The sequence below is a fragment of the Lynx canadensis genome, chromosome C2 (assembly GCF_007474595.2).
Source record: "Lynx canadensis isolate LIC74 chromosome C2, mLynCan4.pri.v2, whole genome shotgun sequence".
NCBI lineage: Eukaryota > Metazoa > Chordata > Mammalia > Carnivora > Felidae > Lynx > Lynx canadensis.
Genome location: NC_044311.2, coordinates 56,759,034 through 56,831,122, shown reverse-complemented (window position 1 = coordinate 56,831,122; position 72,089 = coordinate 56,759,034). Strand labels below are relative to the sequence as shown.

The following is a 72,089-nucleotide window of genomic DNA, read 5'->3' as shown; positions in this document are numbered from 1 at the left end:
CTCTGAAAGAACTTTCCATCAAAGTTGAAATCAACTCATATATAGTTTTAGTATCTGTGTGAACTTTATTTTTTTTTTCCTTTAAGGGTTGCACATGAAACCTTTGGGCCTTTCCAACTTTTTGTCTTTAGATGTTTCCCTTTAAGCTGTATCTCTAACCCCAAATAGCTTCTGTACTTTCTCATAAGCCATTTCTTACTCTGTAGGGAACTGATATAGAAGGTCTGACCTTGGTTCTAAAGAAAATTGAAGGAAGAAAAGGGGGTGGAAACTAACTAAAGCAATAGGAAGACGTGTACTGTTCAAGGTCAGAGAAAATCAGAACACCAGCAATTCTAGAGAGTAGGCCTAATTTGCTTTACATCTGTTTAAAATGACATCTGTCATTAACACTCAGTATTTATCAAACATGTGTTCATACATACATGGAGAGAAGTATTTTCACCCATATGCTTGAATAACTATGCATGTGTACATATAAATACGTATGCATTTACTCCATGGAAAATTTAAAATTTCCATTTCCAGCATTGAATATGTGACAAAATACACATACATAATATCACAGATAAAAATTCTTGAATGAAAATTGAAGGTTTTGTAATTACTAATTTATTATGTACTAATATAAGTAAAGTGAATATATTTCTGCAATAATGGAGAAAATTCATATGTATTTTTTGAAATGAAACTTTCGATGATGCAATAAAGGATGTATAATACAGTTATACAAAACATATTTAGATAGGCATGTTTTTATTTACCATGAAATGAGGGAATATAGAGTAAAAGTTTTCTTAAAATTATCCAGGAAGTAATTTGTATCTTTTAATTCCCTATATTATAACATAATAATTGGTGTTTGTGTCTGAGAGATTCAAATATAAATTTATAGTTAAGAGTATCAAAATACCATAAACAATGTTATGACTAATTTCCCACAGTTAATAAAATGGGTCAGAAGATGATTTTACAATACTTTATGTCTATAAAGGGGCAATATAATATGAACTGAGAGATATGGTTATATTTTGGTGTCTTCCACTCACAAATATAACAAATTGTGTATTTTATGCATATATGAAATATGTATTATGTATTTCCCAAAATTGTTTGGGATGCATGATTATGTATTTCAAAAACCTGTTATAAATCTGATAAATTCAATATTTTAGGCATCATAGTTATTTCATGTGGAACTCTAATAAAATTCTCCAAAATTGTTATACTGAATTGAAATGTCACAGTGCATTGACATAAACAAGCAATACCTCAACCTGCAAAGATATTTCTTTCTAAAGCAAAAAGAAATTAAAAGATAAAAAAATCATTTTAAATGCAACATTATATTGTATAACTCTGTTAAGTTGCCAAAATTTCATCAAAGTGTACTATACATTATTTTGTAAATAAGAATCACTAAATTTATTTCTACATTGTGGAATATAGACAATCCCTAAACATATGCATGTCTTAATATTAATTCATTCCTTTCAACTATAAGTACTCTAAAGATGACCGTAATGGTAACTAAGGTGTAGATGATATTTTGGGGTTTATCGTAGATAATATTTTGGATCACATGCTTTCCAAAAAACATTATCTAATTTCATCTTCATATTTCAGTCATCTACATTGCCTGATATGACAGAATCATCATTTATTAAGCATTATTATGTGCCACATAATGTTTATTTATTTTAAGTTTATTTATTTATTTTGAGAGAGAGAGAGAGACAGAGAGAGAGATAATGTGAGCAGGGAAGGGGCAGAGAGAGAGGGAGAGGGAGAGAATCTCAAGCAGGCTCCGCACTGTCAGCGTGGAGTCCAATACTGGGCTCAACCGACTGTGGGATCATGACCTGAGCCAAAATCAAGAGTCAGATGCTTAACTGGCTGAGCCACACAGGTGCCTCATAATGTTAATGTTAATGTTGTTGGATAGCAACCCAACATGAATGAGATTCAGTTCTTGCCCTCAGAAATATTCAAATTCTGGAAAAAAAATCAAAGAAATCAATAATTTACACGTGGAAAATACATAATAACATGTGGAATTAATGATAGAAGTTTGTGTAGGGTGGTATGGGAAGTTTACCATAGGCACTTAGTCCCACTTAGAGATCATCTACCCAAGAGAAAGAAATGTTATTATCAAATGAATGAGCAAGGAAGGTTATTCTAAAAGAGAGGACAGCATGAATAAAGTTCAAATATATAACATAGTGAAGTATGTATAGCAAACCACAACCAGACCAGAGACCTAGAAATTAAAGGACAAAGCCTTTAACACCACTTAAGACCATGTGGAGAGACAGGACAGGTCTTTTATGCCCTCCAGAAGAGACTTGTCTTCATCCTGCAGACAAGACAGGAAACTACTGAAGAGATTTCAGAAGAGACATGATTAATTTTATCTCTTTGGGTAATTTAGCCTCTAGGTAACATAGGAGGTAGATTTGAGACATGAAAACTTGAAGCAGAAAGGTGACATAAGATGTTATTTTAATAATGTTAGTGAGATAAAGATTTTAACTAGGAAGTGCTGTAAGGACATAGAGTGAGAACATTGCTAAGGGGCAGGTTTGAGAGATAAGGTCCTGAGTTATATTTCTACTTCTTGAACTTGACACATATAGGATCAAATCAAATATATTCAAAAGTCAAGGATACATGACACAATCTCATTCAGATTCTTGTCTCTTTACTATGTAGTCAGTCTTGGAACCCATCCCAATCCTATTTTTCCTCTGTTTTTGTGGATATTTGTCAAGTTCTTAGGTATGAGTAATGAAAGACAACTCACTAATATAATTGGAAAATGAAATTATTTTGCATAGCTCATGGAATCACAGGAGGTGCCGAAGGATTAGCCTCAAGGCCAAGCATCCACAGCCATGCCATTGATGGTACATCATCCTCGAGTGCATTCTCTACAGTTTGCACAACACCAAGTTCTTTTCCAACAATTTGATCTAACAGCAGCTACTACTTAGCTTCCAAGTCAGTGCCCTGCATAATCACTTTTATTCATTCTCTGGCTGTTTCTCTCCTGGGCCACTTTAGTAAATACCTAACTAGTTTCCTGAGTTCATCTGAGGACACCTGTAGGAGTCTGTTCCCAGAGACTGACCAGAGTCTGCAAATTCTCCACTCTGAACAGGTCTGGACTGCCCTGATACCTGATTTCTATCCTTTATAAAACACTAGGTATAATGTCTCTGCATCAGCTTTTACTAGAGCCAATCACCTGTCATGTCTGGAACAGGGATTGTACCCAGATTGCTCTTAGCCCCAATAATTACGAAGTCCACATCTATAAGAAGAACAGGAGCCAACGGGAGAAAGCTCATGAACTCAAGGAGCACAACGGACACATCCCAGGTATGGACTGGGCTCTCAAGAGTGACCACATCGTCATTTGTGGGACAGACCACAATGCCTGTGTCTGGAGTCTGAAAGATGGTGTCTAGAAGCCAACTCTGGTAATCCTGAGAATTAATCCTGTGGTGACTTTTGTCAAGTGGCCCTCTAGAGAATAAATTTGCTGTGGGAATTGGAGCACGACTCATTTCTGTTTGTTACTTTGAGTCTGACAATGACTGGTGGGTAAGCAAGCACATTAAAAAGCTGATTCGGGGGCGCCTGGGTGGCGCAGTCGGTTAAGCGTCCGACTTCAGCCAGGTCACGATCTCGCGGTCCGTGAGTTCGAGCCCCGCGTCGGCTCTGGGCTGATGGCTCAGAGCCTGGAGCCTGTTTCCGATTCTGTGTCTCCTTCTCTCTCTGCCCCTCCCCCGTTCATGCTCTGTCTCTCTCTGTCCCAAAAATAAATAAACGTTGAAAAAAAAATTTTTTTAAAAAGCTGATTCGTTCCACAGTCTTCAGTTTGGGTTGGCATCCCAATAATGTTTTGCTGGCAGCAGGATCATACGGTTTCAAATTCAGAGTATTTTCTGTCTAACTTAAAGAAGTGGCTGAAAAGCCAGCCAGTACGCCCTGTGGCAGCAAGAAGCCTTTTGGTAAGCTGATGTCAATGTGGTGGCAGTGGCACTGGTGGCTGGGTGGATTGGGTCAGCTTCTCTGCCAGTGGGAGCCACCCGGCCTGGGTCAGCCATGACAGAACCATATCTGTTGTTGGTGCCTCAAAAATTGTGCAGGTCTCAACTCTGAAAACAGAGTTCCTGCCCCTTTTGAGTGTGTCATTTGTCTCGGAAAATAGCTTTGTAGCTGCTGGCCATGACCGCCGTCCATTACACTGTAGATGACTGTGGCTGCTTGACCTTCATCTCCAAATTAGACATTCCAAACAGAACACCCAGCATTTGCCATGGAAAGGTCCCACAACATGGACAAGAGGACCACGACTCAGGACTAAAAAACAGTCTGCAGAATAGCACCACTCAAGTGTGTATTTATGAGGTGGACAAGCATGATTGTCACAAATTTTGCATTACTGGCATCATGGAGCCATAATAATTTGGAATTTCAAGATCTTAGAGTCTTCTATCCCGGGCTTCCCAGGGTGTAGCTGGGTGAGCATCCCAGATCCAGCGTAACAAACTGACAAACTGTGCTGATGAGACCGGGCCATTTGCATGGTGGTCAGAAGAGCCAGCCCTGAGGAAACACTGAAGACACATACCGTGCAAATATTGTTTGTGCATTTTTGTTTGAATATATTTGGTGAAAGTGTTGTTTTTAAAAAATTTTTAATGTTTATTTATTTGTTTTTGAGAGGGAGAGTGCAAGTAAGAGAGGGGCAGAGAGAGAGGGAGATAGAGAGAGTCTGAAGCAGGCTCCTCCCTGTCAGCACAGAGCCCCATAAGAGGCTGGATCTTACAAACCTTGAGATCATGACCTGAGCCAAAATCAAGAGTCCCCCGATTAACCACCCAAATGCCCCAAAAATATTGTTGTTGTTTTTTTAAAGCAGCAGTGATTTGTTTTCTTTGTTGGTATCGTTTTGTTTTTGCTATTTCATTCCATTCTTGACCAAAGCTTCTCTTTAAGTAGTTTATTATGGAAAATTGTCACACTACCTTAAAGGAAAGGGTGGAGAGATTTGTAAATTTTCTGCAAAACAATTAAATAAAAATACTGAATGTGAAAAACAAAAAAGAAATACAGTTCATTCTACATCCCAAATGTTTAAGGTAATTTGACTTTTAGTGATTATAAAATGTTAAAATATTTCTCATGGCAAGGATCTAATTTTTAGAACTGAAAGAATAATTCTCAAATAACACCCCTAGATTTCAGGTTCATTCACAAAAACAATACATGATCTCCATCACTAACTTAAAGCGTAAAACCAGAACAGAAGAAGCCACACGCATTTCACCCAGGGAATATTGACATGGTCTTCCAAAAACTTATAATGACTGGAAACAAGCTTGCTGTAAGGCAAATTTTAATTCTGAGATATTACTTATATGGCATTATGGTATGAGTATTAAAAATAAAAAGGAGAAGGAAAGATAAATCATTACATAAAGTGGAATATCAAATATCAAGGAAACATACCTGTCTGGCAATGACAACTGGATATTTTACTTATAAAATTAAATTAAGCTTCTTAATAAGTATTATTAATTCTGGCTTGGCATGCACACACACAATTTAGGAAAAGACCTAGACAAGAAAGGATAACTTTATCCTAATTTTAAAATAGAGTAATATAAGACCTTCATTAAATGTGATATGCACACATATTATTTTAAACAATATCTTCCTCCAGTGTGCTTAGAGGTCTGCATATTTTTCTTCTGAATGTGATAGTTTTGGACACAGAAATTGAAAAAGTAATCTGAAATAGTCACTTTATTTTAATGTGACTGGGGCCTCTTTCTCTATCTATATACATAACGTGACACACATTTCAGGTTAAGTTGCAATACATTAGGCCTGTATGGTCTTTGGTTTTCTATTTCCTTTACTTCAAAAAATATATATTTTACAGTGTCTCTTTAATTCTTAAGCAGGAAAGATTATGCTTAATTAAATCTAAACATGTGGCTCAGTTGGTTGAGCATCCGGCTCAGGTCGTGATCTCAGGGTTGTGGGATTGAGCCCCACGTTGGCCTCTGCTCTAAGCATGGAGCCTGCTTAAGATTCTCAATCTTTGTCTCTCTCTCTCTCCCCTCCCCACCCTTCTTCCCATTTCATGCTTGCTCTCCATCTTTCTAAAAAATTTAAAAAAGGAAAAAGAAACATGTTTCATCATATGCATTTTGTCAGCTGCAACAATAAAGTTTTTAAGACATCAGAATATAATATGAAACCAAGAATACAGTGCTATTATAGAAATATATGGATTGTTTTGTCAAATATACAACATTAGGGAAAGTGGAAATATGTATTAGCCTTTGAGAATGACAGATCATTCAGATAAATTTGCTTTTGCCTACAGAACCAAGATGAAATTTATCTGTTAAAATGGTATCATTTCCTATTTTAACCTGCAAATATTATTTTGTATTCTTAGTGATAATTTGCTAGATGGATTACTGTTGAGGTTTGAATAACATAAACTTATATCACAAAGGTTGTTAAATAACATCAGTCTTTTTATTTACCGCAGAGGAACTTCTGGCTTTTACAAATATGTCCATTTTTATTACTTAATTGTGTTAAAATATGCTCAGGTTGCAGTTAGTAGCACAATTCTCTTGACCTCTTGAGTGAAATAATAAAACACTGGTTTGTATCTATTACTTTGCTTTCTAAGCATTCCATTGCTTGCACAATAGGACACTAACTACACTGTGCATAATTTAGCATTACAATCATATATAATTTCAGATAATGCCAGATTGCTAAATCACATTGCATTACACTTTTCCTCTGTTAGTCCCTGTAGGTGAAACATAGTGCAGTCCCTTTAGAATTCTGGAGGCATACCTTTCTCTGTAGAAAAATGTTCTCCTTTTATGAAACGGATTCTGGTTTGCCACTGAGCCACAGGAAAGACTGAATTCTTGACCATGGACTGATAACCTATTATTAAATCAGAACTACTACAAATGTACTAGGTGTTGCCTGGCACACCAAATCACAAAGATAGTTATGCACAGAAGCGCTGCATCATCAAACGGAAGTAACTTGAGTAGTCCTCCTTTATCTGTTGGGGGATCCATTCCGAGATCCCCAGCAGATTCTTGACACAGCAAATAGTACCAACCCTATGTATACTATGTTTTTTCCTAAATGTACATACCTGTGGTAAAGTTTAATTTATATATTAGGTACAATAAGAGATTATCAATAATATCTATCGGTAAAATAGTACAATTAAAACAATATACTGTAATAAAAATTATGTGAATATAGTCTCTCTCAAAATGTCCAATGTACTACATTGCTCTTCTTCTTGTGAGGATGTGAAATGATGAAATGCCTACATGAGAAGATAAAGTGAGGCATTGTGAGAGTGTTAGGCTGCTGTTGCCCTGATGATAGGGAAAAGGGATGATCATCTCTGCTTCTGGACTGCAGTTAACATCAGGTGATTAAAACTATGGAAAGGGAAGTCACAGATACAGGGGGGGCTACTACTTACAAAAGTGTCCTCAAGTGGGACCTGAACACATGGTAAGCTGCACAAGCAAGTGATTCCTGCTTCTGTGATCCTTACTGATGCTAGATTGCCTCTTTTCTCTCAACCATGACTTGCAGCTTCATATGGATTTCCATCTAACCAAATGACTAAAATAGTCATTTGTGTCTTGTTCACATATAGTTCCATTACAGCCCTTATCATAGGTGGTCCTAAAGGATAGTAGTGAAAGGAAGTTCACTTTAAATAGTTCACCTCATCATTAATTTTTCCAGGAAAGAGATGGCAAAAGATACATATCCACATCATTTCATAGGCAGTGGGTAGGATTTTGCTGGATGGTAAGACTTGAAAGATGATTCAAAAATTGGTGATGAGGAGGTACATTTGCATGTCACATACACATTCATCCGAGATCAAACTCAAGCTCTTCTTCAGCTTTGTTGTAAGATATTCTTTATTTTGTGGCATGCAATAACTGTTCAACGTGGCTTTCTTTTCTTTGTGAAGTGTGCTCCAGTGGAAAGGATTTAAAGATTTAAGGTTTTAATGAATTGTATTGGGTGTAAAAGAACACATCACAAATAATTTACAGGTCTTGGCACTATCTATATCCCTTTATAAAGGTGAATAAATGCAGTTATATAATTTATACTACAGAAAATTAATCCCCTTGACCACTGTAGAAATGTGGCTGATGCATGTGCCAGTGGGACTAAAAAAATGTGTAAAATCTGCGGTGTTTGGGACTTCTTTCAGGCATAATGCATAACACACACACACACACACACACACACACACACACACACATCTTGCATGTCTATAGGTATACATATACCTACTGTGGCCTTTAATCCTTTACAGAAAAGAAACAAAGTGAGCCCTACCATTTCCCTGCCTTCATACCTGTGAGCATTTTTAGGAGTACACTGACACACCAAAGAGACAGAGATCAGAGTTCAAACAAGCTGAAGTACTGGAATTGGTGGATAAGAGAACAGGAGAGGAGGAAGCTTTGCATATAAAAAGCTTAGAAATCTGCACAAGAGTCACCTTCAATCTTTGCAGAACGCTAAGCTGTGCATACATACTGTGAAATTCCATAGGGCTAAGCAAAGAGCAAGTACAGATTTTATACAACATCAAAGACTTTTAGTTTGAATCTTAATAACCAGATAGAAAAGGTAGGGAAAGATGTCCATTCTTTGATTATTAGTTAGCTTCTTTCCCCATCCACCTCATCTTTGTCCAGGGTTTATAAATGAAGTGGCTGTAGTAGTTAGGATGGAAGTTATCCATGGGCTAAATAAGCTTATTCATAAAAGCTCTCTGGCTACAAAACTTGTCGAGTCAGCAGAGATCAATACTATTGCTGAATATGACACCATCCTGCACAAAGATCAGTCAGACACTGGGCAGCAGGTTAGATAATTTCCATCAGGGGAATGGCAGTACTTTATGGAGTTCAAAATACCTCTCACTGAAGTAGATACTTAAGTCCATATATTGGTTTTCCTTTCCTGACTACAATGCTTCTACAGAGACAACCATCGCAGATGTACAGAATGTCTTATTCACTGTTATGCTTACTTCTAAAGAAGTAATTTTCACATTGGAACAAATGAAACACGGAAGAGTGCTCATCATTTGGGAATTCAAGGTGGTATAAGATTCTGTGTCCATGTCCTCAACTGTGTCTGAAGATATGAGAGGACTGATGTCCCACTTGAAGACAGGCAGAGAGAGTGAATTGTTCCTTACTCAGTCTGTTTATTCTATCTAAGTCTTCAAGAGATTGAATGACGCCCAACCACACCTGGAGGGCAATCTGCTTTATTCATACGGAATCAAATGTTAATCTCATTCATAAACACCTTCACAGACAGATCCTGAGTAATATTTAATCAAATATCTGAGTACCCCATGGCCCAGTCAAGTTGACATAGATAATTAACCATCATACCATCATACTAAAGAAGATGGCCTGATATGATAATGAAATGGTCTTTAGGAGATTGAATTTTAGCACCAGCAGGATGGCAATACCTTCCTGGACTACTGTAATTTCTTTCAAGTTGTGACTCCAAAATAAAAAGAACAATAGAAAATGCAGTTTCTGGGGCGCCTGGGTGGCGCAGTCGGTTAAGTGTCCGACTTCAGCCAGGTCACGATATCGCGGTCCGTGAGTTCGAGCCCCGCGTCAGGCTCTGGGCTGATGGCTCAGAGCCTGGAGCCTGTTTCCAATTCTGCGTCTCCCTCTCTCTCTGCCCCTCCCCCGTTCATGCTCTGTCTCTCTCTGTCCCCCAAAAAATAAATAAACGTTGAAAAAAAATTAAAAAAAAAAAAAAAAGAAAAGAAAATGCAGTTTCTTACACAGTCCCAATTCATGGGTCTGGGAATCAAAGGGTAGAAATGGAAATGATTCTGCTTAATATTGCCCCTAGAAATCTGAGGGATTTTGTTGTTGTTGTTGTTGTTTGCTTTCCATAAACACAATTTTAGGCTTTATTGCCTAGAGGTTTTAAGTCTCCAGAAAGGAGTGCTTCCAACAGAGGACACTGATGTCTTTCTATTAAACTAGAAGTTGAGCCTGTCACTTGTCTACTTACAAATCTTCAAGCCAGCAAATCATTAGGCCAATAGAGGGTTTCTGTGCTAGTTATGCTGATTGATCCTGATTGCTGCTATATGATAGGACTAAAGAGAAGTGTGTAAAAAATGCAGTAAATTCCATGGAGCCCTTCCTTAATACACTGAGGCCATGTGATAAAAATCATACACTCCTGAATTCAGGAAGGACTGCAAGAGGCCAGATACTTCAGGAGAATACACTAGGGTCACCCTACCAAGCAAAGAACAAAGACTAGCCAAGTTGCTTTCTAAAAATTTTTTTTAACGTTTATTTATTTTTGAGACAGAGAGAGACAGAGCATGAATGGGGTAGGGTCAGAGAGAGGGAGACACAGAATCTGAAACAGGCTCCAGGCTCTGAGCTGTCAGCACAGAGCCTGACACGGGGCTTGAACTCACGGACCGCGAGATCATGACCTGAGCCGAAGTCGCCCGCTTAACCGACTGAGGCACCCAGGCGCCCCCCAAGTTGCTTTCTAAAGACAAAGGGAATATGAAATGGGTAATAGAAGAAGGAAGTTATAGATACTAGCTACACCTATGTTACAAATTGCAGAAATAATGATGTAAAAATTATAGGTATGTTTTCCTGATTTTGATGCAAATATACTTGTGTATGTATATTAGATTATTTTCTCATTTTATACTACTCTAGCATACACCTTCTAAATTATAAAAAACATGCTAAAATATATTAGCTTCTGGCAACTTCAAGATATATCTTAAACCTACAGAAAATCCAGCACTGTGAAATTATTCATTACTAATTTCAGGTTTGGGTGTCTCATTTTTTTGTTTCATAACTTTGTTTCTAAAAAAAAATATCTTGGAGTGTTTTCTATATCTTGCATGCTCCCTGTAATGTAGATAGGCATAATATATTTAGAGTTTTAAGAAATACATATGGAAAAATGATGTATTAATAGCAACAGAATAATTTTAAGGTATAACAATTTATAAATAAAGCTTTATTAAATTTGAAAATAGCTGATTTTGATGTTATTATCATCATTTCAATGATAGCGAAGGGAGTTTTGAGGACCTGGAAATACAAACTCTTTTGAAATTTGAGCGCCAGTAGAGAAAGACTCTAGAACTACTCATTATTATAAAATTTAGCAAGCAATTGGAATCAAAGAGGACTGGCAGTGGCAGCAAAATCCTCCCCTCTAGGGTGGAATTCAATGAAATAATTTCTAACGAGGACAACTTCCTGCCGTTGCCATATTGAAATAATGGAACCACTACCTCCTAGGTCTGGAGCTTATTTACATGGATGGTTCATGATTCCAGTTATGAAACTGGGACTCAAAATCAAATCAAAAGTGATTCCATACTTAAAATAAAAAACAACTATAACTCTTCTTTTTTTTTTTAAATTTTTTTTTTTTTCAACGTTTATTTATTTTTGGGACAGAGAGAGACAGAGCATGAACGGGGGAGGGGCAGAGAGAGAGGGAGGCACAGAATCGGAAGCAGGCTCCAGGCTCTGAGCCATCAGCCCAGAGTCTGACGCGGGGCTCGAACTCACGGACCGCGAGATCGTGACCTGGCTGAAGTCGGACGTTTAACCGACTGCGCCACCCAGGCGCCCCAAACTCTTCTTATTTATGATGTTTGGTAGGAACTTCACTGATACAACATTCACCCAAATCAAAAAAAAAAAAAAATGAAAAAATAAATTTTAAAAGTTAAAACAATTAAAAATAAGTATTTTTCAATTTTTTTTAATTAAAAACTCATTTACATTTACTGCAAACACGTTTGTAATCACTGGTTTCACACTAAGCACTATGTTTGAAATTTCAATTTCCAATTAAATGGATTAGTTTGTAGCTATTGAAAAAATCAGGAGACAAAGGAGGATACTTATGTAAGAAGACTGTGGAAGTCAGGAAAAAATTCCCTTGAAAATAATAACAATAATAGGAATAATCAGTATTTCCTATTTTCTTAATAGAATATATCCATCCTGATATAGATGATACAGTAGATATTGCCCAGTAGAGAAAGACTCTAGGTCCATTCATTATTCTAAAACCTAGATTTGCTTTGCTTTTAAATGGTGACATTGAGTTTTCAGAATGTACTGTGTTTTAAAACAGTAATTCTAACTCCATTAGAAACAGATATATTGCAAAACACATTATTTTTCTCATTGTAAACTACCATACTTATGATAATTAATTTATAGTTCTAATACATATTTATTTTTTTATTTAAGTGACTTTATTTTTATGTTTTTATTTAAATTCCAGTTAGTTAACATAGAGTGTAATAGTAGCTTCAGGTGTACAATAGAGTAATTCAGTGCTTCCTTGCAACACCCAGTGCTCATCACAACGAATGCACTCCTTACTTAAGTGACTTTTTTGAGGTTATTATATAAATAACCTAATATGAAGATAAATATTAAGAAAAAACACTAAACCCTCTACTTTCCCTCACCTCGACATGTATCTCCTCTTGCTATTAAGGTGAGGACTTTGTGCATCTTGGTAAAATTATGAAACTCCTAATTTGATCTCTCAGGGTAACACCTTATTAAATATATTTTCCAAATATGAAACGTTTGGGTTGGCATTTTCTTTGCAGAAAGATTTTGTCCAAAGCATAATTTCTCAGGATACACAAGTCACAGCAATAATTTTTAGTTAGATAAACCAGCAAAGGCATGGTAAAATAAATTTGCAATTATAATGTTCTATTTTCTGCTCCTTTCTGAATTAGAACATTTTATACCATAGGGCAGTGTACATAATTATGTTAAATGTGAAACATTAATTAAATCTTATTTTTAGAAAAACAGTTGAATGTAAAGGGTCTTTATTGCTGTGGCCAAGTTATCTTAGACTATAAACTGCATTTCTAATGACTACTTGACAATTATTATTGAGGAAATTGAAAATTGGAGAAAAAAAGTAGATTATCTGCCAATAGATAACTTCATGTGCTACAGAGAAGTTTATTTAATCTCAGTGACAATTTCCTTGGAATGGAGGTCAAGTCATTTCTACTACAAGGTAGGTTTTATAGACTGACTGACAGCTTGGCATATAATCAGCAAAAAGACATTTTTCAGCAATAGTATTTCAAATACTGAGAAACTAGGACCTTTGGGGACTCTGCTGTTGGAAATAACATGTATTCATCTAGGATGACTCCAAAAATTACTGGCCCAAGAAGTTTCTCTACATCTATGTGAATCCATATGTTTGAGCCCATATGACATTTCCAGTAATTGATTAATCATTTCCTACATTAATGACCATGGCTATTCTATTTCATGGCACTACTCTATTTCCTTCTTCTGTCAAATGACAATATCTGTAATCCTACTTCTCAGCTAACATAGAATTCAAGTGAAATTGCATATTAGATATCACAAACTGTTAAATAAATCACATAGAATTCAGATTTAGAAAATCCTGGGATAATGGCCCAGGTAATTTATACTTTTAGTTTTCTACCCATTTGATTCATTTATAATGGAGCTGCCTCTCTATGTTTACTAATGTAGTTTAATCTTAATGGCAATGAACAGCCATGGTAATTTAGATTAATAATGAAAAAAATTCAAGTAATTTCATTAATTTTATCCTGAAAACATCTATTATGGTTCACCTACATTATTACATTACATTTCAAATCTTTGTTAATCTAGAATATATAAATTTCATAAGACACTTTAAGGTCTACAATTTTTTAAGTTAAGAGAATAAGTATAAAGATTTTATTTTATTTTATTTTATTTTATTTTTTAATGTCTATTTTTTTGAGAGAGAGAGAGAGAGAAATAGAGAGGGAGAGAGAGAGAGAGAGAGAGAGAGAGAGAGAGAAAGGACATGAGTGGGGGAGGGGCAGAGAGGGAGACACAGAACTCAAAGCAGGCTCCAGGCTCTGAGTTGTCAGCACAGAGCCCTACACGGCACTCAGACTCATGGACCGTGAGATTATGACCTGAGCTGAAGTTGGACACTCAACAGACTGAGTCACCCAGGTGCCCCAAATATGAAGATTTTATAAATCTTACGTAATTATGTATATAAACCTTATAAAAATGTATATACATATTTTACCATTACGTTCTATAAATTTTCCAGTGTTTGAAATCTTTAAGGAATAAAGTCATCAATTTTAAATTTTATTCTGTATTGTTTCTTGAATTTTTCCCTTTAATAAGTACATAGATAGTATGTAAATGCAATTTGCCTAAAACCTTCACTACTTTCTAAACATGTTCTTATTTTTAAGTCTGTGTTCATAGTTGTCTAATGACTGTGTCTCTCCATTTTACTTACACATTTTCTTTTATTTTTTAAAGTTTATTTATTTATTTTGAAAGAGAGAGAAAGAGAGAGAGAGAGAGCAGGCTTAAGTGGGAAAGGGGCAGAGAGAAAAGGAGAGAGAGAAAACCAAGCAGGCTCCACACTGTCAGCACAGAGCCTGATGTGGGGCTTGAACTCAGGAAACATGAAATTATGACCTGGGCAAAAATCAAGAGTATGATGCTTAACCCACTGAACCACACAGGCACCACTATTATTATTTTTAAAATATGTTCACAAGTAAGGAAAATCTGAATCTAAATATCATTGAGTATTTAAAGAGTCCATATGTCTAAATGTATAATGTTTGAAGCTGCTCATATTAAATCACAATTAAGGATTTAGAAACCTTTCTAATTTAAAAACTTATCTCAGGAAAAATAAAAGTGGTAAACAGCTTAAATGTATTTCTTTTCTTTTTAAATTTTTTTAAATGTTTATTTTTGAGAGAGAGAGAGAGAGAGAAAGAGGGAGAGAGACAGTGTGCAAGTGGGGAGGGGCAGAGAGAAAAGGAGACACAGAATCCCAAGCAGACTCCAGGCTCAGAGCTGTCAGGACAGAGACCAATGTGGGACTCAAATCCACAAGAAAGATATTAGGCAAGCTGTCCATTTTGGCTTCTTCCTCTTCAAAGTAACTGCATTCTATAACTGGCCACTTGAATTGGGATTTTGTCACATGAAATGTATAATAAAAGACAAAATAATACAAACAAGTGTGCAATTGTTCTGGGTGAAAATTTCATAACTTTATTTTCAGATTGCAAATCTCATGCAAGTACTTACTTCTTATAATGCAGATTTGGTAGCCAATTAACATTGAGTAAATAATAAAACAGAGTATTTAATTTTAACTTATGAATGATATCTCTGATACCCTCATACATGAGACCTCACAGGTATATTGTGGAGCCCATAAAGGTAATCTAAAGGAAATATAGAATCACAGATATATGAAATTGTAAAAATGTTACGTATTTATGAAATTCTAAAAGTATTTAAAATGTATATTTTACATTATATATTTTAATTATTTATTATTTTATACCTTTTTTCTGTCTGTTAATTTTCTACTATGTGACACACAATAGAAAACATTATGCCAAATATATATATGTATGTGTGTGTATATATATGTATGTATATGTATGTATGTATATATACATATGTGTGTATATATATACATGTATATATATGCACATATTTATATTAATTTATATGTATGTGTGTATATATATGTGTATATATGTGCATATATATGTGTGTATATATGTATATATATAAATATTAGTTTGTATGTATATATATAAACTAATATTTGGAAGTTTGTGAAATTTTAATAAATTTGAAAACATTTAAATATTTAAATTTTAAACTAAATACTTCAGTGCTTCCACACAAAAAGAAAAAAAACCTCCACTAATGCTACAAAGATGAAGTAACTATATCATATATGGAAAATCAATCTTAATAAAATGGGCTGGAATATTTAATACATATGATGGGGTTCAGAAAATATTATCTCAAAATATGTTACCTTGGCGTACTGAATATTTCAGGCTGACATATTTCCATGACTTTCCACCCTTCATCAGACCTAGCATAAAACCTCTTTGGTTCTTCTTTTCCTTATGAGGGCTACCATGTCATGTAAAACTTAATGTAAAGTGAATTTGCATAGCTTCCTCTTGTTAATCTGTCTGTCTTTTGTTACATGGGCCCTAGCCAAGAACTATCCCAAACAGGTAAGGGATATTTTCTCTCTTGCTAGTTGGAATAATAAAATGATTCTGAAAATCAAATACAATTACAAATAGTCTGAGTTATTTTTAACAGTGCTCCTGAAATTATTCTCACTGGTTCACAGAGTGCATATTTATAAGTCTGGCCTCAGAATTCCACGTTTTAACTGAGGCGCAGATGGCATTTAATCATGGTTATTCTGACATTCACGCTACTATTATATGAGGAGTATATTTAGAATTCAATTAAGGAAAAAAAATAGAACATTATTTTCACTATTGTTTTAGTCTCCCTAAGAATCAATTTTACTGGATTTCTTTTGCTTGGTGCCATCAGTCTACTTTACCAGAGATAAATCTATAAATGCATTTTTGAACTTACTTTAACAATTCGGTTCAAATTGTTTAATATATTACAGAGTGTTCACTACAAGAGTTCTTGGGACAAATTTCTCTCTCATCTTAGGACTAGGTATATGATTCTTCTATGGAACATCTGGCTTGCTTTTATCTTAAGTGTACTATAAATAAACAACATAATCATATTCTACTGTTTTCATTGGTTGCTGAAAAGCTTAGAGCTAAACATGTTACATTCTTCAAGCAAGTGTATCGGAATTAATAGCATCTGTTTAATGTTCCAATAGCCCTCCTAGTTTCACCTTGCTTCCGTTTCCCCCATGACTCCACTTAAAGATATTTATTCATTATAGAAATACCATTTTTGCAAATAGTCTTAAGCATCATACTGTGAATTCAGTGAGGTGTTATTATATGAGCAGCCTTATAGCCAAAGATGTGAAAATCAGAGAGAAGGGAAATGCAGAAGATTTTAGTCTAATTTTAACCATCTTTTGTTCATAACCAGCTGAGCTTTAAAAGACAATGAATGTTGAAATTTCTCAAGAAAAGGAGTTTAATTGAATAGTTGGTTTCAAATGGCTGTTTTATATTACAACTTGGACACTTAAAAAAAAATCTGCCAGCAGCAAAGCAAGAGCAGCTTGGTACAAATACAATGTCGTATTTTTTGTTTGTTTATTTTAATTTAGTATAATATTCCTCATAAAGCCTTCACCACATGTGTATCTGGCATATGGACTAGAGGATTTATCTGTGCTTCAGGCCAAAAGAAAAAGAGGAGGGAGACTGCTGTGAAGTTTAGTACAAACAGAAATAATGAAAGTGAAGATGTGATCCAAGGTTAAAATGCAAGCTAGAGATTATGGCATCAGGTATCCTGAAGTTTTATGGGCTTCAGAGGCCCTCAGGTTTTGAGAAGTGTTACTTAAACTCTCAAATATGTCCTGGGTTTTCTCATCTGTAGAGTTGAATATAAATATATAAAGCATGTAGCACAATGCCAGACACACAGCATTTAGGAAATCTCATTCTTATCCCGTCCTCACTTTTTTGTTCTTACTCTTGATTCACAACAGTGCCTTTCTCAGTGTATTCTCCAGAAGTTTTTTAAATGACCAATGCCTGGCCAGGTGAAGCCAAATCTCTCTTGGTGGAGTCTGCAGACCTGCAATCTTAGAGCTTTTCAGGTGATTCTATTTCTATTCTATCCAGTCATTATTTCTGAATTGGCCTTACAAAGCATCTGGAAAAGTGTTTGACATTTGATATAATTTGAGTCTGAATATCTACCGAATGAACCTAGGAATCTGAGCATATCAGAATATTTAGTGTAGGATAGAGTTCAGGAAGAATGACTATAGTCATTTGAGCTGAGAATGCTTCAATGATTCACTGGTTATTTTGAGTTGATATGAGAATGGACTCTCTTAGGAAGAGTGTAGGCTTCTTCCTAACTATCTATTCCTATCTATTTCCACACTTCCAGCCCTCTGTGTTTATAATTTTCCTAAACCAATGCAGAGTATCACAAATGATTTTTTGTTGTCAGATTAAATATTTTCTTTTCAATCTTTCAGAATCACTTTGCTCAGTCAGTCACCTTCCCTTTTGCAAGGATTCATCTACTTTTGCTTCTGGCGAAACCATACTCCCCTAGTTTTCTTCCTACTTCACTGGCTATTTCTTTTGAGTGACCTTTGCTAGATTGTTCTTATTTTCCTTACTACCCAAACATTGGATGCCCCAGGGATCAGTGATCTCTGATCACTTCTCTTTCTTATTTTAATTCACTCTGTAGCAGATTTCAACCAGCTAAATGACCTTAAATACCATATCTATTTTGAAGACTCTCAAGTATATATCTTCAGCCATGTCATTTCCCTTACATTCACGCTCACATTTCAAAGTCACTATTTTCTATCTCCTCTTGAATGTCTCATAGGTATCTTACACCCAATATGTTCAAGACCCAAATCCTGAGCTCCTCATCCAAATTTGTTCTTCTAGTGTTGCTGATTAGTATTGCCGTGACCAATTTTTTCAGGTCTAAAACACTGGCAGCCATCCTGGAATATTTTCTTTCACAGTCCATATGTACAATACCTTCAAGCCCTGTTATAGCTATTTCAAAATTAATTCTAGAATTGGATTATTTTTTATTACTTCCATCTTAGACCAATCCTCTACCATACCTCAAGTGAACTGGTGCCACAGCCTTTCCCAAAACTTACCAGAGAGTAGAAGTCCTGCATTGTCCACTATGCATAGCTTTCTCCTCAATTTCATCTTCTAACACATTCTCCATGGTCATGGAACCCTGGGTGCTCTCTCCCTTACTATCCCCTGATCTTTCTAAAACATTTACTCCCACTTTGGCATCCACCATTCTCATTGCTTGGAACACTCCTCTCATCTGTGTCTATGTGATTGCTCATTCACTTCTTTTGGACCTCTGCTCAGAAGTCACTTTCTCAGAGAGGCCTACCTTGATTCTCAGATCAAGCTCTATCTCCTTATCCTGCTTTCAGTATCTTTATAGCACTTACCTAGATGGTGTTTTGTTATGTAGGTATGCTTATTTATTTGTTTCATTTTTGCTTCTGACCAACTCAACAGAATGTAGAATACATAAACTCAGAGAATTTGGCTGCTTGTTTCTTTATTTATAATCTCAACACCGAGAACAGTCTTGGCATATAGTAGGCATTTAATAATTATTTTCTTTGTTAAAAGACTATATGTCAGAGTGGCATCATTTTATGATTCTTCCATGGTTGAAATAATCCATTTATTAGGATTATATGCTGTTTGCTCTGATTCTCTCGCTTGAGAGATACCACATTACCATCTCAGAGCACAATCTCTCCAGTTCTATTTAGAGCAGGCAGCTTTGACAACATGTGCTGACATTTCTCAAGTTTAATAAACTTTCCATTTAATTTTTGCCCATTGTTTGACTCCCTTTTATTTGCTCTCCTTTCTTATTTTTAAAGTTATTGAACTTATATGTTATATTTATGGATTTTAGAAGTGTCTTGTGTTTTAAGTTTATTTATTTTGAGAGAGACAGAGACAGCATCTGTGCGGAGGGGCAGAGAGAGGGAGACACAGAATCTGAAGCAGGATCCAGGCTCTGAGCTGTCAGCACAGAGCCTGATGTGGGGATCGAACCCATGAACCACGAGATCATGACCTGAGCTTAAGTCTGACGCTCAACCAATTGAGCCACCCAGGCACCCCAGAAATGACTTTAATGAAGAAATATCATTTACATCTGTGTGTGTGTATGTATGTGTGTGCATGTACCTATAGCTTGTGTGGCTAATGCCACAGATGGTTATGCCCCAGCATTTGAGGTAGAATGTAATAGTTAATTTTGTAGGAAATTATTTACAAGGATTCATTGTTGCTCAATTTATCTATTAGAGAGGTCACATTTTTATTGTCTTAAAAAATCTAATTTTCGGGGCGCCTGGGTGGCGCAGTCGGTTAAGCGTCCGACTTCAGCCAGGTCACGATCTCGCGGTCCGTGAGTTCGAGCCCCGTGTCAGGCTCTGGGCTGATGGCTCAGAGCCTGGAGCCTGTTTCCGATTCTGTGTCTCCCTCTCTCTGCCCCTCCCCCGTTCGTGCTCTGTCTCTCTCTGTCCCAAAAATAAATAAACGTTGAAAAAAAAAAAGTTTAAAAAAAAATCTAATTTTATATTTCTAAATCTCTTAAATTCAGGGTACATTTAACTTTGTAACAAAACTGAGGCTGTATGAGATGTTTTTCTGCTCTTTATTCTGCTGATGGGTATAGAATGTCAAACATTGTTGTAATTTAAAGTGGTATTTATTTTTAGTAATATAAGCTCATGCTGAGAATATTCAAATGCCTTCCTCTGAACATAATTAACATGGCAAGTTAGATTTAAAATAACAATAATAAAATAGAAGTCGTGAAACCAAATAATCAGAAAACTCTCCAATACTGTCTGAATTAACATTTTTCAATGGTCAAGTCTCTTGCAATACAAGCAACATTATTTTAGCCGTTCATATTTTAAGATTATTATACAAAGGAGGGTTACAATAATCATGTTTCACTCTTCTGTGTAATAATGTACAGATACTTCTTTGGCTGCAGTGAAAGGGTTTTCCTGATACAATATTGCATCAGCAGAGCTATGACAAAAATCAAGCCAATGAATCAGCTTCACATCAATTCTGTTTTCTTTCATGAGATTAGAGGAATAGAAGATGAGAGGTCAATTTTCTTTCCTACTCTTAATTCAGAAATCCATTCACCGGAATGCCTCATGTCACGATTAATATTCTGACACCATCATTCTTTCAGTGGAAAGCAAATTTAGCAGTCTAAACTGGTTCTCATCCCCTTTCGTCTATGGTCATGTCTGAACTTCTGCATGCTACTTGGCAACACATACTTCAGATAATTGCTGTACCATGAAACTCCCTCAAAGTATAAGAAATCATGGAGAGTTATAGTGATTAATAATTATTTTACCAATTTTAAAAGAGTGAAACCAGTTTAATAAACATATTAAAAAAGAAAGAAAGAAGATAGCATCTTTTTGACACCATTCCTATTTTTGACATATAAGCCTTGTGCCTACATTCTAATTTTACTGATGTAGCAAATTGACATCTCGTCTATTTTTAATAATCACCTTTGTTTCTCTATGTGTCTGGAGATTCATAAATGATTTAGAGATGCAAGTGACTCAGAGATCACTTTCTTAAACTTATTTGTTTTATAGGTGCTGGCCTGGTGGTATTATGTGTAACCATTCATGCATTAGCATAGTCTCAGACTTCAAGTACAATTCAAGCTGATAAATGACCATCCTGCTGGCAAAAGGAACCTGTAATGTTCCAGGACAGTTTATCCCATCAATGAGCAGTCCTAGTCATCAAAACGGTCTATGGTAAACTCAAGTAGGCCTTTAGTTTCAAGTTATTTATCCCACTCTTATCCAGGGGAACAGAATATTTTCTATTAGCATTCCTATTTGCAGGATGATCCTTGAATATTTATAGACCTTTCTTAGCTCTCTTCTCATTCTTCTTTTTTCCAAAGTACACACATCCAGGCTCTCAAGCACTTAAAAATTTTTTTTAACATTTATTCATATTTGAGAAACAGAGAGAGACAGAATGTGAGCAGGAGAGGGGCAGATAAGAGAGAAGACACAGAATTAAAAGCAGGCTCCAGGCTTTGGACTGTCAGCACAGAGCCAGGCAAGGGGCTTAAATCCATGAGCTCTGAGATCATGACCTGAGCCAAAGTGGGAAGTCTGACCAACTGAGCTACCTAGGCACCCCTCAAGCACTTTCCATGAAACAATCTTACATCATTTAAGTCCCACCAGCTTTTCATATCTTCCACAAATCAAAGCAGCTGAAAGTGAACACAGCCCTCTGACTTGCAATTCACACACATTAAATCTTAATCTCAGTTAAGGTATTTGGTACCTAACTAGTGCTTCTTGGATATTCTGACTTGCAATTCATAAACATTACGTCTGAAACTCAGTTAAAGCATTTGGTACCTAACTAGTGCTTCTTGGATATGTGAAGCTCAGTCTCTCCTAGTTCCAACCTTAATGTTACCTGTTGTGATTTGTCATCCTCTTTTTTTTTTTTCTTCCTCCCTCCTTCCTTCCCCATTCCCTTCCTCCACCTCTCTCTCTCTCTCTCAGTCAGATTACAGATTCTGGAATTGTGGCTTCTGTAAAGAACAGCGAAGAGTTTAAGATTTTGCTGTACTCCCAGCTAACACAGCAGCCTGCCACAATCAGAACCAAAGGACTTTTCGACTGGGAGAAAAACACAAGAGCCAGAGGACCAGCATGTGCACCAGTTTCTGCAGTCCCAGCTCCTACAGAGGATGGGAGATGCTTGTATGCACAGCAGGTTCCAGTCCAGAAGACAAGGCCTGAGTTTAGGAAATCTGAATCTTTTATAACAGGCAATAAACCTGCCTGTCCTTTGCATTGCAGGAGGACGTAAGCTTTATTTTAGGAGGCAATGAAAAACAAACAAACAAACAAACAACAAAAAACCTAACCTTTGTTCTGGAGAAAGTCACTTCTGCCTACTTTCCAAGGCTGTTCAACATGCAAAATCTTTGAAAAAATAGTCTGGAATGAAGGCAGGCAGCATGTCTGTTTATAATACACACAAAATTGCAGAAGACTCAACTACTTTTAAAATATATTGGTATTACTTCTATAGGTTGTTCTTTTTGATTAAATCTGGAAAATTTCAGCCACATTTCTTCAAACATATTTCTTCTATCCCATTTTCTCACTTTTCCCTTTCTGAGATTAAAATTACATGTGTGTTAGACTCTGTCCCACTGATCATTAAAGCTCTTTGACTTTTTTTTTCCCCCTCTCTGTGCTTCAGCTTTGATTATTTCAGTTAACCTGACTTTCAGTTTACTAATCCTTTCTTGTGGGATATCCAATGTGTTTTTAATCTCATCTAGTGAATTTTTTTCCAGATATTTTATTTTTACGTTCTAAGATTTCCATTTGATTCCCTTTTATACTTTGGTAATTTTACATGAAATTCACCATTTTTTATTCCATTATTTCCTGCTTTTTCCTGTAGACTATTAAACTTATTTTACAGTTTTTGTCAAGACCTGTTTAATTTGTGGGTCTGTTTTCTTGGACTGGTCTTTTGATTATTGATTACATTTTCTCTTTATTCTTACCTCTACTACTTTTTATTTTTTTTTAATGTTTATTTATTTATTTTGAGAGAGAGAAAGAGAGAGTGCACACAAGCTGGGGAGGGGCAGACCTAAAGACCCAGAGAGAAAATCCCAAGCAGGCTGCACGCTGTCAGCGCAGAGCCCAATGCAGGGCTCAGTCTCCTGTACCATGAGATCTGACCTGAGCCCAAATCAAGAGTCAGACGCTCAACTGACTGAGCCATTCAGTTGCCCCGCTATTAGTTTTTAATTGTATGCAGGATGATATCTTATAATATGATACCCTGAATTTTTTTAATCTACCACTGAAGACTGTTGAATTTTGTGGTAATGGGCGTGAAATAACCAGATTATCTTGATTTTGTGGCTACTTGATTTGATACTTTGTAGTGTGAATCTATTTAGATTTTTTTGCTTTGTCCTAAGGATAATATCTTAGTACGAGGGTCTAGCTCTCCTGGAAAGGCAATGGAAAGTTCTAGATATTTGACAAATTGTCAAGACTCTATATTGTCAAGGCACAACTCTAGGCTGCATTGGGTACTGGCTGAAATCACTGCTCAGGTGTTCTCTCTCTGCTCCTCAGGATCTTGTCTGCAGTTCTAGAGTTACAGATCTAAGGGAATTTATATGAATACTCTTTGGCATATACATTGGAATATCTCACATCCATATGCGTCTTTCATTTCCAAGTTTCTCTTAATGTCTCATATTTATCAGGCCAATAAGACTGTAATTTTCTGTTTGTGATCTGCCCAGTAGGAACTGAGAAGTGCCCTGGGGGAAGAGGGGAAGCTGTGTAAATGAAGATCTCACCCTGGTGTTAACCTTTCAGTTCAAGAGAGTCAAATTCTCTGTTTTGTCTGCCTGCATTTCCTCACTCTTCAATATTTTCAAATGGGATTTTTTGTATTTCCCTAAGAATTGGTAATGTTTTCTGCAAAGGGATTAATTTGTTACAAGTTGCTCTGCCAGTACTGGAATCAGCTCTGTAATTTTTAGCTGTGTGATTGTGGGAAAGTTGATTTCTTAAAAAAGCTGTGCTTTTTTCATCTTTATTTTTTTTAACTTAAAAATTTTTTTTTAATGTTTATTTATTTTTGACAGAGAGACAGAGAAAGAGACAGAGCATGAGCAGGGAGGGACAGAAAGAGAGAGAGAGAGACCAAAGTAGGCTCCAGGCTCCAAGCTGTCAGCACAGAGCCTGGAGTGGGGCTTGAACTCAGGGACTGGACCGCAAGATCATGACCTGAGCCGAAGTCCGACACCCAACTGACTGGGCCACTCAGGCTCCCTTCTGCTTTGTTATCTTTAAATTAGGGATGTTAAGAATTTATACTACCTAAGCATGTTATGACAATCTATTGTCAACATTAATGTAAAGCACTGAAAATGAAGATTGGTGAATTGTAAGAACACACAAACTTTACTCCTAGGCTTACAATAGGAATATCTTTCACAAAAACTCTCAAGACTGATACTCTTAGGTTAGCAATAAAAGAAAAATACCTATTTTTATTGATTTTGGAGTCTCTTTCTTGATTGCAAACTTTCTAAAATTCGACTCTTTTTATATGATAAAGAGAATTATTCAATTTCTGCCACTAAAATGTTTATTAAAGAGATAAATTAAAAAATTACCACACAGTAGATGTTAAACTATTTTTCTCTGAAAAATAGTAAAAGTTATACATACTAAATCTGCATCTATTAAGCAAATATTCATTCATAGGTCAGTCTGCTATAATTTGAGATGAGAAACATGAAATATTCCATATACACTTTTTGGCTCTATCTCCTTGAAACTTCCATTAAAGAATAACTAACTGGGGCGCCTGGGTGGCTCAGTCGGTTGAGCATCCAACTTCGGCTCAGGTCACGATCTCGCGGTCGTGAGTTCAAGACCCGTGTCGGGCTCTGGGCTGAAGGCTCAGAGCCTGGAGCCTGCTTCTGATTCTGTGTCTCCCTCTCTCTCTGCCCCTCCCCTGTTCATGCTCTGTCTCTCTTAGTCTCAAAAATAAATAAACGTTAAAAAAAATTTAAAAAAATAACTAAATAAATAATAACCATATAAAAATCACTTTGTTAGTACTTGATACCAGTCTTATATATGTACATATACCCAGAAACACATAGACACAAAAACTCACAATTAGCATTATTGTGGTGTTGTTTGAAAGCCTGTAATCCTGGAGTTGTAGACAATGCTAACTGTGTCTGAGTAAATTGCTGAGTCAGTATGAAAGACTTTCTCCTTTTTTATCTCATTTTCTCAATACCCCCCATCTCCTTTTGAGCTATGTTCAGCCAGACTAAAATATTTCATGGCCAGCATAACCAGAACTGAGGCAGACCCTGAAATGATGTGGCCTCAAGCCCGAGAATGCCAGGGAATCTACCAACAACTAGAAGAGGCAAGGGGTGGACTCTTCCCTAGAGTTCCTGGAGTGAGTGTGACCCTGACAAGTACCTTAATTTCTGATTTGTAGCCTCCAGAATGGTGAGAGAATACATTTCTGTTATTTTAAGCTACCAAACTTGTGGTTATTTGTTAAGACAGCCTCTAAAAACAAATTCCACACCTCCATTAACATATTGGCTTCTCACATGTAAGAGCTATACCCTTTCCACCAGTTTCTTTTCTGCAACTCAATGTAGTTCTAAGTATATAATATACTTTTATTAAAGTGAATAGTTTCTTTGTTAAAACATTGCTTTTCTATAGTGATAGTATGGTTATTTATAATCCATTTTATAACACATAGCATAAAAAACATCATTTCTAGGGATACAAATATACACTGTGCATCACAACTAAAAATATCTTCCCTGGGCTGCGACAATATTTATTACTCATTTTGAAATTGTATAAATGGCAGTGTAGCACCATTTGTATCATTTACACTATGTCATAGTGAGAAAATTTCTCAGTATTGTTTTTTTCTTGAATTTATCATGATCCTCTGTGAAGATTATGTCAGTTATTTACATGAACCCTTAACAGATGAGAAATGTTAATACAATGGACTTTTCTTAAGAAACATTTAAGTATTTTATGCAACCGTTGTTACACTTGAGAATTCCCTTCTCTGATTACCAGACTTCAAAAATGAAAGAAAAAACTGAAATAATGTGTCTTTCCTCATTACTATTGAAAGACTCAAGCTGCTAAATAATGTTTTGCTGAACACAAATAGTTTTTTACCTGCTAAATGTTTTGCTTTTCAATCCCTTTACCTTTACAATATTTTCCACAATGTGACAAGTCATAACTTTCAAAATATTGTCTAAACACACATCTTTTAACAACCTCTTAAATATCTTCTTAGCTATAATCTCATTCGAGCCAAACATGGAACTGTAACTGATAGTTATAACTGACTTTATAGGGAGCTAAAGATTCTGGAATTATAAACAATGATATATTCATTGTATTTCTGAAGAGTGCACAATTTATAATTCTTTCCAATCATTTAAACCACTATCACCTATAATATAATATAGAGTATTTTTTTAATTATAGAATTCAGTTTTTTATTTTATTATTATTTTTAATGTTTATTTATTTTGAGAGAGAGAGAGAGAGAGAGACTATGAATGGGGGACGGGAAGAGAGAGAGGGAGAGGGAGAGAGAGAATCCCAAGTAGGTTCCATGCCATCAGCATAAAACCCAACATCGGGCTTGATCTCATGAACTTTGAGATCATGACCTGAGCCAAAATCAAGAGCCAGACACTTAACCTGCTGAGCCACCAAGGCGCCTGAAGTCAGAGTTTTTATATGAATTGTATTATTTTCATGCTCAGAAAAATGTAAGAAATATTATTTATCAAGTTACTAATTAATATTTATTTTAAGAATAATTATAGTAATAAGCTTACACATTTTAAAAACATGTGCTAACCAGTTAAGTTTAAGGGCAGTAGCTGAAGTTCAACTAAGTCTCATGAGTTTGTTTCATAAACAATGTGATAATTATATCCTTATTGATTTTTTTACTTTTCTAATTTTAGATGAGACTATTAAAAAATGCTAACAGACTATTATAAAGTAATTATGCTTTGTTGGAAAATTAAGATATTTAAAAATTATAATTTCTTATACAAAATCAGAAAATCTAAACTATAAACACCTCACAAAAGAAATTTTTGCAGATGACATATATTGTGTTTGTATTTGGAGGTGTTCTTCTTGAAGTGCTTGCAGTGATTAATTTTTAACTCATTCCTCTGCAGAACCTTAACTTTTCCCACCAAAGAATTTATCAAATTTGTATTGATACTTACATTTTAGCTCACATTACACAATCTAACTAAATACTGATTCTAATATTTAGAGTAAATACTCATATAATGCTTATAATATGCAGGGTTCTTTTGTAAGATCTTTTAATACATTAATCCATTTAATCACCTCACAATTCTATCAGGTGGCAATTTTATCATTCACAATTTTATACATAAGGCACAGAGTTTAAGAAATGTATCCCAGGGATGCCTGGGTGGCTCAGTCGGCTAAGTGTCTGACTTCGGCTCAGGTCATGACCTCACAGTTTGTGAGTTCGAGTCCTGCAAAGGGCTCTGTGCTAAGAGCTCAAAGCCTGGAGCCTGCTTCAGATTCTGTGTCTCCCTCTCTCTGCCCCTCCCCCACTCATGCTCTTTGTCTCACTTTCTCTCAAAAGTAAATAGAAACATTATTATAAAAAAGGAAATATATCTCAAATATGGAATTAAAAACTCAGGAAATCTTGTTTCAGAAGATGTGCTAACTATCCTTTTACCATACCTCTCTACAAAAATAATAATCACTAACAAAAAAATATCAAGGGAAAATATAATAAAGTGATTTAAACTTAAAAAGCAAAAAAAATCCAACATGTCAAACATACTATCTTGAGAAGAACATAATGCAACATTTCTCACTGACCTTCCTGATTTTATAAAAATAATTACTTTCCTGGGGCACTTGGGTGCTTCAGTCTGTTAAGTGGCTGACACTTCATTTAGGCTCAGGTCATGATCTCACACTTTGTGAGTCAGAGTCCTGCATTGGGCTCTGTGCTGACAGCACAGAGTCTGCTTGGGATTCTCTCTTTCCCTCTCTCTACCCTTCCCATGTTTTTCTCTCTCTGTCTCTCTCAAAATAATTAAATAAAAAACTTATTACTTTTCTTAAAATTTCTCCTCCAAGGATGCTTTCCTGTTACTATGCTTTCCTTCAGACCATTCCTCTGACATTTCCTCTATCACCAGTTCCTATAAGCCTAAATCTCATCTCATCCCATGGCATTCCAATTTTGCTGGTAAGAAATCTTTCCTTTCAGATCTTCAGGAGAAGGAAGAAGGGATCCTAATTCTAAGTATTATATCACTGTCATTTATATATCAAATTACATACCACAACAAATGTCCTGATGTCTTCACCAAAATGATATCTACCTTCTGTTAAGACAGGTATGGATTATTTTGCCTCTTCTCTTATCCATTCCCTGTTTAGGTATAGTCATTAGTTTCTGTATCTCAGTTTCCTCGAGCCTCCCATATCTAGCAGCCCAAACAACTATAGTACATTTATTTTTTAAATGTTTATGTGTTTATTTTGAGAGAGACAGACAGAGAAAGAGAGAGAGAGAGAGAGAGAGAGAGAAAGCAAGCAGGGGAGGGGCAGAGAGGGAGAGAGAGATCCCAAGCAGGCTCCTCACTGTCAGCATGGAGCCCAATGTGGGGCTGGAACCTACTAACCTTGAAATCATGACCTGAGCAGAAAGGAAGAGTCAGATGCTTAACTGCTTACGACTGAGTCACCCAGGTGCCCAGCAAGTGTAGCACATTGAAATGAATGTGTTTAATATGAAATACGGTATATCAAACTCTCACAGAGAATATACTATATTGCTGAATCATTTGAGCAACATTTCAGTGCCAATTTAGAAGAAAGCAATTTACACAGTTGGATCAAAATAATTTTAAAAATTTAGAATTGATAAGATTGAGGAGTCTTACACACTCCACTTATAACCTAACCATAAATATTTCCTTTGTCTTAAACGTGTCTGCTGTATTAGGATTCAAAATAAGATGCAATGCTATAGATGGTCTGGAATTTCCAATTTGTAGAGGAAAGGAGAAAACCTTACTAATCAGTAAAATTCCCACCATGTATGTATTACTGTTAACTTGTGACTGACAGTTAATGTATTACTGTTAATTTGTAATTATGACATAATTTTTCAGGTTGCATAAATATACATATAGGAGATATTTAAAAAAAAATTTTTTTAATGTTTATTTATTTTTGAGACAGAGAGAGACAGAGCATGAACGGGGGAGGGGTAGAGAGAGAGGGAGACACAGAATCGGAAACAGGCTCCAGGCTCTGAGCCATCAGCCCAGAGCCCGACGCGGGGCTCGAACTCGCGGACCGCGAGATCGTGACCTGGCTGAAGTCGGACGCTTAACCGACTGCGCCACCCAGGCGCCCCATAGGACATATTTTAAAAGGACATTTATACCAGCTTAAAGTGCTTTTAAGAATATATTAATATAATTAATTTGGGGATATTTGGTATTTTTTCATGTAGGTCAGTAAAAACAAATATTTTTAAAATATTAATAAACAAAATATTTTTAAAATGTATTTTGAAAGTTATGTGCACTTTGGAAGTAAACCTGGAAAGAATCTTGACAAATCCTAGGGAGCCTACAAAAAAGAAAAGTAGAACAATAATAGAGGGCTTAGCAAAAGTTACCAGCTGACAATTTGACTTTTAAGCTTTCTTATTCAAGGAAAACCCAATTAAAACTTTCCTGGGGTGGTGTGGTTCAAAATTATGGTGTAGGAAAATCCTGAACTCACCTCCTCCCACAGACACACCAAATATACAACTACATATGGAATAACTCCCTCAGGAAAAGACCTAAAAACTAGCTGAAACTCTCCTCCATAACAAAGGATAAAAGGGCCACGTCAACATGGGCAGGACAGGCAAAGATGAAGTCTTGCAGTTTCCCAGTCTTGCCAAAAATCCCCTCCCCTCAGCATGGCAAACCTCAATTGGCAGGGATCTCATAAAGCAGGAGCTCATCCCTGAGAAGTGTGGGATTCATACATCAGGCACCTCAACTCTCAGGACCTGCAACAAAGAGACAAGCCTCCAAAATACCTAGTTTTGAAAAACAACAGTCCAGGAAACCCAAAGGTCTGTGGGGAACCGAAATTACACTCCTATGCAGACTCACTCAGCCGGGGGCCTAGAGGATATTATGGTAAATGATAAGTCTGATAGAGAAAGACAATACCATATGATTTCACTTGTATGTGAAATCTAGAAAAACCAAAAAAAAAAAAAAAAAAAAAACCAACCACAAAGGAACAAAACAAAACTCACACACAAAGAACAGAAAGATGGTTGCTAGAAGGGAGTGGTGTTGCGGAGCGGGTGAAATAGGTGAAGGGGGCAAGAAATACCAACTTCCAATTATAAAATTAATAAGCCATGAGGATGTAATGTACAGCATGGTGACCATAGTCAATAATATCGTGGTGCATTCTTGAAAGCTGCCAGAGAGTAAATCCTAACAGCTCTCATCACAAGGAAAAAAATTTGTGACTTTGTGTGGTAACAGATGTTAACTGGATTATTATTGTATGTAATTACGTCACAGTATATACAAGTATTGAATTATTATGTTGTACACATGAAATTCATATGATGTTTTATGTCAGTTATACCTCAATAAAAAACAAATAAATAAGATACAAGTGCAAGCCAGGACAAACAACAACAACAAAACTCTTACGCCTTCACAAAATAATTTTCATTTACTTTAAATCAATGAAAACTTCATGTAGCCCCAGTTTAGAGCTGGTCTTCCAATGCATGAAGAGTCTCCACCAGAGTAGCCCATTCATCTACGTCCTTTTCCTCTTAATGAAGTTGCACGGAGTATCAACAGCGGCTAACAGCTGCTGTGGCCCCAAACTTTGTATCTGTCCATACTGTAGATCTGCAATAAAACTTTCAAACTATACATGGATCATGATCAGCAATCCCAAAATATTTAAGAAGTTTGTTAAATTGCTTTAAAATGTCTGATTTGCAGCTTTTTTTTTTTTTTTTTTGGACTGAATTTGCAACTTAGCACTATGAAAATGTTTCCATTTGGTCATCAGAGTAGCTAAAGCACGGATAATTTGTACAGATTCCAAAGATGATAATTAAGGTTATTACAGTGATAACCCCCAGCATATTTGTTTTTTAAAATTTTTTTTTCAACGTTTATTTATTTTTGGGACAGAGAGAGACAGAGCATGAACGGGGGAGGGGCAGAGAGAGAGGGAGACACAGAATCAGAAGCAGGCTCCAGGCTCTGAGCCATCAGCCCAGAGCCTGATGCGGGGCTCGAACTCACGGACCGCGAGATCGTGACCTGGCTGAAGTCGGACGCCCAACCGACTGCGCCACCCAGGCGCCCCATCCCCCAGCATATTTGTAGACTTCCTAGGCAGCACTAATAACCAGCTCATCGTCTTTAATTAAAATGGTAGTCATTTTGTTTTCTAAATATAAAATTGGATCCCATTTTATTGTCAGTGGAATGGCATTTTTACTACAGTAGACATTTTATTTTAGTTTTCATATGACATTAGAACATTTTTTGCCTTATGTGATTCATATTATCAAACTAAATATAAAATAATATCATAATGCCTATAGTAACCAGTAAAAGATCATAATACATTTATACGAGGCAGTTGGCTTTTTAAATAGAATCATGACTTGTAATTTTATGTGTTTTTCATAAACAGAAAGAGTACAGACATGACTCTTGCAAATTTTAAATAATAAGTAAATGGATCTATAAAACCATGTAATTGAATCCATGCAATAACCATGATTCCATTGTGTTTGTCATTATAGTTTTTCTTCCTCAATATTATCATTTCTAAATTGAAGAATCAGATTTCTAAAAATTTAAGAGCTACCTGAAGAACAGTAGATGTGTAAGCAACTTTACAGATTAGGGAGAGACTGCTGGACCAAGCTTTCTAAACCCAAGACTTTCTTAGTGTGTATAAAATAGAGCAGATTAGGGGCATTCTCTGAACTACAGAGTAGAGCTTGATTTAAAAAAAATCGAGGATTTTACAAATGATAAATGTTTTGCTTGCTTGACAAAATTTCCTGAAGATTAGAGCAGTTTCATATTGTGCTTCATCAAATCCTATCATTCTCATTCAAACTAAATGTGCAATTGCAATCATTCCTCATTTTCCCCTTAACAATTGAAGGGCTAAAAGTTTGGAATACTTTATTTCAGAAAACTAACCACCATTAAAAGTACTCTTATTAGCATTTTCATTTTAAGGCCACAGTATTCCTTTGGTTTCATTTTTCTATTCAAAATATTTGAATAGAAAATATTGAAATGTTAAAGAAAATGGCAATTTATGGCCAATAATAATATTCTTTCATATTTAATATCCTATGGTTCATTGAAATGGGGTTAGTTCAGTTCAGTTTTCTTTAACTATATGACTTCAATTGTTACATTGATTTTCTGGGGTTTTTTTGTTTTTTTTTTTACAAAATAAACAACTTGAGTTAAATGTTATTATCATGCAATAATTTATATTTGCATTTTGGTATATAGTATTTTTTGATACTTTACATTGTGACTAATCATTAATATAAACAAGAAGTATCAGGCTGCATGCCTGGTACCAAGAATTTGAACAGAAGGGATGTCTTGGTTTCAGTCTCCCTCTTCTTCTTTCCTACAGGCAGAAGTAACAGGCTGAGGTAGCAGAGATGCAGGATAGAAGGTGTGTGTGTGTGTGTGTGTGTGTGTGTGTATAGGCATACACATGTGTGTGTATATGGGTATACACACATGCACAAAACTTATACACACAACATACAGTACATACATGGTAATGGGTACTGATATATGAGCCCCATTACAGTGGTTCACATATGCTAAAACAAAATAAATTTAGCCATGTGAATATTTGGGAGACTATAGTTTCAGGACAAGCATCCAAGCAAGGAATTAGCTTGGCTTTTACATGAAACAAAAGAAAGTCAGAGTAGCTGGTAGAGAGTGAGCATGTTTGGACCAGGGAGGTGAGGGCAGAGAGGTTCAGAAGGGCTGGATGAGATGGGAATAAGTAAACCATGTTGTAAGGGAGATCAGTTTGCACACACTGAGACTAGCAAACATATAAAAAACAAAAACAAAAATACTTTTTTTGGAAAACTTTAAGAAGAGAAGTAGTGAAATAGAAATTGTCCTACCAAAGTTGGCTATGGCTCCTGCAGGTCGGGAGAAGTGAAAGTGAAAGCAGATTGATAATCACAAAGCTATTGTAAAAGTCCAGGGTGAAACCATGCTGTCTTTTGAAGATGGTGACACTTGGGCTTGAGAAATGTAGGCAGTGATTCAGGTGCCCTGAAGAGAGAGGAAGGAAATCTCTATAACATTGAAACACCAGTAATTACATTTCTGAGAGCAAGTGTTATATTTCTAGCTAGGTCTTATAATTTTTTCCCTAAATCAGATTATACTGACAGTCAGAGATGGGACCTAAAGATCATTATCTTACTATATTAAAATCTCGCTCCATGAATGAACTCTACAACAGATAGTGTATAGATAATGTATCAAATACATTCATGCATACTATCATTGTATATCCTGTAATTTTCTTTTGATAGATAGGAGTACTCAAGCTTTCAATTCTTAGGAGCTTTCTTAGTATTAAAAAATATTGACATCCCCAGAGAGATTGTTCTTTATGTATACTATGTCTATTTGCTTTTGAAAGTAGAAATTAAAATGCGGAATTTAAAGACATTCATTAACTAATTTCAAGATAAAAATAAAGTCATCATATATTATCCACAAATCAAAATAATTAGAGAAGAGTCCCATTGTTTTACATTTTTGCAAACCTCTCAAAGACTAGTCTACTACAAGAAAATGAATTCTCATATCTATTTCTGCATTCAGTCAGTTGTGATACGTTGTTTTGGCTGAAGTGAATGAAGAAAATCTAGCATCACAAGAAATATGTGAATATACATATTTGATACCACACCAAATTTTGACAGATGGTAGTTTCTTTAAGATTACTTGCATATGGAATCTGAAACAATGTTCATTAATTTTTGTAGTTTCTTACATTATAATCCATTGACCTGTCTTCCGCTTTGACTGCATCTCTATCCATTTGTGATGTTACAACATTAAAGTCAATAGGAAAATATTGGTTCATTGAGGTATGAAGAAATACCAAACACTGATATATATCTTTATATAATATCAAATAATACATTTGTTACTATTATCACCAGATTTATTAACAAAGACTTTATTGGCAAGCTGTGAAGTTTTCAATGATAAAGTTTTTGAAAATTCTCCTTTTTAAAGTTTATTTATTCATTTTGAGAGTTAGCACGAGTTGGGGAGGGGCAGAGAGAGAGAGGGAGAGAGAGAGGATCCCAAACAGTCTCTGCACTGTCAGCACACAGCCTGATGTGGGGCTCAGACTTGCCACTTGTGAGGTCATGACCTGAGCCCAAATCAAAAGCTGGACTGAGCCATCCAGGCGCCCCTAATTTTTCACAATTCTAATATTTGGTTAAAATCAAATTTTATTATCCACAGCAAATAGTATCATTTGTTTTTCTTGAAGAGACAAGTCCATTTCTTCACTTTTGAAGACACTGTCTATAAAGTATGCAAATCTGAATTACTATAGTGCATCTGCTAAAATTTCTTTCTAGTGTAATGGTTTCCATAAAAACAAAACAAAATAAAACAAAACCTAATTTAGCTTGCAAGTGTCACAATAGCCCCCTCCCCCAGCACACAGGTGTTTTCCTTAGCAACAGTCATATACTTAGGCAGCAGAGGCTTTATGGATAATTTTCATTTCCTCACGTAGAATACTGAAAAACATGTACTCTAGGGTCAAAATTTAATCAAATCAATAATTTGCACTGCTTCATCAAGGGCACTGTTAAGTGAGGCCTTTATTCCTTTACTGTAAATTCGTGGTGGTAAAAATATAATGAATACTAGTGCAGTTTAGTGCCACTGCTTTAATTCATGCCAAGGTGCCATACTTTTTATTGAAAATTGCTTTTGCAATACCAGTGCAGGTTTCACCCCAGAAAAATGCTTTTGTGTTCTTACAAAAAAATATTTTTTAATTTGTTGATCTCCTGAAAGGGTCTTAGGGATGCCCAGAAGTTCATAGAAGTCACTTTGAAGACCACTGTAATTGCATGATTAAATTATGTTATGCATTTAAATGTGAATAATTTTGTTTGGAATTTATTAATTTTTACTTATTATATTGAAGAATTGAAGAGGCTCAGATTACTTTCAACCAGATGGATGAGAACAAAGTACACCCAGGTACATGTGAATAGGGTTGACTGAATTGAAGGCATAAACAGTTAAGTTGGGTCAACTTTTCAGCCTTTATATATTTAAGACCACAAACTATTCAGTCAGTGGTCCAACTATGCCTTTACTTTAACACTCTGTCTAATAGGAAGAGAAGTATCAAAAGACATAGTTGACTAATAACATCTTTTTCTAAAGCTGTGGAAGTAACTTCTTACCTCCCCTGTCATTTTCTGACTCCAAAATCACAGTCTATTGTATATTTCCATGACCGAGATGACAAATTTAGGACGTTATGGGCCAAATGGTGTTCCCCCTTCCAAATTCATATGTTGATGTCCTAACCTCTGGTACTTCAGAATGTGACTGTGTTTATAAATAGGGTCTTTAAAAAGGAAAATTAAGCTAACATGAGGTCTTTAGGGTTGGTCCCTAATTCAATATAGTTAGTATCCTTATAAGAGGAAGAGATTAGAATACTGACATTCACAGAAGGGAGGATCATATGAGAACATCAGAAGATAGACATGTACACACCAAAAAGGGAGGCCTGATAGGAGACCAACCTTGATGACTCCTCGATCCCAGATTTCTAGCCTGCAGAACTATGTAAAAAATAATCTCTTAAGTCCCCATTCTGTGGTCCTTTCTCATTGCAGCTCTTTCAGACAAATCAAATGCATTTGAAAAGTAACTGCTTCTAAAGCCAACTCAGGAATGTTATATTTAGTTGATAAAATTATATACTTGAAATTTCTACTTTCATTGGCTCGGGATGTAAATATATCCACAATCAATGTACACACGCAAAAAATTCCAGCATAAATCCCTTTAAGATCTGATATTTTTAAAAGGGGAAATACAACACATGTCAAATTGGGTTCTATTATTTTGTAAAATGTAAATTTTAAACAATTACAAGGGGCAAAGAAATGTAGTGTGGTTCTTTGCTCAGAAAGGAGAAGACTGAACATAGAGAATCTAATCATTCTTTGTTCTAGTTCTTGATAGTTGTTAATGGTCTCATACTATATTTTACACACATCAACCCAGTTAATCCTCAAAACCACCTAGAAGCACTATTATTATTCCATTTTATTAAAAAGGAATATGAGACTCAGAGAGATTACACAATTGCTCAAATCACAGAAATTATAAAAAGCTGAGACTTGAAAACAATTTTTCTAATGCCATAGCCAAGACTTACACATTAAAATTCTGAAAGAAGATGACAAATAACATGAATGATAATTAATCAAAGATAAGCAACATAGTAATATTCGTTATTTGTGGGCTTTTCATTTTGTTAACAATTCTTCTTTCAATTTTAACATTTATTTTAAAAAATTTAGAAGTCAGAGAATATTAGAAATAACAGGGCAATGAATATTTACTTTTATAATGGATATAGATTTACCAGGTGTTAATATTTTACTATATCTACTTTACCATTCTTTTTCTATGAGATTACAGCTAATTCTCAAATATTTATCAGAACTTACACATCATCACTTTAAATCTACAAACTTAGAACTTATCTCCTAGCAATAAATCATCTAAAATCTATAATGCATCTAATATTGGTGTTCATTCACACTCAACAATTTAATACTGGTAAAAACCATGTATTAAACAATGCATTAACCATATTCAAATTTTTCAGTTACTCCAAAAAATGTTTTTGTAGTGTCTTTTTTCAAGAACCATGAACCATTCAAGCAAAGTAAAATGAACATTTATAATGCGATAATGGTTTGGGGTTTTTTTGGTCTCCTTTTTTTTTTAAGAGAGAGAGAGACAGAGAGAGCATGCATAGGGCAGGGGCAGGGGGGAGAGAGAGAGAGAGAGAGAGAGAGAGAGAGAGATTCAGGCAGGCTCCATGTTCAAAGCAGAGCCCCAAGCTGGGCTCAGATCAAAACTGTGAGATCATGACCTGAGCTGAAATCAAGTTTGAAGCTCAACCAACTGAGCCACCCAGGGACAAAGTTTTTGTGTGTTTGTTTTGTTTTTATCTCTTTAATCAAGATTTATTCTCCCACTTTTTACAGATATTATTTAACAAACACACCAGGTTTTTGCTTTGGGATTCGTTTTGTGTTTCTTTGTTTTTCCAGAATTTCTTTCAATTTGAATTTGTCTCAATCTTTCCATCATAGCTAGTTTCAGGGGAAAATTTTTGGTCAGCAGGTCAGTAAATTCACTTAGGTGTGCCCTTCTCGGTGCATCACCTCAGGAGTCACATAATATCAGTGGCTCTGTTTTTATGTTGTTAAATTTGATCCTTTAAGGTGTAAACTGGCTGCCTTTATTTGCATGCATTCCCTTTGCTCCTCCTTCTTCAAGGCCTTTCTTTTGCAACTGTCGTTTTTCTTTCTTTCCTTCAAGGGCCTGTATTGTGGCAAGTTTGTAATGTTCCTCTTCAAGTGTAAAGATGTCTTCCGACCTTTATAGTTAAAAAGTAATCATTCCGAACCAGCGGTGGATCCTCGGATGCTGGGACCCGGGGTCCTGGCAGCAGGGTGGCCTACAGGCCCAGGGCAGGGATGCATGGCCTCTGGGTGGGAGCCGGCGCTACAGCCAAGAAGGAGCTTGCGGAGGTCAAGTGTAAGAAACGAAGGACTGTCTTGGCTGAGGACCATCTGGCCCAGATGCCAAAGCAGTTGGACGTGTTCAAGACCAACCAGGAGGAATTTGCCGGCAAACACAAGCAGGAGATCCTGGAGAAGCCTGAGTTCCTGGCGCAGTTCCAGGACACGTGTGCACTACTGGGGTGGATCCTCTGGCCTCCGGAAAAGGGTTTTGTCCGAGATGCTAGGCGGGGGAGATTTCTATTATGAGCTGGGTGTCCAAATTATCGAAGTGTGCCTGGCCCTGAAGCACCGGAACGGAGGCCTGATGACTCTGGAGGAACTACATCACCGGGTATTAAAAGGAAGGAGCAAGAAGGCACAGGATGTCAGCCAAGAAGACCTCATCAGGGCCATCAAGAGACTGAAGGCACCCGTTTCCGCATCATCCCTGTGCGCCTACCTCTTTTGGTCTGTTCCAGCTGAGCCCAATACGAATCACACTGTAGTGCTGCGGCTGGCAGAGAAAAATGGCCACGTGACTGTCAGCGCTCTCAAAGCCAGTCTTCTATGGGAGACGGAGCAAGCACAGCAATGCTGAACATCCTGGCTGGACCCGCAGTCCCCGGGGAAGCTCACTATTGGCTGCCAGCCCTCTTCACTGACCTTGGCTCCTAGATTACAGCCAGAGGCCAGAGAAGTGCTCCCCTGAGGCTGGGAGTGCAGGAGGGGGTGGGGGCAACAGGAGGCAGGGAGAGGAGGTAGGAGCTTAAAACCTGAGACTTCCTTGGAAAGGAAAGGAGGAAGGGAAGGGGAGGCTAGGGGAGGGAAGGAAAAAGTAATCATTCAGGTAACACTTTGGCTGTTTGAATATTTTGTCCCCTCGCCCCCCCTGCAGATACTTTTCACCGATTTTAGTATTTGTTGGTGATTTTGTCTAAATCAGTTATTACAGAGAAAGGTGTAAAAGTGATTTTCTGATTCTCTCCTTTCTGATTTTACTAGCTGGCATTCTCCTACAAAACTTTTTTTATCCTATTAACTTTTTTATCCTATCCTATATATATATATATATATATATATATATACACACACACACACACACACACACACACACACACATATGTGTGTGTGTGTGTGTGTGTGTGTGTATATATATATATATATATATAGTTCAACCTATCCTTTGCTTTTGATTTTCAGTATAGTTTCTTTTAATTATTCACTGGGTCATTACTACCATGGTTGATGCTAAAAGTAATTTCAAATCTGCCAATGGAAGCAACTTCTGATAGGGTAACATCTGGTTTTTGTTGTTGTTGTGGTTGTGGTTGTTGTTCTTGTTCTTGTTATTTTTTTGAGGGCATTTGGAGGAATAAATCTATTTATTAAACATAGTATGTGCCAGTTTCTTTGCATGTACATTCAATTCTCATAATAACCACATGGAATAGGTAACATTATAATAGTCATATTACAGATGAAAACAACAACAACTACAACAAAAACAAAAACAAACAAAAACCAAAAAAACAATGCCAGAGAGATAAAGAAACTTAGATAAGGTTATACAGAAATTTGGGCCTGGATCAATCTGGCTTTTTTCCATTTTACCACAAACCCCAGCCAAAGAGCTTATACTGCTTTTACCAAAGCCCTGAAGCTGTTTGTGGAAATCCTGGGTGTCAGTATTGATAAGTTCTATGTGAATGAGTCAAGGATTACTCATATGTAGAAACAAAGAAAGAAACAGTTTTCTGTTTCACATCTTGTTACCAGTAAGGGTATTTCCAAAACATAGCTGCATCCTGGTAGATGGAGAAATGTGGCTTCTGAAGCATTTCTTTCCTCCCCTCAATGTGACAGCACAATTATATACTAGATCTGTGTCTCATAGTGCTTATGCTTTTTTATCTCTTAAAAATACTTTATTTTCCTCTGAGAGTGGGAGTTGTTTTTTAAAAATTATTTTTAGTGTTTATTTATTTTTGAAAGAGAGACAGACATGAGTGTGGCCGGGGCGGGGGGGTGAGTGGGGTGGGTGGGGTGGCAGAGAGAGAGGGAGACACAGAATCTGAAGCAGGTTCCGGGCTCTGAGCTGTCAGCACCGTGCCTGACCCAGGACTCCAACTCACAAACCATGAGATCATGACCTGAGCCAAAGTCAGACGCTTAACCCACTGAGCCACCCAGGCGCCCCAAGAATGGGAGGTTTTATATTTCCTATTTAATTGTCTTTCAGTTCACTAATCTTCTTTTCTGTGCCATGTAACTTCCAATAGACTCATCTATGGAGCTTTTAATTCTGGTTATTGTATCTTTCCATTCTAATTCTGTGGAAGAACTCTACATTTTCATTTGTATTCCCTTACGTCCCTTTATTTTCTTGAAAATATTAATCATATTTATAGTAAGATCATTGTCTATTAACTTCAGTATGTGGATCATCTATATGTCTGTTTCTAGTGTGTATTTGTGTGGTTGTGTATGCGTGTATATGTATTGGCCTTGGATGTTTATTAATTGGCCTTCCTCTGCATGCTTGATTATTTATAATTAAATGCTGTGCATTTTTACTGAAAAAAATGTATAGGCTCTGGATGATGTTATTTTCATTTTCCTTTAAGAGTCCATTCTTCCCTTTACTATGGCATGAGCTGTCATTTTAATTAGGTGTGAACTGGTAGAAGGAGAGATGTTCCCCTAGGCTCCTTCCCCAGGCAAATCTTAAAATCCGATTCTAGTCTTCCTAGGTCTATGAGACTGCCAAAAATACTAATCTGCTTTTCAAAAGCTCTCTGCTCTGCTCCTTTCTTGACTGCAATGTACCATTCCAGCATTTGGCAAATGTCCTGAAAGGGCATTAGCACCTGGTCAGGTTTATTGCTCATCCCATTCTTTTCATCTGAAACTGGCAAGTTTCTAATTTTTGTCTCTCCAGACCCATGAGACTACCGGAATTCAGGTGACTTCATCTCTTTTTAGTAAGAGTCTCGACCTCAGGTCTTTGCCCATATTCTGTTCCTCTGGGTCTGGAGTAACTGTCCTCCTTGAAAAAACACAGGTAAAGTATTAGCTTGCTTCTCTTGGTGGTTCTCCCTTCTTTGAGACTCCCCCACCCCCGGAACTTTGATTGGGGTTACCTTAGCAGCTCTCAAATCCTATCAGTTTTTGAACACATCCTGACTTTCTGATTCCAGGTGTTTGATGTATATCTTGTATTTTCCTGTCCTAGTACTATGATTAACACTTATAAGGACCACTGTTTGCTTACTGATACTGGTGTCTCATTGCTTTTAGTCCGTTTCTGTTGGTAGAGCAATGAATTTCATACACATGCAGATATATATGTGTGAGTATATATAAATACATGAAAATATATACTGATATAGGTAGGCATACATACTCGTAATTTCACATGGATACCTGCAATTCCAATCCATTAACACAGAGTTATTCCTTCCTCTTGCATTCCTTGTTTGTGTTTCCCTCCTTTCATGATAAAAACCTTACTTTCAAACATTCTATTTTATTTTTAGGGCTTATGGAACAGTAAACAGTATTTCCTTGGAATGCACTGGTATTTTTACTTTAAAGGCTAGAGGCTTTATGAGCAATATAAGCCATTTAAAGTTTATTTCTCAATGCTTTTAAAATGTATTCATTTAAAAACTCTAATGCCCACTGAGCTCAGCATCAAATCCAGATAAAGGCAATATGGAACAGAGTTTGCGTTTAGAGTCTCTATAGGAAACTCACTTACAAGAGGATGCGAATATATCTTCAGGGGAGTACCATAAAAGTGAATTTGTGAAGACGATGTTAAAATATGGTTGATAATCCTTCCTGAAAGCGCAAAACCTTTCCACTATAAAAATATAATAATGTTTGCTCAAATATTTATTCAGAGAATCACAGGGCTACCCTGAGAGGTTGTCAATTCCGTTTTCTGACCTTCAGGCAAGACCACATTTAATCTACCTTAGGTGATGAAAATGTCTTTCCTTGTAAAGGACTTCCTTTTTTGGGTAGCCCACAGTTACACTTAATATTTTTAGCTGTGAGGGAATCCATTATATGTAGCTTATACCTTCTATGATGCAGTTTAATCCACTTTATCTTCTTCCATTCTAAGTAATGAAAGAAAAATCATTTGTTATTATCTATTGAATAATATCATTTTATAGTCTTGAAATCTTGTTATCTGACTCAGCCTCATTTCTTTCTTTTATTTCCTTTTTTTTTTTTCTTTTTAGAGTTTGGCCAAGAGTTCCATGGCCTTTTTTTTTGCTTTAGCTTTATCTATTCATAAAAGTTATTATTCTGCTATCATCTATTCAAGTTATGCTTAAATTTTGACTATTTCAGAGGCCAGTCTCAGAGCAATGCCATCAAAGTGTGGCTGACTGTAACTACTATGTAAGGAGACCATAAACCTCTCATCTGTTACATGTTTTAAAGTCATGGTGCATTTCTGAATCCTTATTTTATTTTATCCCTTAGATATCAGACTTTTTTCTGTTCAGTCATATATAGCTATTTAAGCCAATTCTCATAGAAAGCCCTATTATTTAATGTAGAGGGACCAGGAATTCTAGAATAGTGCTGATAATACACCTCAACCTGACAATCCTTGAACAACTAAGAATAAGATTGCAATGACAACCACTATTTATTGAGTGCTAACATGTGGTGGCCCCTTAATCACCTAATTAAATTATTGTAAGAATCACCTAATTCAATTATTATAGCAATATTTAATTATTATAGCAATATGGCAATAAATCCTATTACTTCAATTAAATGCAGGGGACTGAAACATAGTTAAATGAACGACACAAGGAATAGAATTATTACTTGAACATGGATCAGTCTGACTTTGAATTTTTTTTTTCAACGTTTATTTACTTTTGGGACAGAGAGAGACAGAGCATGAACGGGGGAGGGGCAGAGAGAGAGGGAGACACAGAATCGGAAGCAGGCTCCAGGCTCCGAGCCATCAGCCCAGAGCCCGACGCGGGGCTCGAACTCACGGACCGCGAGATCGTGACCTGGCTGAAGTCGGACGCTTAACCGACTGCGCCACCCAGGCGCCCCGGATCAGTCTGACTTTGAAATGTGTGCTTTTAGCAATATACACTTCCCTGGGATCTTTTTTTAAATTTTTTAAAAATGTTTATTCATTTTTTGAGAAAGATGGAGTGGGGGGGCAGAGAGAAAAGGGACACAGAATCTGAAGCAGGCTCTAGGCTCTGAGCTGTTAGCACAGAGCCTGATGCAGGGCTTGAACCCACCAACCATGAGATCATGACCTGAGCCGAAGTCAAGACACTTAACTGAGTGAGCCACCCAGGCACCCCATAAACTTCCCCAGAATTTAACTTGGTTTCTAGGATTTCAGAAATTATATTAGTGATAAGACCTGATGCTACTTAGAACAATCCTAAGGGGACCAGGGGTGACTTGGTTAAGCCCCATTTCAATGTCACAGTAATCTTTGCCCAAGTATGACTTGAAAGCAGTTACACACCTGGTAATTGTAATTTTCAAGCTACCAATTACTAAGCTAGTAACTGACCCCCAAAATTGTTTTATGTAACAGAAGTAATATGGGAAGTTCTATTAGTGCAATACATTAGAATGAAAATGGAGAGGCAATGGAATAACTGAGGACAGAACAACTTTGTTGGAAGGTTAGAGGGATCTAAGAGGGTCAATTTCAGTTTGGGAGAAATAGGGTGTCTTGAGTGTCTCAGTCCATGATATCCAGTTTTAGGAGGAAAGTGATTTTAAAATGAAATTATAAATCTGAAGTGTGGTATGATCCTAGCCCCCAATTAGATAGTTACCATTTGGGGCCTGACATAGTACCTAGGTATACAGTGTAACAGATCATAAATAGAAAAAAAAAAAAGTCATCTGGTTGAGGATCTAGCATCAGTGTAAGCCAAATAAGAGGTAACACTGAGAGAGGCTATAATGGCAGCAGGTGGTAAACTCAATCCAAGTAGTGCCCCAACCATAAAGCAGACAAATTAGAATAAACACGTCTCCTACCACTATAGTTTTGTGGGTTACTAATTATAATTAAAGACAGAGGTCTAGGGATTGTGATTTCTCAGTAAGAATCTGTGGAGCTTGCATCCATGGATTAAAAAGGAAAAACAGGAGCGTCTGGGTGGCTCAGTCAGTTAAGCATACAACTTTGGCTCTGGTCATGATCTGGTGGTTCTGGGTTTGAGTCCCGCATAGGGCTCTCTGCCCCTCCACACTCTCTCTCTCTTAAAAGTAAAATAAACGTTAAAAAAAAACTCTGAAAGATATAATTACACTACACTTTCATTATTTCTGTGATCCATTTCTTTTCCCTGAGAGAGAAGAAATATCCTTCTGGTTTTATTTGAGCAATTTTATTTTTTGATCTTTTGTTTTGACAATTTAGCTTAATTCTGTTGGCAAAATACATAGTTTTTTTTTTAAACAGGAAATAAAGTTGATAAAATGAAATCACAAGGCTTTTTCCCCCCCGAGAATTAAAATCATAAATCTTGTACTTTTAGTACATTGGGGTCATGGAGTTATTCTTACATAGTTTAAATAATTTTATTTGAATTCAATGTCATGATTTTAACAATGATAATAATACTGATTTAATACAGTTTACTCCATTCCATGGTTTTTAAAAAAGTTTAATTGATAGTGAATAATAAAAGTTGTAATTTCAATTTGTGTCCTTGTTTTGGTCCGCTTTAAACTTTTATCTTGCTGCATATTCCCCTCTCAGTGTACTACTTCTACTGAAAAGGAATGTATTATTATATATCAATGTATTAATACACATCAGCACCTCCTGAGAAAATAACAGCAACAAATATTCATTGAGAGCTGCAATGTACTCAGTATTGTGCTAATCATGCACAAGTTTTAATTTTCGGTCTTCTTTGCACATTAGACACATTTTAAATTATTTTTATAGTCCATGAGATACACAGCCAGTGAAAAGAATCCAGGATCCAAATCCAGATCTGTAGGCAGCCCGCAGTTAAGGGATTGGTGAAGTAGAGTGAACAATAAACGTGATAAATGATTTTTTAGACCTAGTGAGAAAGTGTAACCAAAGGTAGGCATTGCTATTTATAAAAACATCTTTATTTGAAATAAATATGCTGTGTGTCTCATAAGTGATGTGTAACTTAAATATTTCACTTTATGTAGTGATGTTCTATATCTTGTTTACTGACTCAATGTTTTTAAAGGAAAGAATAGGTTATAAAGTTGGGGCAACCGATAATTTCAAAAACTCCTTAAGAAGGGATATCTACACTAGTAACAAAATACACTTAGCTTTAATACTTGCTATAAGGAAAGACAATTTGCTGCAAGTGAAATTGTCTTTATTAATTTATGGGTATATTCTGAATACTCAATCATTTTCACTCGCTCATCTCAAGATGTGAGGAAAGTTTTATTAGTACCAAACCGTATTTCTGCTGGTTGTACCTTTATAACTGAGAAATCACTGCTTCTACTGCCCAGGGTGAGATTGAATCTTTTGAGCAGTTTTCCTATAAACAATGACATTCAGCAGAGGCTATATTGCCAGTTCTTGTAGAAATGGCATATTTGTCTAATAGACTATAGTGAGAGCATTTCACATTTCATTCCTTTTATTGACAATATGTTATTACCATTGATCATTTCTTTGGGAAAGAAACAAAATTCATTGTCAGAAGAAAAGAAAACTCAAAGCATGATTAAAAATGAAAGTGACGAGACATTTAAATCAAACATGTGTTAATTAAGTACTTTAAGAGTTTGGCAGCTCATTCAAGGATGCCTTTAAAACTGGTCCAAACGTTATAGCAATTCCTTTTTTAAAATCAGTTTTCAAGAGGATTTAGTTGTCTTTACCATGGAAAAGCATTATTCTTTAGAAGTATTTTGGGTTTTTTTGAAGCATCTGGCTTGTTTTTAAAGCTATTAACTTCTAAATGTGTAATTTGTCTTATAGTTCAAAAGGTAAATTTGAAGAAAAACATTTTGGTAATTATAATGTCACTGGTGAACTGAGTGTACATCCTTTCAAAATAACTGTTTTGAAGATTATGGTAGTTATTTTGAAATCATCGTTGTAGTTTAATTTTTTACAATTATGTACCATATAGTAATAATTAATAATTTCCATCTTATTAAGTATAAAATAGAATCTTCAATAAAAAATGTAAGGCTAAAGTAGCTAATAAGTTTATGTTCAAGTTTTATGCTTTTAGAAGAAATTGCATAATAAATTCCCTTTGTGAAAGATACTCAAAAGTAGTTTGAAATCAATTTCAACTTATCTCCAAAATGTGTGCTAAATATTTATTTTGTGTTAAATGAATTAATTTTAACTTCACCAATAAAATGAAACTTCCCAAGGAAGAAAGTTTCATTAATACATCTTTGACAATGAAACACTTATTAAAATTCCACACAACCTGTGTCATCCTCAGAATGAAATTATTTTTTGCACCTTTGCATCATGTAGTTACTTAAAACAGCTTACAGAATTAATGTCAGGCTTCTATCCAATTACTCCTATGCTTTCCTATGTTCTTCTTGGAACTTAAAAAAAAAAGCAACTATGTTTTTAAAAGCTATTTGCTTGGGCTTTAATTTCTTGATGATAGAAAAATAAAGTATTCTGCATGCATTAAAAGTAGCTGAATTGCATTATATAAAATGAAATTAATGAGTGAGCTGGAATGAGGGAGACAAGAGCATATATAAACGTGTTGGCATATTAATATATTAAAAAAGGATACTTTCATACTATTGCAGTTCAGGTTTTCAACTGAAATATTGAGGTGGTGAGAGAAAATTAATGTATATTATATAATAGACTGTCTCTAAACTTAGACAGCAATAAGAAAGATAATTTAAATAAAAGTAAAACGCCAATGAATCTAAAAATCTCTTGTTTCAATTTCAGGCATACACTAGATCTAAAGGAGAAATAATTGGTGGTAACACTAACAGATTCGTTGATAATAGAATATTTCTCTATAATAAAAATGATAAATGAGAAAAGGAAAAGAGAAAAAAATGGATAAAGATTCCATCTGGTGTTTTGGCCATTTTCCTTGCAAATGCGATGAAGTAGAATTACTACCAACGATGAATGAAAACCAGTTACGTCGTGGCCAATACACTCAAAAGCACATGTTCACTTGCCACTCAGCCATCTTTACAGAATGTAGTAAAACCACGGGACTTTAAATTAATGTATTTCCATCCCCTACTGGTAAGAAACTGGATTCATCAATTTGAAGGTTCTTAAATGTGTGACATGTGAATACTTAATTAGAGGCTGGACAGTTCGTTTTAAATACCAGCAGCAGAAATTACATAACCTTCTTTTCTCTTGTAAAAGAGAGCCACCCTTTACCTACAAAAGACTGGCCAGGTTCCAAAGGTTTTAGTTCAGGAGCAGCAAGCATATGGTCTGTAGCCGTTTTATTACTAACTCCCTGCACTCATGGGAGGGAAATCCATCTACAACAGCACTCTGTCCCAATATGTCTAAGGTCCTTTTACTGTTTCAGGATCTCATTCAAGATACAATGTTACATTTACTTGTCATGTCTCCATTGGCTCTTTTTAGCTATGACAGATTCTCAGTCTTATATGCAGTTCCTTGTTCCTTTAGTCTAACAGACTCATTTCTATGGTGACATAGGTCTACGCCTGTCTTCCACCCCTTAATTAGGAGGTTTCATATATTTGTAATACAGTTAGATTATTTTCCACTGGCTGCATTTTATTTTGGGATGCCCTGATTGTCTAAAATTGTTTTTTAATTTGCATACATTAGAGTTCACTATAGGTTTGTAAAGTTCTATAGGTTTGGACAAATGCATAATTTTATCTATTCGCTATAAAATGGTTTCACCAACTTAAAAATCCCCTGTGCTGCATTTACTTCTCCTGCTCCTCCTTTTCTGAACCCTTAGCAACCACCATTGTTTTTCCTGTTTATATACTTTTACATTTTCCAGATGTCATGTACTTGGAATTACATAGTATGTAGACTTGAAGACTGGCATTTTTTTGTTAGCGGTATGAATTTAAGCTTCCCCCACATCTTTCTGGCTTGATAGCTCATTTTTTAAAATCACTAAATTGTGTGCTTGGGTGGCTCAGTTGGTTAAGTGTCCAGTTTGATTTTGGCTCAGATCATGATCTCACAGTTCATGAGATAGAGCCCCATGTTGGGCTCTGTGCTGACAGCCTAGATCCTGCTTGGGATCCTCCCTCTCCCTCTGCTCCTCATCTGTTCATGTTCTCTTTCTCTCTCAAAAATAAATAAACTTAAAAATAAAATAAAATCACCAAATAATATTCCATTGTATGGACGTACCAGTTTCTTCATCCATCCACCTGTTTAAGAATATTTTGTTGCTTTCATTTTGGGGCAATTATGAATAAAGTTGCTGTAAATATTTTTATGCAGATTTTGTGTCAACATAAATTTGATAGCATTCACCAGGAAAAATGTCTGGGTCTGGCACTTTGTTTGTTGGAAGTTTACCAATTATAGATTTATTGTTAACTTATATATATAGGCCTATTTAATAAATCAGTTTTCCTTGTGTGAGATTTTGTAGTTCAAGTCTTCCAAAATATTAGTCCATTTAATCTGTTATTTAATTTGAGGTCATAGATTTGCTTATGGTATTTCTTTATTCCATTCCTTTTGATAATGGGATCAGTAATGATGAGCTCTCTTTAATTTCTGCTATTGATATTGTATATATTTTGTCTTAGTTTGCTTGGGTAGAGTTTATTGATTTTATTTCAAACAACCAGCTTTTGGTTTTATTGATTTTCTTGTTTCCCATTTTCAGTTTATTTGATTTCTGCTCTTTCTTTGTTACTTTTCTCCTGTTTAACTCAAACTGAAGTTTATCTTCTTTATCTAGTTTGTAAAGTATAAGTTTAGATCATTTATTTTATATCTTCCTTATATAGTAAAACTTTGGATTGTAATTTGTTCTGAGAGTGTTCTACAAGACAAGCAAACATTTCTAATAATTTTTAACTTAATAAATAAGTAATGTCTTGCAATGCAAGTAGTATGGGTTGCCAAAGTCACATGAGCACTGCTGAACCAATGGTTCTTCTCTCGCTCTCTCTCGCTCTCTGTCTTTCTCTCTGAAGGATTGTGGGTGATCGTCTCCCATGCTCAGATGCTCAGTCTCAGGCCATGGTGTTTGGCAGGAATCAGTGATTTTTCAGAATGTTGGAAGATGCCTACAACTGGTACCAATGTATTTTTTGTCACTTCAAAGCACCTATGGACAGTCCTTTGGTTTTCTATCTAAAAGCAAGCTCAGGAATGCTTTGCTTCATTTTAGGTCAGGCTGCCTGCAGATACAGACCTTTTCCTCTGCTGCCTTGCTGCCAGTTACATTAACTACAGTATATGACAAGAGTTTATTAATACTGTACCGTAGTCAGCATCTGTGCCAGCATATACAATGCCCCCCATGCAGAAAAAGGTTGAAGAAAGGCAGTAAGAGTAGATGTTTAAGGTGGAAGTGAAGAAGGAAATCATCGAGAAGTATGAACGAGGTATGCAAGTGGCCGAACTTGCAAGATTTTATAAGAAGTCCATGTCTGCATCTCATCTGCTGAGGAGGAGAAAAAGGAGGAGGAATCCCTCACTTCAAATGAGATTAGGAAGATGTGTAAAATGTAGGAAACAGTGCAAAATTTTGTAGAAAAGCACCATCCAAATAAGGCTGTAGTAGTGCGAGTGATGAATGTGTTTAATGACAATGCAATGTCACATTTCCCTGAAATCCTCAAAAGGAGGCAAAAGCAAGTGTCTTTGGATAAGTTCCTTGGTAAAGCTGCAGGAACAGAAAAAGATCCCATTGAGCCGATAGATAGCACTGATTCCTTAGTGAGAGTGAAAGTTGTCCTACAAAATAACCCTCCTCCCTTATACCAGCCATGAAGTTTTTTCAAAGATAAGAGCACATTAATTTGTTTATGTTTCTTTATATTTTGTATTTTCTTTGTTATTCTGGATTATATTACATAATTATAATCATTTTTATGTGAGTATTTCTGGGTTGTGGAATGAATCATCTGAGTTTCCATTATTTCTTATGGGGAGATTCGTTTCAATATACAAGTGCTTTGGATTACAAGCATATTCCCAGAACAAATTATGTTCACAAAATAAGGTTTTACTGTATTCTATGATTTTTTAAAAATGTTTTTATTTATTTTTGAGAGACAGAGACAGAGCGTGAGTTGGGGAGGGGCAGACAGAGAGGGAGACAAAGAATCTAAAGCAGGCTCCAGGTTGTGAGCTGTCAGCACAGAGCCTGATTCGGGGCTTAAACTCAACAAACCGAAGGATCATGACTTGAGCTGAAGTCTGACACTTAACCGACTGAGCCACCCAGGCACCCTTACTGTATTCAAATATAGGCATTTAATGTTCTGAATTTCCATCTAAGCATTATTTTTGCTTTGTCCCACAAATTTTGATCAGTTGTATTTCCATTTTTACTTTAAAATATTTTAAAATTTCTTTTGAAATTTCTTCACTGATCCACGTGTTTAGAAGTGTGTTGTTTAATCTCAAAATATTTGGGATTTTCCATCTATCTTTCTGTTATTGATTTTTTTCCAATTAAAATATATTATTTTTGTCAGTATTTTCACTTTACGTATCCCTCTAAATACAGCAGACCCTTGAACAGCATGAGTTTGATCAGCACGGGTCCACTTAATCTGCAGTTTTCTTTTGATGAATATAATATAGTACTCTAAATGTATTTTCTCTTTATTTTCTAAATAACATTTTTTTTTCTCTAGCTTACTTTAATTTAGGAATACAGTATATAATCCATTTAACATTCAAAATATATGTTAATCGGGGCGCCTGGGTGGCGCAGTCGGTTAAGCGTCCGACTTCAGCCAGGTCACGATCTCGCGGTCCGGGAGTTCGAGCCCCGCGTCGGGCTCTGGGCTGATGGCTCGGAGCCTGGAGCCTGTTTCCGATTCTGTGTCTCCCTCTCTCTCTGCCCCTCCCCCGTTCATGCTCTGTCTCTCTCTGTCCCAAAAATAAATAAACGTTGAAAAAAAAAAAATTAAAAAAAAAAATATGTTAATCAACTTTTTGGTACCAATAAGGATTCCGATAACAGTAGGCTATTAGTAGTTAAGTTTTGGGGGAGTCCAAAGCTATACTTAAATTTTTGACTGCACGAGGGGCTGGCATAAAGCTCCTGCATTGTGTTAAAGGGTCAGCTGGATTAATTAGCAAACATTTGAGGGAAATTTTTCATTTGATTTTCACTTTTTCATGTGACTGCAGAAGGTTTCTTATTGCTACGGTTCTCCATGTTTCCCCTCCCTTTCCTATCCCTACCCCAATTTTTCCTATGTAAGATCAGCTATAGGAAATACTGGGAATACTTTTCTTCTGGCAGATTTCCTAGAATTTGGAACTCCTCAAACAAGATGTAAATCATGGTTAAAATCCATTACAAAAGTATGGATAAGTTTATTTTGGACACCTGTATAGACCCCCTTGATGTGATGTTTTTTCTTTCAACTTTGATTCAATTTTTGTCTGAAAGTTGTAAGTTTAGGTTGGTTGAGGTATGTTTTATGATCCACAATGTAGTGTATCTTGATGAATGTCTGATTTGAGCTTGAAAAGCATGTGTATTCCACTGTTGTAGGATGGAGTATTCTACAAATGTGAATTAGATCAAGTTGATTGATAGTTCTATTAAGGTCCACTATATCCTTATTGATTTTCTTGCTTGAACTATCAGAAGGAAAAGTGTTAAAAGTCTCTTACTATAATAGTGGATTTGTTTACCCTTCTTGCAAGTCTATCAATTTTGCCTCAACTGTTTTGATATCATTGTTAGGTCCATGCATATTTAGAATTGTTATGTCTTATAGAATTGACCCCTTTGTCATTATGTCTCTTTTACCTATTTATTTATTTTAATTAATTTTTTTTAAAATTGAAGTATAGTTGACATAATGTTACATTAGTTTCAGGTGTACAATATAGTGATTCTTTTTTATATATGATAAGTTTTTCTATTCTGAAGTGTCCTCTGAAATAATAGAGCTACTAAAGCTCTCTTTCAATTAATGTAAGCATAATACATTTTTTCCCATCACTTTCCTTTGGATCTATTTTTGTATGTTTAAAATGGGTCTTACTCTCTTTTTTTTCTTAATTCACAGAATTAGAGGAGGGTTAACTATAAACTGCAAGTAAGAGAAATATTTGGAGACATTGTACCTCAAAGGAGAAGAAAGAAATATGGGAGCATATACCAGGAGATGGGCTGAAAATTATTTATTAGGATTTTTGACAAGATAAATAACAGTATCTGTGTCAGATTGTATAAGTTACCCTGGCGTTAAAAAACAACAAACAAACAACAGCAACAACAACAAACAGTGCCACTATCTCTGTGACTTAACCCAGCTAATATTTATTTCATGTTTGTGCAACGTGTGCTTTGCTTTTTCATTTTTCTAGAATCATGGAGGCTGGGCATATCAAAATCATCAGTCTTTCCAGAGCTCCATATCAATTAAGTGGCTTAGGTATTGCTACGTCAGGTGAAGAGAGCTTGGTAAATCACTCATTGCTTGTCATCACTGGGAATAATTTAGTCACTTCACAAAAGAAGTTGTATAGAAAACAAATGAGCAATGAGTAAATGTTCTCATCATTAGCCATTAGGGAAATCAAGTTAAAATTATGATGAGATCTTATTACATCCAACTGCATTAGTCAGCTGGGCTGCCATAACTACGCACTAGAGAGTAGGTGGTTTAAACAACATGCATTTGATGAAGGTACTCGTTGATCTGGGTCTTGCTGAGGACTCTCACCTGGCTTGTGGATGCGGCATTCTCACTGCACCCTCACATGGCCTTTCTTCTGTGTGCTCATGGAGAAAGACATTTCGGATGTCTTTTTCTTTTCTTATAAGGGCACCTTTCTATCTGGACAAGGACCCTACATTTATGACCTCATTTAACTATCTGGACAAGGACCCTACATTTATTAGCTCATTTAACCTTAAAGTCCCCATCTCCAAATATAGTCACCTTGGGAGTTAGGGCTTCAAGATGTAAATTTTGAGAGAAGGCAAATCAGTCCAAAACAACAACTAGTATGATGGATAAAATAAAAATACTGATAATACCCTGGTATTAATAAAGATGCAAAGCATCTGGACTTCTCAAATATTGCTGACTGCAAAATGTTACAGTCCATCTGGAAAACATTTTGGTAGTATCAAATAAATGAAACATACACTTACTGTATGACTAGGATATTCAGTTCCTAAGTTCTTACCCTAGAGAAATTAAAACTTACATTCATTGAAAAAATCTACTTTTTTTATTATTAAAACAATAATAAATAAATCTGGAGGAAAATTTCGTAAGAACTCTGTTCATAATCATCCTAATCTTGAAACAACTCAAATGTGGTTCAGTGAGTGAATACACAAATTGTAGTATATTATCCAAAGGAATATTGCTGAGATGGTTACTTTTATGTGTCCATTTGACTGTATTATGAGATACTCAGATATTTGGCTACAGATTATTTATGAGTACATCTGTAAGAGCCTTTGCAGATGAGAGATTAAGCATTTGAATTGGTGGACTCAGTAAAGCATATCGCTTCTCCTAATGTGAATGGGTATCATTGAATCCCTCAAGGATTATAATGTGATTTGATATGATTTTCCTATTAATTCTGTTTCTCTGGAGAACCCTGGCTAGTACAACTACTCACGATAATAACAATAGGGGTATATATATATATGTCAAAGGTTCTCTCTACATATCAAAATTTACTTGCTTGGTGATTCTATTTATATAATATGCTCAAAAATAAAACTAAAGTGTTAGAAAACAGATCAGTGGTTGCCAAGTCTTTGTGTATAGAAAGCATGAGGGAGTATTTCAGGTGATGAACTATTCTGTATCTTAGTCGTTGGGGTTACATAAATCTACACATATTTTAAAACTCATAGAACTGTATATAAAAAAATTTAGATTCACTTTATATTAATCTATGTTTGTTTATTTTTGAGACAGAGTACAAGCAGGGGAGGGACAGAGATGGAGACAGAATCTGAAGCAGGCTCCAGGCTCTGAGTTGTCAGCACAGAGTCCAGTGTGGAACTTGAACCCATGGACCTGAGAGTCATGAGATAATGACCCACGGACACGAGATCATGACCTGAGCCAAAGTCAGATGCTTTAACTGACTGAGCCACTCAGGCGCCCCATTTAAAAAATAATTTTTTTAAATAAAATGAGTCAATTTTAATGAACCTTTTGTGTTCATATAGAAAACAATAGGCAAAAATCACTTCAAAAAACAGAAATACTGTCCCCATAAATAGATTCTGAAAGATAACTAATATAGGAATTTTACGTATAGTACAGGTGACTTTTCAGTTTCGCGAGGAAATATATGATACATTCAATAAATGGTACTAACACAATTAATTAGTCATGTTGAAGGAATTCACGCAATTTAAAAAATAAATTTCTACTGGATTCAATATGCAAATGCAAAGAATGCTTACAACAATAAAAATCATAACTTAGAAAAATGTTTTGGAGATTTTCACCATTAGCAATTCTCTTCTCTTTACTTACTAATAAAGCCTCTGTGTTTTCTCTACGCACGTTTATGACCACCTAAATAAAGACCACTTTCCCCAGCACCTCTTGTGACTAAGTCTTTTAACTGATTAAATTCACTCCAGTTTTAAATGGAAATGTTCATCTTTTCCAGGAAGCATCCATTAAGGAATGGGTACACCCTCATTCTGCTTGTGCAGTTTAGGAAATTTACCTAGGTCTCTTTTCAGGGGTGTTCTAAACTTTGTATCTCCCTTAAGATGTCCTTTTTCTATTGTTAACCATCTTCCATTCTTCAGGTAACCAACTTTTGAATTTCTTGTAACTGCAGATCTGTTCCATTACATACCTTTATCTCCAGTGAAAAGGTAGGACACACAGTCTTCCTTTTCATAGTTTTACATAGTGTTTAATTTTACTTTATACAACAGTCCAACATAAACTTATGAAATATGTGTAACTTTAAGTTTTTCTGTTTTTATTTCACATTCTTAGAAGCTGGAGGATAATATGTGGAAAAAATGTTTTCAGCTAAATTATTAAAAATGAAAAACAAGTCCTTTTTCTTTGTTTGGCGTATCTTCTTTTTCTCCACATCAGCCTCAAACATGGACAGCAAAAAACAAAAAGATGAAGAGCTAAAAAACAAGCTAATGCGGATGGCTGCCTTAGGGGGAAAAGCCAGCCCCAGGGCACAACTGCCAGACTGAGACAGTTGCATGTAGCAGTATTCTGGGAGGTTTGGTGTCTGTTTTGACAAACAGTAATTACATTAAATCACATAAATATTATATGCGTATGTGTGTATGTTATGTGTGTGTGGGAATACTCTCTCATTATTACAGGATTTGATTTATCTATATATTTTCCCTTATACTATCATGTCATTTTTAACTTTTGTGACAGTTATTTGTTAAACAAGTAAATTTGACTGAGAATTCAGCTGAAAGCATGGATACGTTTTTAACCTTAATTTATGTGTTGTATATGGTTTTATCTTACATGCCGGGAATTTGTCAGCTAGTGCAATTAGGACATTTGCTTGATTAGTCTGGACCAACTTCATTTCAAGAAAAATATTTTTAAAGAGAACGATAAATGATTTACTCTGAAATTTTGCTCTTAAATCTTTACATGTAATGAAAGACTTAACATGTGCAAATGCCTCCTGTTTTCTCAGAAAGATTAAGAAAGTGCATTACGTAAAATAAAAGAGTAGATGGTTCTTAATCAACATCAAAATTTCCCATTACCAGTGAGTCACTTTCCTTCTTGATGTTGGTAACCCCGCTAACATCACACTATACAAATGAATATTTTAATACATATTATGAAGTTGCATTCATATAATAAACACACATATTTTAACAAATAATAGATTTGTATATTATTTTATAATTCTTTGTTTAGAGTAATGCACTACATTATTTACTAAAACTACTTAATTATCGCTAGATTATGAGGAATACGAAAGGCTACCACTTCCTAAAGAGAGAGCAAGAAATGTGTCTTTTTGTAAAGGAGAAATATCTTACCACATAGTCATGATTCTAAGTTTTGCAACACAATTATAACACATATCTATATATTTACATCCACATACATACAAAATAATACAAAGAGTAAAATCGTTTTTAACAAATGAAGATTTCTTTTAGAGACTTTTATTCCCCTGACAGTTATAAATGTTTCCACATTTTCAAAGATATTTCCATAGATAGTGGTCGCATTTATTTAATGTTTCTTCACCTGATAATGGACTTATTTAAATATTACCTTGTTAGAAATCAATAAATATATAGGTACTTTATGTTTTAATGTTATAAAACCAAATCTCTGATCTACTCAATTATATTCTCTAGGTTTTAAATTTTGCAAACTTTTCTCCCCTCAAAAATTATATTATCATTATCAGTTCACATTCTAATCTAGGGTCCAAAACAGTGTTTCTTTGAGTTGGGTTCTCAACGTACTCATAAAGAATATGTTGTCATCATCACTGGAAATGTCAGTAGTCAGTCTGCTTTTTCGATTTTTTGTTACTCCTGCATCTATAAATTTAATTACACACAATCACCATTTGTCCTGTCTGTTACACAAATGTTGCTACAAAGACATTACAATTTACACCTTTTAAAGATATAATATTTTACTATTTCAGAAAATATCATCCAGATTTCTTTCCTTTTATGTATTACTTAAAATCTTCAAAAGGTAAACAAAATGTAAATTGTCTGTCTCTAAAGATAGGTTTTGTTTTATTTTATTCTTTTTTGTAAACTGTATGGTGTCTATAAAATAATAAAAATAATAAAATCAGGGAAATATGCATTTTTCAGAATGTTCTTTCCAATTATCTTAGTGATAACATAAAAATTTTATCTTTCATTTAAACTGCATCATTCCGTATATTATATATATAGATATACATTAACATATACCTATTTATCTCTGAATATTTTGAGAGAGGGAGAATATAGTTCAAGAGAGTCAAAAATATTTGCAAAGATACAGGCACACTTTTTTTCCCTCTCAAAACCCCTAGCAGGAGTGAGCTTTGAGAGGTTCTGGGGTCAGATGCTTGTGTACTCATTGACAGAGATGATAATGATGCTTCTGACAGCACTGAGATGCTGCATGCTGTATGACAACGAGCTTGAAAAGGCATCACTGAAGGTGATAATAATGAAGACCAGCAGGAGGACATATTTCAGACTGAGAAGCTAGGAGGGTATTATCGGTCTGATGGAACAGGCTGAGCTCTGGACCCATGCGGATGTCATTCTTCTTTTATTGAGAATCCTGCTGAAATAGATACCCTGTACTCTGGGATAGGCTTTTTTGCCGCAGCTTAAGAGACTGAAAAACATTCTTCGTGCAAAAGCAAGTCTAGGGAAGGATAAAGTCCACAAAGAAGGGTAACATTTATTTAAAAAGCAAGAGACTTGAGAAATCATCTTAGGATTTTAATTTTATCATAAAAGGATGACAAGTTATGTTACATTTTACTGTGTATTTATTAGTAAAAACTTAAATATTGACTTTCTTCATCTACAATCAGTCATTCTAAAACATATCATACAGGGTCATTTTTACCTTTTAGTTTGCGTGTTTACTAGTTCTACTAAGAATGTTTTGCCCAGCATGCAATTTGTAGTAGAGTTCTGGGTTCCACAGAGAAACTATCAAAAGGGAGTCAGGGACTAGATCTGTATCCCACAATTCCCTCAAAATAGGTGCTAACACAGGGGAAGAGTTATGTAATAACTATCATTGAAAGGTCAGTTTGGAAACACAAGGACTCACTCTAAACTTGTAACTTGACTTTTTAGGGAACAAAAATAAAGATGAAGCAGCCAGGAAATGTCTCTGGCTTTGGTGTGCAAGTATGCATCCCGGTTATAATTGTAAGTGATTCTGATTAAGTTTTCCAAAAGCACACTTTTCCTTGAAACGAGTGTGTAGCTGGTTGTAGATGCTTTGGCAGGGGCATGATATGATATTGTTTCTAGAGGAAAATTGATCAGCTTCTCATTGGGCTCTTCAGTTTGTATCAGCAGAGTATCACTGTCAGATCCTCAGCAGGTGGTGATATGGGGAGCATCCACTTCTTGATTAACTACTATGGTGACCAATACACAAGAACAGATTACGAATTTTGGTCACATACACGTTTCCATTAAGTTCAAATCCCTTGCAAATGCAAGTTACATGTAAAAAGTCATGGTGGGGCTTAATTAGCAGATATTCTAGTACCTGGGATTTTTGTTCAAGTTATCTACCCCCTATCATTAAAGAAAGAAAGAAAGAAAGAAAGAAAGAAAGAAAGAAAGAAAGAGCGAGCTACAGGAACATTGAAAAAATCCTGCAAGAGGAGTGACATGGGGGAATCTCCAGTTCCAGAGAAAGCCCACCATAGCTAAAAACCCATCCTTATTAGTAAGAGATCAAAGTTGGCCTGTTTTAGAACACTGAAGATGCCACTCCCATGTGCAGTGTTTCTTTCATCCTCCTTAAGTAATATCACTCATGCTGATGCTTCACAAGATTATAGTTCTACTTTGTTACTCTCCTTTGAGTTGTAGCATTCTTTATTCAGCTGCTCTTAGACACTTCCACTGGATTGTTTTGAAAGTGTTTTAAAATATCATGTCAACCAAAGCTTACATTGCTCCCAAATCTTTTAGTTTCTTTGTTTTTCTCATTGTAAAATATAGTATTATCAACCACCCAATTGCTAAAGTCAGAAAATTCTTTTATGAAATCCTATTTCTCTCAACAAAATATCGTAATTTGTCTACTTATTTTAACACCAGTTCAACTTTCTGCTCCAATCTCCTCTCCTGTATGTATGTATTTTTCCTATATTACAGTGGACTATGTTTTCTGAGACAGTAAACTGAATTTATTTCTCTGAAAATAGGAATAATAAAGCCTAACCTGTTCTCATGATAAATAGGAAAATCTGTGAAGATAATTAAACAGAATTCTCTGTCATTGTTGCTTGTCTAAAACGTATGCGTCACCTTCTCAGAGAGGACGCATTTGATGATCATATCAGAATTTTACCCTGACCCTCTCTATCTCATTACTCTATGGTACTATCTCATGGCACATATTTATTGGTAGAATGGGTAAATGTTTCCTGAAACATAATATGTATATGGGCAGAGACTGTTTCCTGTTGAACACTGTATCTACAATCTTAAAACAGTGTTGGTAAACAGTACTCACTCCATCAATAATGGATGAATGATAAGTGAAAGAACATACTCTTTTAAAAAAAAAAATTTAACATTTATTTATTTTTGAGAGAGAGAGACACTCACACAGAGCATGAGCAGGGGAGGGGCAGAGAGAGAGGGAGACCCAGAATTCGAAGCAGTGAAAGAACATACTCTTAAGCACAGATGTACTATGAAAATATAACTGGAATTAGCTGTTTATGAATTAAGAGTTCAAAAAACATCACCTTGTCCATTCACAATTCTGGGACCTGAAAGTCACTCAGCTATACTTCATTTACGCTTCTTTTCTCTTTCTGATCAATGAGATAAAGAGCTTCCCCTAATAAGAGACCTTCTGGGGAGCCTTGGTGGCTCAGTTGGTTTAGCACCCGACTTCAGCTCAGGTTATGATCTCACCGGTTTGTGAGTTTGAGCCCCACATCAGGCTCTTTGCTGCTCGCTCGGAGCCTGGAGCCTGCTTCCGATTCTGTGTGTGTCTCTCTCTGTGCCCCTCCTCGACTCACACTTTGTCTCTCTCTCAAAAATAAACAAACATTAAAATTAAAAAAAAATAACAGACCCTCTAATATCAAATATATGATGCTTATTTATTTATTTATGAAATATACAATGTTTGAAAAAAATTTCCTACATTTCATTAAGACATGACTTAAGATATACAATAAGATATTGTATTGAAATAATGATTGATTTACATCAATACCTTTATAGTCTCTTGCTGTAATGCTATTTGGTTCAATAGAGAACATTTTCTAGGTCTTATTGTCAGTCATGGTCTAAAGTTCACATTCACGGAGTGTTAAGACATCAGATATTCTTAAAAATACATTACTGAGAATGTCTAGAAAAATTCCAAATACACATTAACTACCTAAAAATATCCCACTCCTGGTTGTGTTACTGTTTTTGTTTTTTGTTTATTTTTCTGCACAGGGAAGAAAAACCAATTCCCAACTATTCTGTCCCCTCAGAATGTTAATTTCAAAAGATGGCATTAACTAAGGCTATTTTAAAAGTCTGTGTAGTCACTTAAATGTAGCTCCCTCTCCCCCCACCCCCACTCCAATACTGTACATTCATGTGCAGTAATAAGCACTTCTCCTTTTAAGGCTTCCTCTTGAGTGCATAGCAGCACGTTTATGTAGTTATGTGGCTAGATAGTGATTCCTGGTCTGCAGGGACCACTGGGAGGGTTTGGGACCAAAATTTAGGCTCTGACCAATACTGAACTTCTGCTTTGGAGATTACCCTCAACTAGGTACCAATAAATGAATATTTGATTTCGCATTTGCCACTGTCTTTTTCATGTTTAGCTCTTAGAGAAACTCAGCAGAGGTATAGCCACATAAGGGATTCAATATTTCTAGTTTTATTGGCTAAAATAATATTTTACAATATCAAGAAATCACCCTAAATCCTAATATATAGTGTGTCTCTGTAATGACAAAAATTACCAATTTTGTGTTAGTATTAAAACAGAAGGTCTTTAAGCCCCTTTCCATTCTTGAATTACTTTCAAAATCCTACTCCAAACAAATTGTTTTAAATGTGCTCTGAACTAATGGTCATATTTTTTTTAACATTTATTTATTTTTGAGACAGAGAGAGACAGAGCATGAACGGGGGGAGGGCCAGAGAGAGAGGGAGACACAGAATCTGAAGCAGGCTCCAGGCTCTGAGCTGTCAGCACAGAGCCCGATGCGGGGCTCGAACTCACGGACCGTGAGATCGTGACCTGAGCGAAGTCGGGCGCTCAACCGACTGAGCCACCCAGGCGCCCTTAATGGTCATATTTTTAAAACTACTTTCAAATATAAAAGAAATAAATATTTACAGATAGAAATATTGAAGAAGAAGAAAACATGAAGGAGGTGATGAAAATCATTCATATTAAAATTATCCAAAGCAAACAACAGTTAAGAGTTTGAATATTTTATTTTATTTTAATTTTATTTTAGAGAAAGCAGGGGAGAGAAGCAGAGGGTCAGAGAGAGAAAATCTCAAGCAGGCTCTGTGCTCAATGTGGAGCCCATGAACTTGGGATTGTGACCTGAGCTGAAACCAAGAGTCAGATGTTCAACCAACTGAGCCATCCAGGCACCCCACATTTTTTTTAATTTAATGGGTTTTATGCTGTTAGAAAAATAAAATATATGTCATTTATACATATAATGAAATATATACATATAAAATATATATATAATGAATATATGTATAATGAAAAGTTTCTTATGCCATGAAAAAGTTTCATCAATATCACTACTCGTTCTGTAATATTGTAACAAATAGGTAGTAATAATTCACTTAATAATTCTATTATGGACATTTAGCTGTTTTCCCTAAATTTCCCATTAGAAATTATTTTCATCTGAATTTCTATCTATTTTCTCCATGACTACCCAAAATTAATCTACCAGAATCAAATACTGAAGGCTCTTTAAATATTGGCCAATAGCTAAATAAGCTGTCAGTAGTTATATATGAAAGTATTCAATTTATCAAAAATTCATTTGGCATAAATTCTTATTGTAAAAATAGTAACTTAAGTCAGATGTTAAAAATTATTTGCATTGTTAACATTTTCTTAGTCCTATTGTTAGTTGCAAATTTATCGTCTTTATTTTAGATACTATTTTGATAAGACATTTATAAATATTTATAAGTTAACATTGCTGTTATCAACACAAATCTTTCATTGCCATGTATATACTGGATAGTTATGGAATAATCCAAACACATAATAAGTATACAAATCAATTTGGGTGGTGTAGCTAATGTGAATTTTGACACCCACCATAGGTAGGTAGGAATAACATCACATTAATTTTACTTTTCTAAGTAAAATAGAGTCTGTTCTGAGCTCTCATCCTAACCACTGGTAGAAATTCACTGGCAGTTGCTTTGGGGGTTCTTTTTCCCATCCAGAATTTTACATGAAGTACATGGATCATGCCTAGTTTAGAACTAAGATGCAAAAAAGCATGATGGTTACTATTTACAGGGTTTGGCCTGACCCCTCTATTAGCAGAAAGTATTATAGAATTTTTCTCCCAGCTTCCTGAGTTCTTGCTGTTGCAGCATAAATAGAAACATGTCTGACCGAGCTTAACCCCTTAAGAATAAGTCTTCTCCATTTCTTAAACATAATGTGTCTCCTTTGACATTACTGCCAACTACATTTACCCCTTTATTAAAAGTAGGCTCTCTTGATAGATGTGGGTTACCACAAATTGTCTATTTTTCCCTAAAGTAAGGAGAAAAAGGGGTATATAAACTTCCCTAAACTTCAAACTGCTGACTCTAGGATGTTCACATTACTATGGGTTAGAGCTCCTCATCAAAATCAGTTTCATTGCATCAAACCTTTGAGTCTTAGCCATTTGTTAAGGTACCAAGATCTATTCAAGTAAGCAGTTGGCTTCTGAGGGGTTATAAATGCCTTCAGTCTCTAGCCTCTGTGACTAGTCTTCTATGAACTGTTTTCTGGTGACTCTGAAGTTGCCATGACTTTCCTTACTCAGAAAAAGTTGCTTTTTTTTTTTTAATTTTTATTTCCCCCCTTCGCCATCTTCAACAACTGGAAAAAAGCAGAAGATAGTCTTCTAATAAGATGGACCTTGAAGAGGATTTCTGTGCTCAATATTACCCTAAGACACACATGTTCTGTGTAGAATTAATATTCCTGCATCTAAAACTCCCAGGTCCAGTGTCCTTTGTAGTCTTTATATATTAAACATAATCACATTTTCTTCAGCTCTGATAAAATCTTAGGAAATTCAGATTTGCTGTGCTTTAAAAGTTTTGTTTTAAAGTTATTATTCAGTCACTTTTGCTGAATTCTTCTATGTTTTGAATACTTGTAGCCAGATTACAAATTTGAAGGCAATCATTTTCTTTTTTTTTTAACTTTTTCTAATGTTTATTCATTTTTGAGAGACAGAATGTGAGTGGAGGAGGGATAGAGAGAGAGGGAGATACAGAATCTGAAGCAGTCTCCAGGCTCCAAACTGTCAGCACAGATCCTGACCTGGGGCTCGAATTCAAGGACTGCGAGGTCATGACCTGAGCCAAACTAGGACACTTAACCAACTGAGCCACCCAGGTGCCCAATATTTTTCTTTTTAAATGTTAATTTATTTTTGATAGAGAGAACATGCAAGAAGTAGAGAGAGAGAGAAAGAGAGAGAGAGGGAGAGAGAGACAGAGAGAGAGAGAGAGAGAGAGAGAGAGAATCCCAAGCAGACTCTACACTGTCAGCATAGAGCTTGATGTGGAGCTCCATCCCAGGACTGTGAGATCATGACCTGAGCCGAAATCAAGAGTCGGATGCTTAACCGACTGAGCCACACAGACACCCCAAAATTTGAAGGTAGTCTTCTAAAGACATACCATTAGAGTGTCATCCCTTCCTCTTACACAAGTTCCACTTTGACAGAATAAGGAAACACTACTTTTTGGATATTTTCCTTAAGAAATTTTAAACAACTCCACTAAGCTGATGAAACATTCAATGTCCATCCTTAAGGGTACCTTCTCCCCAAGTATCGGCAGTCCCATGCTGTCAAGTGCATATCTTGGAAGCCCTTGTGTCACTGGTCTATACCAGATGCCTCTGGTGTACCCATTTTCTAAATGTTCAGGTCTCCTTAATGTCAGGTGGCTCCTCTTCTTTGGGGTCAAACTTAAATATTTAGATCAAAAAGAAACTTTGTCAAATATCGATGCTCTAGACACCTTAATTATACACAACCGGATTCTCTCTACATCCTTGGGGCACTGCAAGAAAGTGAATGATAGATCTGTTCTCAGATGGACATTCCCAGCCTTGGGAAAATCTCTAAAAACTGACCTCAACTAAAGCCACTTCTGGACCTCTGACTTAAAGTTCTCATCTCCCTTACCTCACTCTTCTGAAAGTATCCTCACACATGCTAAAAGCTCATTAAAATTCAAGGAAGTTCTGCATTTTTGTACCAACATTGATTTTTTCCCCCTTTGCTTTATTTGATTATATTCTGTGTATATATCATAGTTCTATGATGAATTTTAACTATTTCTGAGATCAGGCAGATCTTGAATTGAAATTTGATTCCAATATTTATTTTCAAATAACTTCTCAGAATTTCACTTTGATTTCAGCTGTAAAATTAAAATGATTATAACATGATTATGAACATTGTATAGATGATGGGTATAAATTATATAGTCCAGGGCATGACACACAGTAAAAACAATACATACTAACGACACCTAAAATAATTTTGTCCCTTGGATTTTAATATGAAATAAAAGAGATTTATATTACATGTGAAAACTCTCTCCTAATTTTTCTCTTAAACCTAGATTTTTATTCTTTGATTTACCTGGTAATTTATTTGCCTGGTGTTCTATTCACTCCTTTAAACCAGGTTGAACATCCCAAATCAAGTTGAGAACTTAGTAACCTTTTATTGAACATCTGTATTTCACGAATAGTTATATGCTTTCGATAAGAGAAATCTGGACGGGGGTTGAAGATTGGAGGCAATTGTCTTCAATTTCTTCTTTCTGGTGTGAGCTACTGCAGGACCTGGGGCAAGACAACACATGTGCATCTTTATCTTCTTGGGATGTGTAAGGAAAAATACCTAGTGCCAGTAAACAGAACACGGCTTATTTTACTAAATTGTCCTGTCACAACAATGAATATTTTCAAAAGCTGAAGAGCATGTCATCAAATAAATCAAAGCCCATGTGTTATTCATGGCAAAATTGACTTTGACATTATTTGGACTCCAGACATTTGGCATTCATGATTCTGGCTTCATTTACATCCAAATGTTGGAGAATGGATATGTAACTCTTGCCTCACTGTCATCCTCTGGCCACACTACTCTGTTTCCATGATCAAGCTGTGTCTATTCACAAACCCCTGAATGGTTTGAAAGTGAATATGTGTTTTAAATGGAAAAATAGTGTATTTGTTAACAATTAATGAAGTAAACCAGATTTTGATGTTTTGGCATCAAATGCTGGCATCACATAGCCATAATTCTGGACAGAGCTACAACTACAACAGAGGTGAGATTTGGTACCCAGATATCACCTAGATGTTCAGTTTTGACAATGAATACAGTAAGGTATGAAACCATTGGTGAGTGGTGAAAGGAACAGAAAAGACAACAGCAGCCTTGGGCTTGAAGCCCAAAGATGACAAAAAGTCTGTTCCTTCAGAATGTAAGAAATTATCTTTTTCTCGGTAAACTGGAAAGATGTGTGTGCACATACTGCATGGTATACTATACCATACTTTTGTTTTTCTGACTCATACTTATAAAATTCCAATTATCACATATTTTAAGAAATCTACACTTTAAATGCTCCATAACTATGAGTGAGAGACCGTTTGGCAATCTTTTAATCTAAATAAAGTAAATTAAAAAATTATTTATTTTGAGACAGAGGGGGCAGGGAGAGAGCACAAGTGGGAGTGGGCAGAGGGAGAGAATATCTCAAGCAGGCTCTGCACTGCCAGCATGGAGCCTGATGCAGGGCTTGAACTCCTAACTGTGAGATCACGACCTGAGCCCAAATCAAGAGTTGGACACCTAACAGACTGAGCCACCTAGGTGCCCCCAAAGTAACTTTATTTCGTGAGTCAAAAGACAGTCAAGTGATTCTAAGGATATTTTAAAAATAGATTTGGTAAATTTTTCTTAGAATGATATTTTTTAATACACAGATGCATACAAATACTTTTGCAACAATCGTAAAATTTGTTATAAAGACAATATGGTATTTAGAGTACCTGCATATATGAACAAAAATTTAAATGGAATTTAAAATGCTGAAAATTATAACTATCATTTATATAGACAATTAATTCATTTGCAAGTATTTTGTATAATGTGAAATTATAAAATTAGGACAGTATTTTTTCTATCCAGGAGAGTCACTGTCTTTTTAAAGCCATTATTATCATTCAACTGACCAAACACCTACACTTTCAGATAATGCAGGAATTCTGGTGACTTAAGATTATACTATTAGCATATATCGTTTCATGTATAATTTATGACTCTGAAAGTTTAACTTTTTTTTTCTTTCTTTTTGGACTGTAAGCATAGTGTTCAATTTAAACTAATCCTTTCATCTTCTTTCAATCTAGATTGTGAAGGTCGAGCTGAATATAATATTCCTTATAAAATCAGAACCAAGGTCAGCCTTTGAATTTTATGATCAAAATTTCCCACATGAGAGAAGACTAAGACCTGGGAATCAGTCCAACCTCTGAAACTACCATGAGCTAATTACTGAATACTCTTCTCTGAAGGTCCTGGTTTAAAAAATAAAATAAATTCTGTGATAAAAATTTTATAGCTGCAAGTACAAGTTAAAAATAGTAACAACCAAATGGTTTCTTTAAGCTGTGATAATTTGATATAAGTAGTTTTGTGTAAAAATGACCACATTGTGTCTTCAGCAATTATTTGGTTCCTTTGGACTCAATGCATTTGTCAGCCAATTCACACAGCATTTTCACATGTCCTGTCAAAATCCTCACTTATGCTTCTATGTTGTTTTGTTTATACAAGTTCAGAATAGATTCTCTTCTTAATGGGTGTTTAAAAGAAAAAATATTTTAATTTTATTCTTAAATGACCACATTTACTTATGTGTTCCAGTTTTATTGAGAAGCAATTGATATACATCATTGTATAAGTTTAAGGCATACAGTATGATGATTTATTTATATTGGGAAATGCTTACTGCAGTAGGTTCAGCTAACATTCCCTTCTCATATAGATAAAAAAAAAAGACAAGAGAAAACTTGGAAAAAAATCTCCTTATGATGAAAACTCTTCAGGATTTGCTGTACTAACTGCTTTCCTATATTTCATACAGCAGTATTAGGTATAGTCATCATGTTGTTAATGGCATCCCTAATGCTTATTTGTCTAATAATTGAAAGTTTTTACTTTTTGACTAACTTCCTTCAATTCTCCCTTCCCTTACCCACTGACTCCGATAACCAATCTGATCTCCTTTGCTATTTGTGTTTGTTTGTTTGGTTGGTTGGTTTTCGTTTTGTTTTTGGATCCCACATGTGAGATCATACAGGTTTGTTTTGTTTTTTGTTTGTTGTTGTTTTTTTTTTTTTTTTTTTTTTTTTTTTTTGCTCTGTCTGACTTAGTTTAGTAAAATGCCTTCAGGGTCCATCAATGTTGCCACAAATGGTAGTTTTTCCTTGCTTTCTATTGCTGAATAATATTTCACTGCATATATATGAGAACTCCTTTACCCATTCATCCCTCAGTGGACACTTAGGTTGTTACCATGTCTTAGCTGTTGTAAATAATGCTGCTATGAACATGGAGGTGCAGAAACCTTTTCAAGTTAGTGTTTTTATTCATTTTTTGGATATATTCCCAGAAGTAGAATTGCTGGATCATATGGTAGTTCTATTTCTAACTATGAGGATCCTTCATAGTGTTTTCCATAGTGGCTGTACCAATTTACAGTCCCACCAATAGTGCAAAAAGAGTTCCTTTTTCTCCACATCAAGGCCAGCATTTGTCATCTCTTGTCTTTTGGTGATGTGCATTCTAACAGGCTTGAGGCAATATTTCAATGTGGTTTTAATTTACTTTTCTCCAATGACTACTGATGTTGAGCATCTCGTGTACCTGTTGGCCTTTTGTGTATCATCTTTAACAAAATGTCTATTCAGGCCCTTTGCCCATTTTTAATTGGGATATTTGTTTATTGTTATTAATTTTTACTATTGAGTTGTATGAGTTTTTATGTATTTTAGATATTAACCCCTTATCAAGATACATGGTTTGCAATATTTTTTTCCCATTCTGTAAGTTGCCTTTTCACTTTGTTGATGGTTTCTTTTGCTGTTCAGAAGCTTATTAGTTTGATGTAGTTCCACTTGTTTATTTTGATTTTGTTGCTTGTGCTTTAGTTTAGGTGTCATATCCAAAAAATTGTTACCAAGACCCACGTCAAAAGAGCTTTATTCCCATGTTTACATCTAGGAGTTTTGTGGCTTCAGATCTTGTATTTAAGTCTTTAATTCTCAATAATTTTTGTGAGTGATGTAATTTATGGGTCTAGCTTCATTCTTTTACATGTGAATATCCAATTTTACCAACACCATTTATTGAAGAAACTGCCATTTCTCCATTGAGTATTCTTGGCTCCCTTGTCAAATATTAATTGACTATAGATGCTTGGATTTATTTCTTGACTCTTGAATCTATTCCACTGGTCTTGTGAAAATAAATGAAGGAAACCTAATTTAAAATGGAGTTGGGAAGCCCTGAAGGGGGAGCTCTTACACCCTGCAACTTGCTATAAAAAACACACCTCCAGAAATTCCCCAACTGGAAGCTTACTTTACATGCCTCAGCAAGACAAAAGAATTTCTCCTTGCCCAGCAATAGCCAGCTAATGCGAACTCAATGAAACAGCCTTACCCAGCTTTCTCCTTTTCCCTATAAAAGAAGGCCTTCTCCATTCTTCAAACATGCATGTATTTCACCATAGTTTGAACATCCCAAATTGCAATTTCTCTACTATTTCCAAATAAACTCATTTATTGGTAAAATAACTGGCCTTTTTGTTTTTTTAAGGTCTCCATTCGTCATTACATGGAGACCTTTATAAAGGTACCCAAAGGAGATGAACCCTTGAGGAACTAACAACCACCAGAACCATGTGAGTTACCCATTTCTGGGCCCAGTGCTCTCTGTTTCTGTGAGTTCTCTTTTTCCTTTCCCTTTTCTTTCAGTCTCCTTTCAGATCCAAGTTCCCTCCTTTTGGTTGAGCTCTCCAACTTTATCAGGATCTGTTTTGTTTGTTTGATTTTGGGAAGGCCCTTCTTCAGGTTTCTAAACCTCTGGTTTTGAATAACGGGATCCCAATCTGCTAAATTCTCTCAAGAGGATCTTCTTTTTGGGACCCTATTGGGTTTTATGTTTAAAAACTATGGTCCCTCCTCAAGTGCATTTTAATGTAATTGGACCAACTTAAGAAAAAAGAATCTAGAACTCCCATGGCCATTATAGGGAAATTTTTATCTCCCCAAATGTGCCTTTTTTTTTTTTTAACAAGCAAATTAGAAGACCATGGCTCTAAAATAAAATAAACTGAATAGGATACCTACTTCCATTGGTATCTTTAGGCTTCTGATTGTATTCAGGACTCTAAAATTGCCTCTTTTCAAAATACCATTTCTAAATTAACTGAGGCAAACAATTGAAAGAAGGCGAAAAAGCTTCTGAGGTCTCTTTCTTCTGTCCCCTTCCCCCCTGCTCTTTGTCTCTATCCACACCTCTTGTACCCTCTGCTTCCTGATTCAATTCTCTCACTTCTGAACTTCCCTTTTTCTCCAGACTTCTCCCTGCTCCCTCCTCCTCAGAACCCATTGGGACCTGCCCCTTTAATTAGACCCACTGAGGGGCGCCTGGGTGGCTCACTCTGTTAAGCGTCAGGTTAAGCGTCAGACTTCGGCTCAGGTCATGATATCATGGTCCTTGAGTTCCAGTCCTGCGTCGGGCTCTGTGCTGACAGCTCAGAGCCTGGAGCCTGTTTCAGATTCTGTGTCTCCCTCTCTCTCTGACCCTCCCCTGTTCCTGCTCTGTCTCTCTCTGTCTCAAAAATAAATAAACGTTAAAAAAATTAAAAAAAATAATTAGACCCTCTGAGAACCCTAATGCAGAGCTCTCACACACTGCCACTACCTCACATTCTCCAACAGGAAGAAGTTTACTCCACATACCTTAGTAAGGGGAAAGAAGCAACAGCTCAGCCATTGAGAACTCAGCAAAACCCTGAGCTTCCCAGGTTCCTCATTTCTCTTATAAAAGAAAGTCTTCTTTTCTATTCTTCAGTTGTGCCTATGGTTCACTGTAGTTTTGTTGTCCTGAATTATAACATCTCTGCTATTCCCCAGTAACTCATTTTGCTAGTAAAAGTAACTGTCTCTTTTGTTTTTTTAAGATCAATAGTCTGTCTGTTTTTATACCATACTGGTTTGATGACTATAGCTTTATAGTATAGCTTGAAATAAGAAAGTGGGATGCCCCTGGTTTTGTTCTTCTTTCTTTGGATTTTTTTTTTGCCTTTCAGGGACTTTGTGGTTCCATACACATTTTAGGAGTGTTTTTTTTTCAATTTTTTCTTCATTATTATCACAAGAATAATACATAACTGTTTCTCTCTACCCCCCCACCCACTTGCCAGAAATAAGCACTATTAACAGCTTTTTGTAGTCTTTCCAAATGCTTAAAAACATATACACACATTATCCTATTAAAGCCTTACAAAAAGATGTTTCAAGAAGTATTTGATTAAAAATGCATATTAAATTTACCTAAACAGGATAACAGATTCATAATCTGGATAATTTCTTCAATTTTTCTTAATTTACTCATAGAGCCACCACATTGTTTCTTAATCTGCAGATTATTTAAATATATAAAATATATGTGACACAATATATTTTTTTGCTTGCTTTCTTCTGTGATGAGTGTTTGAGTTATTCCAAATAGCTCTTTCTTACAAAATAGTGATAACATCATTGGACCTACATCTTACACATATTCAAATGTAAGCTAATTTTCTTTATTTTTTGAATCTCCAATCAATGACCTTTTTTTTAAAATCATAAAATATTCAAAGTAAACAAAAAGTGAAGAGAAAAATGTAACAGCAGCCATGTACTTAACATCTAGATTTAACAACTGTTGGCATCAAGTCATATTTCTACAACTATTAAAATGTGTTACACTTTCCCTTGAAATGCATTCCCTTCCCCCCCACCAAGGAAACCCTGACCCTGAAGTCTAGGTTTACATGCTTTGCCAGTGTTTTATATTTCACTATAATATGTAGTATATATCCCAGACTGTTATGATTTGGAATTTTTAACATTTACATAAAATACAAAATACTCTAAATATCATAAAAATTTTGTTCTTTTATTTTTTTCACACAGCAGCCATCCATGCATACATGCAGGGATCAAGTTCATCAGTGTTGTGTGATATTCAAATTTCAGAATATTCCCCATTGTATTTTTCCATTTCCCTACTGATAGTCATTTAGTTTATTGAAATTTTTATTATTAGAAAGCATTCTTCACTTATTTATCTTAGATATGTGTTTTATGTGTACACTCAAGAATGATTTCAGTATATTTACTTGAAAGTAACATTCAGTTTTATTATATAGTACTCTTAAGCTCTCCAAAGTGATAGAGCCAATTTATAATCCCTCTACTGAATGTGATAAATAATATTTCTCCATATTTTTATCAACAG

The 72,089-nt window shown here is 35.6% G+C and overlaps 2 pseudogenes; both read left to right on the top strand.

The window, feature by feature from the left end:
- The first annotated feature begins 3,255 nt into the window (after positions 1-3,255).
- Positions 3,256-4,556, top strand: LOC115522841 (annotated as a pseudogene).
- Positions 4,557-38,302: 33,746 nt separating this feature from the next.
- LOC115524055 lies at positions 38,303-39,038 on the top strand (annotated as a pseudogene).
- The last annotated feature ends 33,051 nt before the right edge of the window (positions 39,039-72,089 follow it).